The 72,089-nt window shown below is 45.2% G+C and overlaps 1 protein-coding gene across 5 annotated transcripts; it reads left to right on the plus strand.

Moving 5' to 3' along the window:
• The first annotated feature begins 3,545 nt into the window (after positions 1 to 3,545).
• Positions 3,546 to 9,709, plus strand: LOC103698717 (triacylglycerol lipase OBL1). Of its 5 annotated transcripts, none has more exons than XM_008780764.4 (6): positions 4,320 to 4,763; positions 7,171 to 7,364; positions 7,489 to 7,522; positions 8,028 to 8,638; positions 8,749 to 8,811; positions 9,104 to 9,709. In XM_008780764.4, the coding sequence occupies exons 1-5, from the start codon at positions 4,457 to 4,459 to the stop codon at positions 8,779 to 8,781; spliced, it is 1,179 nt and encodes a 392-aa protein (XP_008778986.1). In that variant the 5' UTR covers positions 4,320 to 4,456; the 3' UTR covers positions 8,782 to 8,811; positions 9,104 to 9,709. The 5 variants fall into 5 exon arrangements, with proteins under 5 accessions (XP_008778983.2, XP_008778986.1, XP_088557390.1 ...); XM_088701264.2 differs by having other exon boundaries at positions 4,342 to 4,763; positions 7,189 to 7,364; XM_008780761.4 differs by lacking the exon at positions 8,749 to 8,811 and having other exon boundaries at positions 3,546 to 4,763.
• The last annotated feature ends 62,380 nt before the right edge of the window (positions 9,710 to 72,089 follow it).

The following is a 72,089-nucleotide window of genomic DNA, read 5'->3' on the forward strand; positions in this document are numbered from 1 at the left end:
CCCCCCACGTATCACACCTAATTTAGCCAACTAATTTGGCTGATAAAATTCCCAAAAAATTCTGGTGGTTTGGCAGCTAAGAGGAGATAAACATATCCAAATTTTGTACATTTTGGATCCCTAAAAGATAGGAATTCATGCATCCAAAGTTCAGCCACAGACCACCCTATTTCATGCACCATGCAATTCCTACAAATTAGGAAATTCATCTAAATCTTTCTAGAAAGATTTATGGCGCCATTTTTATAGGAATTATAGCCCCACGCCTCCTCTTTTCTCACGCCAATTTTTGGCCAAAAATAAAGAGGATAGGCGTAGAAAATATTGGAAATAAATTAAGGTATCATTCTTCTCCAAGAAGATAAGGATGGGTTCCTAAAATTTAGGGATTCTTCTCCTTATCCAATTCTGATTATTTGGACTCATAATCCTCATCAAATAAGGTCTTCTAATTGATTTGGATCAAGCCCAATCCAATTAGGTCAAGTCCCATCAATTGGGTCAAGCTCAATCTACTTGGGTTGAACCCAATCCAATTAGGTCAAACCCTGATGCAGTCCAAATTGAATAGGAGCCCAAATTGAATTCTATTCAATTTGGCTCAACCTAAGCCCAATTTACTCAATCAAATCGAGTTCATTAGCAATCTAATTGCTAATTAATCCTCCAATAATTCAATAATTATTTTAATACAACTTTTGCTTTGGATAATTTGTCAATCGAATTGACCAAATTATCCCTGAATGATTCTTAATCATCAATCAGCCATTTGATAAACCTAGAAACTTCTATGCGTGTGACCTCATAGGTTCGAACTTAAGCCGGTAGAATAGGAACGTCTTCCTATACTAATCGATGTGACTATCTAGCAATGGTACCCGACGTCCGGATAGGCCGAATATATGCGAAGCAAATATTCTGAAACCCTGGACTATGGTTACTGTATAATTCAATCCCTTTGACTCCTAATGCCAGGATGACTTAGAGCTCACTGTCAACCCTATAATTAGTACATCCATTATGTGATTAACTTTAGATATCCCGTGACTCCTCACTGAGATTACCCTGGCCAAGATTTTGCTAAATTAATCACAAGATATTATCTCCGATTTTCAGAAGGGGTCAATTCCATCTTAACTCACAACTGACTACGCAAGTACTTGACTGCACCTAGTGACCTTCCGTCACTAAATTAGAAATTCAGGTAGTCCGGTACCAAAGTACAGTGAGTTGCTTGCTAATCACAGGTTGCGATCTCAGGTCAGAGGGCCAAACTTATACCCATATCCACTCGGAACATCTCTTGACAATAGAGCATTCCAGAATTGGTCACGTTTAGTGAAATGTACTCCTACACTTCACCTGTATGGCATACCAGTGTCTCCACACTCCTTGGTTAAGAGGACAACCAACGTATATGTCACACAACGACCTAATCTCGATAATGTTGTGGTCCTAGTAACAACATATTATTTGGTCGCGAACAAGTTTAAGGACTCAAAGATAAATCCTCCTTTATCATAACATAAGTCCTAAGGACTTCATCATATAAGAGTTCATTTGAAGATGAAATGATGAATAATGCCAAATTATACCTTATTAATTTGTCAATTCATTTACAAAATTCAATCATCAATATGCTGATGATTGACATTTAGGATACAATTCCCAACAAGCCCCTATCACGAATGCCCCAGTTGAGCCTATTTCGCCCAGGCTCCGTGTTCCACCCTTCTGGCCTGCAGCCCACGGGTTCCTTGTTCCTCCATGGACGTGACCCACTGAATTCTTTGAACAGCCCTCCTCCATTTGGAAACCTGCAGTCGAAGGTCATTCCTCCGTTGGTTCTTCGGTTCCGCTCACCCCCAACATGTCTGCATTCAGCCGGGTCTTCATGTGCTCTTTCACCATCCGGAAATCTGCGATCGTCGTTCCACCTTGGCCGTGGTCCGTCGAACGCGTTGAAGGCCACCACCCCTTCTTCTTCCTCGTCGGATGACTCTAGAAGGATTTGTTGCCTTCGCCGGTGGGGAAAATCTCATGCTGGTACCAATGGACCTCGTGGGAAGTCCTCGTTGGCCTGTGCATGGTCCTGATTGGGACCCCCAGTACTCCCGATCCGCATCTCTTGGAGTGTTTGCTGGATATCACGCACGGCACCCTCCAAGCCACGGATCGCTGCCCAAAGGGTTGGCACCCCGTGATCGCCGTTGCCGGGGTGGACGTTTGCGGCGCTGTTATTCGCCATCGAAGCTAGAGGACCTCGCTCTAATACCAAATGATGCGGGAAGCGTAGGAAACAATCTCCTCTGTCCTGCAGCTAATTTCAAACAACCAAAACAAAGGGAAAACAGGGGAGTTCGTGGGCTCAAAATAGAGCTTCTGCAGTTGTTTTATCCTTCAACAATAGCGGCTAAAAGAAACGATAACATGAAGAAGAAGGGCACAGCCTCTCCAAACGATCCTTATATAGGATCACAACTCACCCTAAGACCTCACAACCGGACCAATAAAAACAAACAAAACCCTAATTTAACATGGACTCCTAATTCAACTTAAGTCAGACCTAAAACAAGCTTATTTGGAAATCAACTGGACTCAACCAAAATGGGATGCTAAAACAAAGACTCTTAATCAAGGCTCCATGCTGAATTTTATTCCGGTTCTGCATTAGGCTGGGTCTGGCCGATCAAGTGGACTAGGCCAGACTAGACATCACATAAGCCACTGGTTTCAACATTTTGGCTCCTGTTCAGCTCTTATTGTATTAGAGTCGCACGGTCATTTTCTCTCACTTTGACTAGACCACAGTGGTGAGCCCCAGTTTCCAGTTTGTTCCTGGAGCCCCACCACTGCAAGGTTCAAAACGTGGAAGGAAGGCTACCTTCAACTAGGGCTTTAAAGACAAGCAAAATTGAGGCTGAAAGCTTAACGCTCCCATGGACCCATCACCCACCCATTCCAAAGGCTGGACCTCAAAATACTCTTTGTCATAAAACTTGTTCCTTTTGTTAAAAAGAATAGTTCGTCGCGTAACCACTAGCCCATTGAAGAAATCAAATGATGCAAAAAGGGAAAGGAGAAGATATCGAAGGAGTGGTCAGGCCCCAGAAGAAGAATAAGAGGGAAAAAGGCAACAAATAACAAGGCAGGTAGTAGAACCCAGTGAGCCACCAGAGGCTGCACCAAAACCGAGTCCAAAACAAAAGGCTAGCCAGCGCACGAAAACAAGACGGGGCTCCAAAACAGAGGTTCTGCAGCAGCATGGAACCTTCATAACAAAAAGGAAGAGCATCTAAATAGAGCATCAGCTATGGCGTTAAGCAGGACACGTTGAGTAAATGAGAAGAAAAGACAAACAAAATAAAAAGGAATAATACCAATATCTGAGAACTTTGAAGCATTTTATTCCCTCTCTTCCATCTCAACTTTATATTACTACAACTTAATCCTAATTTTCAACAGAAGTTCCAAAGAATATAAGCTTCTAAGAAATACCCACCGATCCAATGCCTTCATTGCTAAGGTTACAAACCACTAAATTTGGATACCTCCCATTGCTTTCAAAGTTCCTTGTTACATTTTCTGCTTCACAACTAAAGGAAAAGCCTAGTGCCGAAGAAAAGGTAAGTTGGCAGGACCATCGCCTGATGCGACTTTGTGCGCTTCCTGTTATTTTCCTCCCCTTGTTCATAACATAGTCTTCAAATGATTTTCCTTGTTACTTTCAAGAATCTTCCAACCTCATCGTTGCCTTCATTGAAACCCAATTTTCCAAGTCAAGGAAGAAAAAATAATGCGCATGAACCAAGGATTCTGAACTTTCTAATACAACTGCCCAGCAACTATCTAGATCAGTTCTTATTCCACCTAAACTTTCACTCAACTACAAAGACTCCGGGTCCACGTAGACACCAATAAACCCATTACCTCATGGGACGCTGTATCCAAAAGTTAGCATGATCAGAGGGATCTAGGAACATGATCCTTCCATTTAATTATTTTGAATGATAGCAAATGCTTAAGGGAGTTTAACTAAGTTTATGCATCCAATGATTAACCTTGTCTATTGGAACATAGTCTTTGAATTATGGCCCACTTATATAGGATTTCAATCATTCAATGTTGCACCATAATACCAATTCCAACATGACAAGGCAATTTAGAATCTTTTCCCTTTTTTATTATATGGCCAGATGGTAGCCTTCAAGTAATAATTCTTAACACGTGGGTTCAGACCAATGGTCTATAATTTGAGCAGTTCAATTTCAACACATAAACTCTTATATTATAACGAAGCTTCTGAGTATTAGCATTCTCTCAAGGGCTCTTACCACTGTTTTGGATATATACATATATATAATATAAAGCTTCTTCAAGGAAGAATATAAAATAAAAGTTGGTGGATATAGCTCTCCTTAGCACTCTTTAGCGCTCTTCTCCTTCTACAATCCTCATGGCTCTGGAGGCCAACTACTTCAGCGATTATATGGTCGTAAGGCCAGATAAAGGAGGGATGGTTGATCTCTTCTATCTGTTGTATTCCTTTGATGTTTCTGATAATAGATCAATTGAGTGTCCCATCGGAACAGAAGTTAAACAAATAAGACGAAGATGGGCTATCTTCATCTCCCTTCTGCTCCAAAGAACTCTCCTTTTCTGGAGAAAGCCATTGGCTTGGGTTGGAGCTGCAGTTGAGTTCTGGTTGAATCTTCTGACTGACAACCATGGCTTTGGATCGCTGTTCCTTAACCTCCTCCGAGGTGAGTAATCATTTCCACCGCTTGATAATCTTATAGGACATCAATGTGAGAGTCTTATGCTATTTGCTAGTTACTCTGTAAACGTATGTCCATGGAAAAATAATGATGCATGCATTAACACATTTAAAGAAAAAATATACCAGAATTTAATTATGTTCGCTTACCAATTATTAGTTGAAACAAAATTACAAAGTTCCTAGAATAAATCCTAAACATCAAAGTCCAATGATAATTTCATTGATTTATATGTGGTTTTAGTTGCAGTACAAAATCTAGGAAAGATTATGTTGATTTTTTATGTATGCAATGTATTGCGAGTTTGATGTACTTATCTCAAAATTGAAGATGTTTATATTCTTATCCAAGTAATTTACATGGCCTTCTCATTAATTTAATGAAAATTTACAATTGTTAAAAAATTGACCACAAATTCTTCCAAATTATGGTCCATAAGCTTTCTTAATTGTTGTCAATGTAAGTCAAAGACTTTCCTCAAAAAAACCAAAAAAAAAGGAAAATGGAAGCCATTGATGTCTTTTGGCATTGTGATTATTATTAATTAGCTGCCTATTGGATGTTCTGTGGTATAAAACTCATCATCCAGAAGGGAAATGCCAAGGAGATAGTCAAAATCATGCTAATTAGCTCTTCCAGCAAGTTCTACTATTCATAAACATTTCATCTTGTACTACTAAATTATCTCCACGTTTCTAAGGAATAATTATCACCCTGTCCTAATTACTAACTGAATCATGATTTACAGACACTAGCTAGTAACTCACATGTATTGTGCGTCTAACTTATAACTAGATTTACTCAGTAGTAAATGACATAGATAGAGACGGAATGGAATCTCCATAGTAGCAGCTGCCCTTTTGAAAGCAGCGGTGATTGATTCCGGTCGAACGACTCTGAAGAACGAAACTATCTTCCCGTCTTGCGTGACTGACCACTCATGCAACGGTTCCAATGTGAGACTAAAACCAGGATTCTTGCCATCAGAACTAAACAATACTGGAGCAATATACATTTCATGGATTTGAGGACTGCTTCAGGTGTCTATAATCCATAAAAGGCAGGAAATCTAGATAAGACCATGCCTTTGTAAGTTGTTATTGTATGTTTTAGTATGAAATATAACCGTTAAATTCAGGGTGCTACTGTTCTTGAACACCTCCAAGTTCAAATTAGCTTCTTTAGACTGGTCTGTATGGTCAGCAGTGCTACTTTATATCAGTTATTGATTTAGTTGGATTTTTGTTTTTTAGCTTTTCGTTTTTTGTTTTTTTCTCTTTGGATGGCTGTTGGATGTCCTTGCCTTCTTCTCCTTGTCTTCAGCCAAAGCTCTTATTCAGAAGGGAATCAGTTTGGTTGTAATCGGACATCTCTCAACATGACTGTCCTCATCATTAACCAGTGATGTGGTTTACAGTTCAATTTCATGGGGTATCTAACAACAGTTTAGTTAATCTTTTTGGGCTATCTTATATCTTTCTATAATTTTCCAATAAAATCTCACATGAATTATCCATATCACATTCATTTATCCGAGCATGCCCATTCCTCTTTTGTTACTGTATTTTAAAGAAGCAACACTTGTTAGAAATCACAGGGCTTTTCAAAGATTCCAATCCCTTTAAGAGAACTTTTAATGTCCTACCATATTTTTGACATGCTATTTAAATCAAGATGAATTGCTAGATCTGCACTTGCTTTAGGTGAAAGCTCTTTATAGACAAGATGAGCTCCTCTCAAAGTAGTTTCCATATGCAGTTCATGTAGGGCTGATTATTGAGAAGGAAAGGGTGTGGTTCAAAGTGTGTATAGGCAATCATTTATTATATAAGTGAGTAGGTTAATTTAGCATAACATTTTAAGCAACACAAGTTGAACCTTGGACCGCCTCCAAGGGCTATTTAGCATAACTGAAAAGATATCAAGGGCTCCCTTTTTTTCAATTTCTAGAGAGAATAATGAAGATTTTTTTTTTTCCTCTGTGGGAACTGACATTTGTAAAGACAATACCAAATTTAGCGAATCCAAGTCCCTCTGCGCATATATCTATTGTTTTCTCTGGGGGTTTATTAAAATTGGGACATACCAATTGGCAGAAAAACTTTACAGAGTCAGATATTTCGTTCTAGACATTCTGTTGGACAACAAAGGAATGTTCCAACTTATAAAAATTTGATCATAAAGTTATAATTGGATTGTTGAGAAACATATTTCACTACTTCCTTTGCATGGAACAAAAATTTATTGAAAGTTAGTTAAATTGTGTCAGTTGACACTTCTCTGGCCAATATGCTAGAAGTATGATATTGATTGAACATTTGGTACACAATTACTGAAGCAGTTTGTAAGATATGTTTGGAGGCTGATATATTCATGGGTTACTCCTAATCAGGGGATGCTGTGTTTCCAGACATCAAGTCTTCAACCTACAGATCAGCTGTTGGTTTCATTGACACAAGAGTAGATTTGGACAAAAAAATTAAACCAACAGACGAAAAATACCATGCAGCATTGTCTATCATGGCTGCAAAACTATCATATGAGAATGAAACACGCATCCAGATCATTATTAGAGACCACTGGAATGTAAGTTTTTTTTTTTTTTTTTTTTCTTGGACCTTCAGGTCATAGCTGATGTGCTTCAATTGTTATAAGTCAATAGCTAAGATGTTTATGTTGATGAAAGTAACATTTTTGAGCCCGTGTGCAGATGGAATTCGTTGAGTTTTATAGCTGTTGGAATGGTAAGAATATTTACTCATTGAAAAGTTTTTAACCATTTTGAACGCTGTTAGCATCATCTTCAAATATATATATATATATATAAAAGGAGGCTTGAAGTTGAGCAGACAAACAAGTGAATGATGGAGGAATCCTATTTATTGTTGAGATAAATATTACATAATAATTTTTCTCTGATAAAAAGATTGCACGCTGCACTTGAGAAGGTCACCATGACTATCTTGGGCCTCCAGATTCTCCGTTCACCTAAATTCCACCTGAGGTACTCCATCTGTCAACAAAAGCTTTTCAAATCTTTTTTGTTAACATTGCGCAAGTTTTGATTTAGGAGAAAATGATATTGCATAAGGTCATTTGGTCTTTTTAACAATAGGATTACATATATATATTGAAGAGTTATCATTATTGGAAATTACAAGTTTACCTACACATACTCATGTTCGTTTCATAAGGTCGTGCATTTCTTATATCATGTGAAGGAATGATTTCTTTTCTTGCAATTTTTAGATGAACAAGAAGACTTTACCACGCAAGCCTTTGTATTCCGTGATAAACCTGTGGATGCCGAGTTGATTGTCGTGGCTTTCAGGGGCACCGAACCCTTCAATGCAAACCAATGGTGCACTGATTTCGACTTCTCATGGTATGAGATCCCACAAGTGGGCAAGATACATGGAGGCTTTATGAAGGCTTTAGGTTTACAAAAGAACACTGGGTGGCCAAGAGAGATTGAAGAAAGCAAAAAACGACCATATGCATACTATGCCATTAGAGAGAAACTCCGGCATTTGCTGCACCAGAATGAGAAGGCAAAATTTTTAGTTGCAGGCCACAGCTTAGGAGGGGCATTGGCGATTCTTTTTCCGACGATTTTGGCATTGCATGAGGAAACTTGGTTGTTGGCTAGGTTGGAGGGGGTGTACACATTTGGACAACCAAGAGTAGGAGATGAGAAACTAGGAGAGTTTGTGGAGAAGCACCTAGACAAGCCTAAGCAGAGGTATTTCAGATTTGTTTATTGCAATGACATGGTACCCAGGTTGCCTTATGATGGCTCCACTCTTTTGTTCAAACACTTCGGATCATGCCTCTATTACAACAGCTTATACAAAGTAAAGGTCAGTACAAGGATTCTCTCTCTCTCTCTCTCTTAATAGCAGTCATCCTTAAACTAATCTTTTGCACTCATGATACTGAAATTGTCATGAAACCTTTTCTCTTATGTCAGTTCATATCCTTTTCTTCCACAATGAGATTATAGCCCTCCGACGAAGCTCCTCTTCTCTCCTATGTAAGATCACCATTCACAATCCCCTTCTAGGAGCGCCAATGGCCATGCAATCTAGGCGCACTCTGGTTCTCTCTTAGTATTGTAGCTAACTATGCCAATTCTTTTGCTTCTTCTGAGAAGACTATGTTCAATTAAACAATATAAAGAATCCTATAAGATATATTTCATATTTTTAATTGATCACTCCAATTCACTTTCAACAATTAATTATTCCAATTTAAGGATATAAAATAGAAATGAAAAGGTGTAAAATCAATATCTCACATTGCTCTTTGATGTGATTTTGATGTAGGTAATGGCTGAGGAACCAAACAAGAATTACTTCTCATTATGGACAGTGGTACCCAAGTATTTGAATGCAGCATGGGAGCTTATTCGTAGCTTCCTAATTGGATATGTAGAGGGATCAGAATACAAGGAAGGATGGCCATTGAAATTATTTAGAACTTTTGGATTGGTGATCCCAGGCATACCTCCACACTTTCCTCAAGATTATGTCAACTCCACAAGATTGGGGACATCACAAATACCAGGCTATGTAACTGAAAGCATTAAACTAGACTAGAATGTAACTTTCCATGATTGTAGGGTAGCTGAAGTGAAGATAGTTGGTGACTCCTACACCATCGAGTCCTATTTCTTTTGATAACCTCCATCTATTTGCAAATTTGCAGCAAATCATGAGTTTAAAGAGGCTAATTTCCTTGCGGATTGGCCAGCAAGTAGAGATTTCGATTATGATACTGTTCATCTAGAGTTATCCTTGTTACTACAAGGAGATTGTATGGGACTTTGTTATTCATGGTCTTGTGGAGGCCATGTATAAGAGTATTCTTCATTTTTTACCAAAAAAAAAAGAAAAATAGAGAGAGAAAAGCTAGTAGGTGAATTTGTGGCATTCCACCGGCTTAGCAACATGAGATTGAACTTGTCCTTGAAAAAAGTTGTCTAATTGCGAACAATGCTGTCAAATGAACTGAGCAGCTGGAGCTTAGCTGGAGAAGATCTTGAATAAAGCTCAGATCTAAGCTAAATGAACCAAGCTTGAATCAAAATAACAGTCTAGCAAAAAAAAAAAAAATCAGAATAACAAGGTCAAATTTAATTTTAAACCAAGTTCAATCAACCCAACTTGATCAAACTGGTTGCTGATGATTTGACTCGTAAAAATTTGGATAACTAATACCAATAGATTGGTCACTTATCTTCTCCCTACAGATTCGGAACAAATGGGTTCTGAAGCTCTTCCATCTCTCAAAATTCTTAGTGGTCATTATTACTTTCTCAAGCATTCACCCAACAGACAGATATTGTTGGTTAGTTTTTTGGACTTTGCTCCAAATTCCTATTTGAAAAGGACTTTTTGCAAAAAGGGCATAATAAGTTATTTCTTTCATGTGGCTTTCAGCTAGGCCCTTTTAAAGTTTTTTGGGTTTTTTGGGACTGAAGCTCCTCGGTTTTCTTTTATAAGGCAGCACAACTCTTTTTAGAGTTTTTTTGGAAGGAACCCCGATCGCCGCCCCCTGCTCTCTCTCTCTCATTTTTCTGCTCTCGGTATTCCGGCTTCAAAAGGCGTCTTCTTCCGCTCGCTGGGGACTCTCTTTCTTCTACCGTGACTCCTCTTTGTGGCTTCTTGTTTCCCTGAGCCTTTTGTTCTTGCTGTTCACAGTATAAGAAAGAAGGGAAGGTAAGATTTTTGACATTCCTTTGATCTACCATTAGAGCCGTAGAAAAGTTGCCATGCATACTACACTTTTGATCTATCATTATGGCTGCAGAAGGGTTGGTCTGATCGGTTATTTTGCCTTATATTTGGTTTATTGTTGCATCCTCTTGTGATCATTTGGCAGTCCATATTTTGGGCTTTTATGTAGCTTTGTTTGTACCCTATTGGGATGATTGACATAGTGGATTGCTCCTCCTCCCCGTGGATGTAGGCACTTGCTGCCCAACCACATAAATCTTGTCTCTTTGTGCTTATCCATTTATACCTATGATGTATTTAGTGAAATGCCTGAATGAGAATAACCATTAATTGGTAAGTCGAAAAGATTCATTCTTGTGCCTAATGATCCCAATAATTGGTATCAGAGCTATGGCTACTGTCGGGCAACAAAATTCATCTAGGGCTAACGATTCGGCTTTTGTTTCTCATTCCACTACTATAAGGCATGAAGTGGCTGTATTTGATAGCACAGAGGACTTCTCACTATGGAAGGTAAGGATGAAATACTTGTTGGTTAAAGAGGGTGTAGCAAAGGCCTTCAAGGGTATGGATGCAATCCTAGGAGATAATGAGGCTGTCAAAGAAGAGATTAATGAGAGAGCACTAGGGATTCTGTTTTCAGGCTTGAGTGATAAAGTCCTACGCAATATTGTGGATCTTGATACAGCTAAGGGAGTATGGAAAAAATTGGAGAGTCTATATATGGCAAAATCCCTTACTAATAGACTGTATTTGAGGAAAAAGTTACACACATTTCGTATGGCAGAAGGGACTGTTGGGAATTATGTCCTAAAACCAATCATTCGATGATTGTAATTGTAAATGAATCAATAAAATTAATAAATGTTATTTGGTATTTATTCATCACCAGTACATCTTCTTGAACTCCTGATGTGATGAAGTCCTCAGGACTGCTTTGTGTAATGAAATATGATTTTGTCACACAGGTCCTTAAATATTCATGACCGTATGATATACTATTAACAGGACGATAGTATTATCGGACTCTCTCTTATCAAGAGTTGTTCCAAGTGGATATGGGTATATGTATCCTTTAGACCTGAGATTGTAACCGGTGGCTTGCAAGCAACTCACTGTACTTTGGTGCCGGACTACCTGGATTTCTAATCTAGCGACGGAAGGTTTCTGGGTCCAGTCAACTACTTATGGTAGTCAGTTGCAGATCAAGATGGGATTGACCTCCCTTAGAAATAAGGATGAATGCCTTGTGTTTTCAATTAAGTAGTATCCTGGTCAGAAAAAGTCAAATCACTATCACTTGACTTATTGAATTGAAACACAGTTCTGGATGGATAGTTTTAGAGTTGACAGACTCTTAACCCGTCTTGGGCATTTGTGGTCCAGAGGATGAATTATACGGTAACTATTGTCCAAAAGGTTCTAGAATGTTGCTTTGCATCTATTCGGCCTATCCGGTCGTCGGATCCTATTGCTAGATGGTTACTTCGATTAGTGCAGGAAGTGTTCTTTGTTGACCCCCTAATGGATTTTGATGAATACAAAACACTAGAGTATAATTCCCTGTGTATTAACAATTTATTTGAGGATTTCAGGTGTTTATCTATAAATATTGGTAAGAAATGTCTAGGCATGTTTCCATATTTTTCAAGGATTTATTGAAGAATTTTTGAGATGAAGAAAACAGATCAGGGACAGCCGAGACGTCTCCGGTTTGTCCCAGAGACGTCTCTGGCACGAACAGAAAGAATTGGCACGTCTGGAGACGTCCCCGGCACCTGGCGAGGCGTCTCGCAGGGTCGGAGTCGACTCCTGACTCTGCGGAGTCGACTCTCTCAGAGGCGGCAGAAAGGCCGATTTCAAGGGATGCGCGCGAGTCGTCTCCGAAGGACGCGGAGTCGTCCCCACGAGTAAAAAGCGGACTTCCCGAGACGTCCCCAGAGAGCGCGGAGTCGACTCTCTCAGGGGATTCCAGAGGACGTGTTTTTCGGTGATACAACTACGGAGTCGTCCCCGACGTCGCGGAGTCGTCCCCATGCAAAAAGCGCAAACATCCCAAGACGTCCCCGTAAAGTACTGAGCCGACTCTCTCAGAAAAACAGAAGAACAAGCATTCAAGTCGTTCTTCTTCAGAGTCGTCCCTGTAAAAGTGCCGAGTCGACTCCAAACACCGTCAAGAGAAATTTTATACAGCCGAGACGTCTCGCGTCGAAGCGGAGACGTCTCCGGAGCGCCTGGAACGCGACTGACACACTTTTGCAGGTAAATTTGAATTTCAAACGGTCATATTTTTGTGTCTAACGGATCTATTGCTTTTTGGGCTATAAAAGGGAGCTTTTAAGTGCCTTCCAATAACTTCTCACCAACCCAACACAAGATCATTCAAGAGAGAAGAAGGAAAAAGAGGTTCAAGGGAGTTAGAGCTTTCAAGAGGAGAAATCAAGTGCATTCAAGCTTTCCCATCTGATTTCGTGCTCAACTACTCACTCCCACTCGGCATTCAAAGCTGACATTCAAGCCAACGCGATCCACATCGGAAGAACCACCATTACCCACGCTTCCAACGGCTAAAAGGGTTCTTCCGGGTTTTATTATTTCTCATTGTTATATTCGCTTCATTAAGAGCTTTTAAATCTTTGTAAAACCTTTGTTTATTGTGCTTGTTCCAGTCAAGGGACTTGGAACAAGGGATAGGCGTCCCAAGCCTAGGTTAAATTGGGGGATTGTAGGGTTCGTTGTTAGCCCGGGGTAAAACAACGAGTTGGGTAGTGAACTCGCAAAACTACCGTACTGTAATCGCTGATTATAGTGGAAATTCCCAAAGGTGTTTGGGGAGTGGATGTAGGAGCAGTGGAAGCTCCGAACCACTATAAATCTTTGTGTGTTTGCGTTTGACTGTGATTGCTACTTTAGTTTTACCTTTGCACATACACTTGTGTATTTTATTTTAATTAGTCAAAAAGTTTTAAAACACCCAATTCACCCCCCTCTTGGGTGACCATCTCTGGGCAACAAGTGGTATCAGAGCGGGTGCTCTGTGTATTTCTTGAAGACCTAACCGTCTTAGCCAAAGATCTAGATGGCAACACCCTTCAACAATGTTCCTGCTGAGGGGCAGGCAACCAATAGACCTCCACTCTTCAATGGGACAAATTATTCCTATTGGAAGACTAGAATGAGGATTTTTATTCAAGCACAAGATTATGCCTTGTGGAGGGTTATAATCAAGGGACCACACGAACCATCTCACATGGTTAATGGCATTCAAGTTCCCAAACCTGAGGAGGATTGGGATGAGAATGATAATAGGATGGTTCAACTCAACGCTAGAGCCATGAACTCATTATTTTGTGCTCTAGATGTGAATGAGTTTAATAGAGTCTCCACATATAGTTTCGCCAAGAAAATATGGGATAGGCTTGAAGTTACCCATGAGGGTACCAATCAAGTCAAAGAATCTAAAGTGAACATTCTGGTTCACAAATATGAATTATTTAAGATGGAACCCAACGAAACCATTTCATGCATGTTCACACGTTTCACTGATATAATAAATGGTCTAAAGAATTTGGGTAAATCTTACACTAACCCAGAACTTGTGAGTAAAATTCTTAGGTCCTTGCCAAAAGCATGGGAAGCGAAGGTCACGGCGATCGTAGAAGCTAAAGACCTCAACACATTGGGACTTGAACAACTATTGAGCTCATTGATGACGCATGAGCTCACAATGAAGCAACATGAAGAAGATTTGCCAAAGAAGAAGACAATCGCACTCAAGGCTACTTCGAGTGTTTGTGAAGAAGAAAGTAGTGAGAGTGAAGAAGAAAGCGAAGATGAGGACTTGGGCTTAATAGTAAGGAAGTTCAAGAAATTCATGAGAAGAAAGAAACCCTTCCCAAGAAAGAAGTTTGGAGGGAGAAATGATTGGAAAAAGGAAAAAGAAAAAGAAAGAGACCCAATCATATGTTATGATTGCAAGAGACCGGGACACATCCGTTCCGAATGTCCTCAACAGAAGAAGTACTTTGGAAAGAAGAAGAAGAAGGCATTGAAAGCAACTTGGGATGATAGTGACACATCATCCTCCGAGGAAGAGAAGGAAGAGACCGCCAACTTGTGCTTCATGGCATTCGAAGACGATGAGGTATGTCAAAGCTCAACCACAAATTTTACTTTAGAAGAATTATATGAAGCTTTCCAAGAGCTCATGAGTGATTGTAGTATGTTAGGAGCAAAGAATAAAGAATTAAAGGCCTCCAATCAAAAACTAAAGGATGACATTAAAAACCTATTGATTGAGAAGGAGAGCGTTGAAAATGTTAACACCATTGACCTAGAAAATAAAAATTCAAAGCTTAGCATTGAAAACGAAACGGCAAAAACACTAATTAAGGAATTAAATCTAAAAGTTAAATCCCTACTCAATAGTAATACCTCACTTACGCAAAATGTCGAATCCCTTAAAAATGATAAGGAAGAATTGGCTAAAGAAAATTTGGTTCTTAAAAATGAGGTACATAAGTACAAACCAATTGTGGAGAAATTTACACTTAGTTCTGAAAAATTAAATCTTATTCTATCCAATCAAAGAGATGTTTTTAATAAAGCCGGATTAGGATACAAAACTAGCAAACGACAAAAATATCTAAAGAACTTTTTTGTGAAAGCAAAAGATACCAAAACTGAAAAACCTACATGCTTTCATTGTGGGAAAAGTAGACATAAAACCTATTCTTGCATTCAAAGAAAGATTCAATCTAACAAGAATACATTTGTAAAAGGTAAAAACACAACTAAAGGGTGGGTGCCTAAGGGGACCAACTACACTAACCAAGAAGGACCCAAGAAAACTTGGGTACCTAAGAGCTTCACATGATTATTTTGCAGGTATGCCTTGCAGCCGGGAGTAAAAAGAGAATGTGGTATCTTGATAGTGGTTGCTCAAGGCATATGACCGGTGACAAGAGCCTTTTTGTCACCTTGAAATCGAAAGAAGGAGGAGTAGTCACATTTGGAGACAATGCTAAAGGTCAAATCATTGGCGTTGGTAAAATCTCCATATCACCCTCCTCATTTATTGACAATGTATTGTTAGTTAATGAATTAAAACATAATTTATTAAGTATAAGTCAATTTTGTGACAAAGGCTATAAAGTGTCTTTTGAATCTTCACTATGCATAATTAGTAGTCCAATTGACAATGAAATCATACTTACGGGACATAGGCGTGGAAATGTTTACATGGTAGATCTTGATGATCTCACCATGAAGGATGGCCAATGTCTTGTAGGCATGGATGCCAAAGTCAATGAGACTAGCTGGTTATGGCATCGTAGGTTAGGGCATGCTAGCATGGATTTAATTTCTAAATTGATTACAAAAGATCTAGTCAAAGGATTACCAAAAATAGACTTTGAAAAGAACAAAATCTGTGCTGCATGTCAACTAGGGAAACAAACAAGAAGTTTCTTTAAGTCTAAGAACATAGTCTCGACATCAAAACCCTTAGAACTAATTCACATGGATTTATTTGGACCTACTAGAACTGCTAGTTTAGGGGGTAAGAAATTTGGTCTTGTGATTGTTGATGATTTTTCACGTTTTACATGGGTTTCATTTCTTGCACATAAAGATGAGTCCTTTCCCGCTTTTATCAAGTTTCATAATAGGATTTCGAATGAACTTAATCTTAAACTAAAAGCAATTAGGAGTGATCATGGTACCGAGTTTGAAAATCGGCACTTTGAAAAATTTTGTGAAGAAAACGGTATAAATCACAATTTCTCGGCCCCTAGGACACCCCAACAAAATGGGGTGGTAGAAAGGAAGAATCGCACACTAGCAGATATGGCTCGTACCATGTTGTGCGAATCGGATCTACCAAAATATTTTTGGGCTGAAGCAATAAATACTACATGTCATATTTTAAACCGTGCATTAGTCAGATCTATTTTAAAGAAAACACCTTATGAGTTGCTGAAAAATAAGAAGCCAAATATATGTTATTTTCATGTTTTCGGTTGTCGTTGCTTTATTTTAAACAATGGAAAGGATAATCTAAGTAAATTTAGTGCTAAATCAGATGAGGGGATCTTCTTAGGTTATTCCTCATCTAGTAAAGCATACAGGGTCTTCAACAAGAGAACTCTCATTGTTGAAGAATCCATTCATGTTGTTTTTGATGAAGCTAATGGAGATTCTTCTAGAAAAGAAGAAGATAGTGATGCAGGTATACTTGAAGACAGAATGAAGGAGTTCTCCATACAAGACAAACAACTTGAGGATGAAGTCAAGGAAGATACAATTCAGCAAGATGAAGAAGATCAACCTCAAGCAAGAAATCAAGATCTTCCGAGGGAATGGAGGTATGCACATGGTCATCCAAGGGATCTAATCCTTGGTGATCCTTCACAAGGGGTAAGGACAAGATCCTCTCTAAGAAATACTAGTAATTATCTTGCATTCGTTTCACAAATAGAGCCCAAATCACTAGAGGAAGCCGAAAAGGATGAAAATTGGATAAATGCTATGCAAGAGGAATTAAATCAATTTAAAAGAAATCAAGTTTGGACTCTAATGAAAAGACCCCCTAATGTTTCAATTATAGGCACCAAGTGGGTATATAGAAATAAACTAGATGAAGATGGAATAGTAATAAGAAACAAAGCTAGACTAGTTGCCAAAGGCTATAATCAGGAGGAAGGAATAGATTTTGATGAAACTTTTGCTCCTGTTGCTAGGTTAGAGGCTATTAGACTACTTTTGGCATACGCATGCTTCATGGATTTCAAACTCTATCAAATGGATGTAAGAAGTGCCTTTTTAAATGGTTATATAATGGAGGAAGTTTATGTAGGACAACCTCCAGGTTTTGAAAACCACTTACATCCAGATTATGTTTATAAATTACATAAAGCATTGTATGGACTTAAGCAAGCCCCTAGGGCATGGTATGAAAGATTAAGTAATTTTCTAATTGAAAATAAATTTAAAAGAGAAAATGTAGACAAAACCCTCTTCATTAAAAGAAATATGACTTATTGCTTGTGCAAATTTATGTGGATGATATAATTTTTGGTGCTACTAATGATAGTCTTTGTCAAGAGTTTGCCAAGCTTATGCAGGGAGAATTTGAAATGAGCATGATGGGTGAGCTCAATTTCTTCCTTGGGCTACAAATAAAACAATCAGAGGAAGGCATCTTCATCAGTCAGTCCAAATATATCAAGAAAATTTTGGAAAAATTCAAGATGAAGGATGCAAAGGAAATCAGCACATCCATGGGCTCAAGTTGCAAGTTTGACAAAGATGAAAAAGGTAAAAGTATAGACTGCAAATTGTACAGAGGTATGATAAGCTCTTTACTTTACCTTACTGCTAGTAGACCAGACATATTATTCAGTGTTTGCATGTGTGCTAGATACCAAGCATGTCCTAAGGAATCACACTTGCAAGCTGTTGAAAGAATTTTCAGATATCTAGTAGGGACATCTAATGTAGGCTTATGGTATTCTAAACAATCTGACATAAATTTAATTGCTTATTCCGATGCTGATTTTGCCGGGTGCAAACTCAACAGAAAAAGCACAAGTGGCACATGTCAATTCTTGGGTGCTAATTTGGTTTCTTGGTTTAGCAAGAAACAGAATTCAGTTGCCTTATCCACAGCTGAGGCTGAGTACATTGCAGCTGGAAGCTGTTGTGCCCAAGTTCTTTGGATTAAGCAACAACTTGAAGACTTCGGTATCAAAATGGACAACATACCAATTAGATGTGATAATACAAGTGCAATTAATTTAACAAAAAATCCTGTCCAACACTCTAAATCAAAACATATAGAGATTAGGCATCACTTTATAAGGGATCATGTGCTGAAAAATGATGTGATGATTGAGTATGTATGTACTGAAAATCAATTGGCCGATATCTTTACAAAGCCCCTTAGTAAAGATAGGTTCAACTTTTTAAGGAATGCTTTGTGCTTGTATGATCCTAGCAAATAAATTGAACTTGTAATGCAATGCCTTGCTACTCAAACTAATAATCCACTTCAAGGTGACAAATAGCAAACCTAGTATCTAATAAGTGAAAACATGAATCTATCAAAGTTAGATGATGAATTGTTTGACTTTTCGGAGGATGGTTACCCTCCCTTGGACTCTTCATGGAGATATTTTCAGAGCCTATTTCATAGGCATTCGAAACTTGGTCAAACATTCCTCATTTCAATATTGATGAATTCAAAAATCATTATAAAAACTTTTGTAGGATGTATTATTGAAGGGAAGGATCACAAGCAAACTCACTCTATATTCACCAAAAGAAATCACACTGATTATTGTGGTTGAATAAAATAAATTGGGAAAAGATAGAAATCAGTCTGAAATTTTTCAGTGCCGGAGACGTCTCGGGCACATCACAGAGACGTCCCCCCGGCGAGACGTCTCGCATTAGTCGCGGAGACGTCTCGGGGACCGAACGAAAGTCTTTTAAATTAGGTCAAAACAGCTCGAGCCGACCCGAGATATCCTCTTTCGTCCCCAACAAAAATACAAACCCTAGCCTCCATTTTCTCTCCACCACAAACCGAACCAAAATCTCTCCCATTTCCCTAGATTTTCAAACTATGGCACCTAAGAAAGCTAGGAGAACGGGTGGGAGGCGTCCTAGAGTAGCGCACGACGATGAAGAACGGAGGGAAGAGCCCTCCGCGCCGTCTCCTCCGGTTGCTCCGCCAACCGTGACTCTTTCCTGTGCAAATCGCACAGTAACCACGGGTAGGTACATTGATTTCCAATTTTTAGCTAGTGAGGGGTTCTCTATTGGAGAGAGACTCCAAGCCCAAGGTTGGAAATACCTATGTACCCTAAATATTTCAACCTATCCCGGCCTAGTTAGAGAAATGTTTAGCAATATGGCCTTAGGAGACTCGGGGTACACTGGATATGTCCGAGGGACATTGATAGAAATCAATGAGGATATTCTATCTAGCCTATTACAAATTCCTAAATACGATGAGGCTCCGACCTCACATCCCCAAAGGGAGATTGCCCTAAACCTACTTCTAGGAAGAGAGGACTGCGGCCCTCTTGACGTAGTTAACTCCCAAGACCTCAATGTCGAGATGAGATTGCTTTTGAGCATTGTTAACCGGGTCTTGTTTCCAAAAACTGGTCGCTTCGATTTCGTTTCGGAGCGAGATTTAGCCATCATGCACCACATCTTGCTAGGGATTCCCCTAAACCTCCCTAGACTTATGTTGAACTACATCTCCACATGTCATAAGTATTCTAGGTTTAGCATACCATATGGGATGATCTTTATCCTACTGTTCAAACATTTCAAGGTTCCAATTCCAGAAAATGAGCCGGCAAAATCTGTACGAAACACCGATTACTACAATGAGAGCACATTGCATAGAATGGAGTTTCACAAGAAAGATGGGTCTTGGGTTAAGGTCCCTAAAAGAAAATCCCAAACCTTAGAGCCCGAGATCCCACATCAGGAGCCTGACCACCTCTCACCTCCACATAGTCCCATGGCTTTTCCTGATATACCTTCCAGCTCAGCTGGACCATCCACCTCAGTGCCTCCTCCTCCAGTCAGTGGGCCATTCACTTTATCAGATGAGCAGATGCACACCCTAGCATCTGTGATATGCCAGCAGATGAGGGAAGAGATGAGATCCATAGTCTCTGCTGAGTTGGCCCCCATCCGTACCTCACATGAAGCTCTCCTACAAGAATTGAAGGAAATCAAAGCTCAGGTAGAAGCTACAGCATCAGAATTGGTTCATGTGGGTACCATCCAAACTTTAAGATCAATTGAGCTACAGGAGAAATTGAAGATCATATCAGATGGTCTTCAAGAGTTGACGAGCCCTGGAGGCAATGTGGGCACCGTGGTTGCCCAACTTAGAGAAAAAATTGAAAGGGCAAGTCTTGAGTTTGAAGCACTAGTGGCAGCCTTCCATCAATCTCAGGGAGATCAGTTTAGAACTCTACTGGATTCAATAAATGGATTTATAGAGGCAGCGGCTAGGGCTATTGAGCAACGTCGCCGGTGAAGGACATTTTGTAAACATCTAGGGCTCATCTTTTTGTAAAACCCTAGGCTTATTTGAAACTTCTTTTGTATTAGGAATCAATACTTGTAATGATTTCCTTTTTAACCTTGTAATGACTTCAAATGATTGCAATGATATATGAATGTCATACAATTTCTTTTGAAACTTTGTATGTTTCTAATTCTGTGGAATCAAACCTTGTGTATGTAATTCTGTGATGTAAAAATCTCATAACATACCTTAAGTGTTCAAATTTGACACAACTTATCAACGCATATGAAACAGGGGGAGCACAACTTGTGATAACTACTTTTAAAAGGTCTGAAATGAATTCCAAAACAAAGGGGGAGTGAAATGAATGCTGAATTCATTAATAAAAATAACTTGGACAGAGGGAGCATAACTTGAATATCCTTGAGTGATTCATGGTAATATGCTGAATTCTACTAGAAATTATGTTTTAGGTACCTAAGGAAAATTTGTCCCCTTCATTGTTGATGACAAAAAGGGGGAGTAGAATCAATATATGGAGTATATGGAGTAGAACCAATATATAGAGTATATGGAGTAGAACCTAGAACAAATATATGGAATGCAAAATACAAAATTTACACTCATACTTAAAAGTTGAATTAGAAAAGATAAAATTGAAGAATATTGGCTTAAGACAATTGCCCTTCTGGAAAAGAAAGGGGGAGTCAAAAAGTACTTAGCTTTCAATTGTTTTCAACATCAATATTTCATCAATTTACATCTTAACTTGATTCAAATTCAGTTGATATGCTAAAATTGCTCAAGAGCTACTAAGATCAATACTTATGCATAAGGATAGAATTGAAAGTTGACTATTTTGAATTATGCACACTGTATCTAGCTCTAACCAAAACACAATACTTGTACATCTGATCAAATACTGTGTATATATTTAAATTTCGAATTTTGCATATACTCAGTGTTTTATCATCATCAAAAAGGGGGAGATTGTTGACCCCCTAATGGATTTTGATGAATACAAAACACTAGAGTATAATTCCCTGTGTATTAACAATTTATTTGAGGATTTCAGGTGTTTATCTAAAAATATTGGTAAGAAATGTCTAGGCATGTTCCCATATTTTTCAAGGATTTATTGAAGAATTTTTGAGATGAAGAAAACAGATCAGGGACAGCCGAGACGTCTCCGATTTGTCCCAGAGACGTCTCTGGCACGAACAGGAAGAATTGGCACGTCTGGAGACGTCCCCGACACCTGGCGAGGCATCTCACAGGGTCGGAGTCGACTCCTGACTCTGCGGAGTCGACTCTCTCAGAGGCGGCAGAAAGGCCGATTTCAAGGGAGCGCGCGAGTCGTCTCCGAAGGACGCGGAGTCGTCCCCACGAGTAAAAAGCGGACTTCCCGAGACGTCCCCAGAGAGCGCGGAGTCGACTCTCTCAGGGGATTCTAGAGGATGTGTTTTTTGGTGATACAACTACGGAGTCGTCCCCGACGTCGCGGAGTCGTCCCCATGCAAAAAGCGCAAACATCCCGAGACGTCCCCGTAAAGTACCGAGCCGACTCTCTCAGAAAAACAGAAGAACAAGCATTCAAGTCGTTCTTCTTCAGAGTCGTCCCCGTAAAAGTGCCGAGTCGACTCCAAACACCGTCAAGAAAAATTTTATACAGCCGAGACGTCTCGCGTCGAAGCGGAGACGTCTCCGGAGCGCCTGAAATGCGACTGACACACTTTTGCAGGTAAATTTGAATTTCAAACGGTCATATTTTTGTGTCTAACGGATCTATTGCTTTTTGGGCTATAAAAGGGAGCTTTTAAGTGCCTTCCAATAACTTCTCACCAACCCAACACAAGATCATTCAAGAGAGAAGAAAGAAAAAGAGGTTCAAGGGAGTTAGAGCTTTCAAGAGGAGAAATCACTTGCATTCAAGCTTTCCCATCTGATTTCGTGCTCAACTACTCACTCCCACTCGGCATTCAAAGCTCACATTCAAGCCAACGCAATCCACATCGAAAGAACCACCATTACCCACGCTTCCAACGGCTAAAAGGGTTCTTCCGGGTTTTATTATTTCTCATTGTTATATCGCTTCATTATGAGCTTTTAAATCTTTGTAAAACCTTTGTTTATTGTGCTTGTTCCAGTCAAGGGACTTGGAACAAGGGATAGGCGTCCCAAGCCTAGGTTAAATTGGGGGATTGTAGGGTTCGTTGTTAGCCCGGGGTAAAACAACGAGTTGGGTAGTGAACTCGCAAAACTACCGTACTGTAATCCCTGATTATAGTGAAAATTCCCAAAGGTGTTTGGGGAGTGGATGTAGGAGCAGTGGAAGCTCCGAACCACTATAAATCTTTGTGTGTTTGCGTTTGACTGTGATTGCTACTTTAGTTTTACCTTTGCACATACACTTGTGTGTTTTGTTTTAATTAGTCAAAAAATTTTAAAACACCCAATTCACCCCCCTCTTGGGTGACCATCTCTGGGCAACATTCTTGTACTACCGGCTTAGGTTCGAACATGTGAGGTCACACGCTTAGAAGTTTCTGGATTGATCAAATGGCTGATTGACGATTGAGAATCGTCTAGAGGTAAAATAGTCAATGTGATTGACTGATTGCCCTAAGCAATTGTTGCTTGGAGAAGTTAATTGGTGATTGGATCACTGATTAGACTCAATTTGATTGAGTAATAGAGATTGGGCTTGACCAAATTCAAATATGATTAGAAATTAGTAAAACCGTAATTGACACCAAAATTGGTTTGGTGAAAATGTCTAATTTGCCCCCAACTAAATCAGATTTGGCTATCGTGGATCTCTACAGGACGGAGGTCATGGACAACTCGTCAAACCCCATCGTCCGTCATATGTCAAGATTTATTCGACTTAAGCTCGAGAGTGGAAAACTCTTTCTCCACTTTACAATCTGCCCCGGCCGAGGTCTTACGAACTCGGTCTTATAAATCACATAGGATCTCTCCTTATCTATCAAGGTCGATAGATTCCTTATAAGTGCATACCCTATTCCTACAGTGAACCTACTGCAGCCAATCTACACTGCATGGACCCATATGGCTAGAGACCATGTATGTGTGCAGTCAAACTACAATAACCTCACTGTGAGCAGCCGAAGCATCGCAGGTCAAAGGACCAGTCACACTACCGCAACATCAAGCAAGTCACTGACGAGTGGATAGACATCCAAGTAACTTCTTGTCTTAGTCACGCTCAGTACCCTTGTTCTCTAACAAGCACCTGCACTTGTTAGATGTATGCCCTAGAAGCCAATTTTGGCTGACACATTATTAATTCCAGGACATAATTTGTACTTGACTTTATTATTATTGAATAAATGAAAGGCATCTTTTTCATTCATATTATTATTGTATCTATGAATCGTCCAAAAAATTAGTAAGATGATGATGCATATTCTCAAGAGTTGAGAATTTGAGCCATGTATCATTAGTGATTAATTTCTGAACGCTCCTGATCGATGGATCATCACGAGGACGGTGATCGATCCGATGAGATCAGTGCACAGATTACTTTCCTTATGGATGGACGAGACTCGAGTCCACGGTGTGGCGACACTGAAGTAATAGTTCAGGTACTTGTTAAGAACAAGGGTACTGAGCGTGACCAATACAAGAAGTCACTTGGATGTCTATCCACTCGTCAGTGACTTGCTTGATGTTGCAGTAGTGTGACTGGTCCTTTGACCTGCGGTGCTTCGGCTACTCACAGTGAGGTTATTGTAGTTTGACTGCACACATACATGGTCTCTAGCCATACGAGTCCATGCAGTGTAGATTGGCTGCAGTAAGTTCACTGTAGGAGTAGGATATGCACCTATAAGGAATCTATCGACCTTGATAGATAAGGAGAGATCCTATGTGATTTATAAGACTGAGTTCGTAAGACCTCGGCTGGGGCAGTATGCACAGTGGAGAAAGAGTTTTCCACTCTCGAACTTAAGTCGAATAATTCTTCACATATGACAGACGATGGGGTTTGACGAGTTGTCCATGACCTCCGTCTTGTAGGGATCCACGATAGTAGGACTGTATCACATGATAACTGCACCTAGAGGTTCATCATTCTATTCTACTGGGTAGCCACTACATGCTGCTAGGTGTCACTGGTGGATGGTGGGACTCACAGGGATTATCTGGATGATCGATAAACCCTAATGAGTAGAGTTGGAATCGTTCCAATCCATTGAAAGGAGTTTTCAATGATATTATGATAGAGATCATAATATATCTCACTACCAGTCAGAGTAGAACCTATGGGGTCACACACACTAGAAGTATTGACCGATCCGATGGTTGAATCATGATTAGAAATCACAAGTAATCAATTCGATTGATATTCAGTTGAAGAAGGAACAAAGGAAATTAATTAATTGGACTTGAAACAAGAGTCCTACTTCGAGTAGGATTCCTAGAGTCCTAATTGGATTAGGACTGAGAATCCTAGTTGGAGTAGGATTGGGATTCCTACTTGGAATAGGATTCCTACAATCCTAATGAGATTAGGAGTTTTGAATTAAAATCGGATTCCTATTTGGAGTAGGATTCCTAGAGTCCTAATCGGATTAGGATTTCGGATTCAAATAGAGTCCTAATTGGATTAGGACTAAAATTAAATATGTCCTAATTTGGATTAGGGTTTTTTAAGTCATAATTAATTATTAATCTAATAAATCAATAAGACTCCTAATTGGATTAGGATTGAAGAGTTCAATCGAGTCAAAATTGATTTAAGTTCTAATTGGATTAGGACCTACCTAGATTGGATCCAAATCGGTTCACCCTTGGGCTAAGCCTAATTGGATTAGGGCTTGACCACATTAGGGCATTCCAAATCCTACCTAATGTGGATTAGGGTTTACCATGAGGAAGGGGATATGCCCCTCCCTTTTCCATGTGGAGAAGGGTGAAGAGAGGGGGCCGGCGCCCCCTCTTTGGAAACTTGTCTAGGGCTCCTAATTTGTAGGAGCCCTAGATGGCTTTATAAGGAGGCATGAGGCCGGCGCCCTAGGTAGTGCTCTCCCTCTCCTTGCTGCCGTATGCCTCCCTCTCCTCTCCTCTTGGTTCAGCCGCAAGCAAGGAAGAACAAGTCCAAGGTGTTGGCGGCATCCTCTTCCTCCCTTCTTCCTTCCAATGCAGGGAAAAGAAAGAGGGCTGCAGGGGCTGTTTTCTTCTTCCTTGGTTGCTCCTTCTTCTTCCTCCTCTCAAGCACAATCAAGGGTTGATTGAAAGAGAGAAAATCAGCCATCAAAAGAAGTCTTTGCAAGGGAGCTAGCACCCCGGGAAGACAAGAGAGCTTTGATCGGATCACTGCTTCGTGTGGTTACCTGTAGAGGCCGGACACTTGAACGGCTTCAAGCGAACCCTCTTCCTAAAACCACGAACTCAGATTTGCGGTGATCATCTACCCGCACAAGGTGAAGATCTGATCTTCAAATTAGTTTAAAAGTTTTTAATCCTTACCTATCTACGAACGGTCATGAAACAACGTTCATGCGATGAACGTCGATCCCGCACATGCCTCTTCTGCTGCCATCTGATTTTATTTTTGAAATATCAGCGGCATGGGCGGGTTCCCAACAGTGGTATCAGAGCCTAGGCTTCGTAGATTAAGGTAAGAATTAATTATCTAAAGGCTTATTAGATCTGAAAATTGAATGATCATGCATGCTGAAAATTTCTGCATGCAGATTTTTCAGGGGTGCTGATTTTTACATGCTGATTTTTATGTGATAAGATGATGATTCTAATTGCATTGTTAATGGGATTACAAAGTTTAGAATCATGATTAGCATGATCAGCAACCTATGTCATGAGATAATCAGTTAGTTTTCAGATCTGAAAATTATAATTGTTGCATGTGGTGATGATCATAGGATTCAAACCCTTTTGGTATCAAATGTAATGACCTGCGATGTGATCTGTGATGTCATGTAATTTTTCAGATGCTTGCATGCATCTTGTTTAATGTTTTGAGAGGCTTGCGTGCCTCCTAAAAGGGAGATGTAATTTATTTTTATTTTATTTTATATCTGGTTGTATTTCTGTGATGTGATGTACGTCAACGATCAAGTCAAAGATGGTGCATGAGATGAGCAGGGGTCTAAGCAGTTGATGGCGATTGGATCAAGAGTTGGTCAAGGATCGAATCAAGGAGGCTTGGAACCAATTCAAGAGTTGAAGACCAGTTGATCGATTGACGTGCATGTGCTTGTAATACGATCTAACTAGAATCCATGATCATCACCTATTTAAAGTTTAGCTTTTATTATTGCTGCGATTATAACTGCCTGCAATGTGCCGTTTGCATGTGATGTGAATGTGAGTCGGGTAGATAGGTTTACATGTGATGTAGCAAACCCAATTGAGACCTAAATCAAAACCTCCTCAATCAAGTCGAGAGTGAACCGACACGAGCAAGTCATATTAGATTAATTGATCTAATTGGTGTCTAGAAAAGCATTAAAGGTGGTTACTTAATTAGGACCTTACTCTCTGAGTAAGGGGAGCCTCCCACCTGCTTACCTGGCCAATTGTTCAATTACCTCTTATGAAGAGCTCAAGTTGCAAACACTAAGACCTGATTAACCAATATTAAGTCAATAGGTCTTCCACTGTAGTAGAGCTGCTAAGGTCTTTCTGATGTTGATTTGTTTCGGCTGGATACAGTGGGCAAGTTGCATCGGGGGGCTGGACCTCTCTATAGACATGAGATGTTGTAGGGTAAAGGTGGGGTTGGGCACCAATAATTGTTAGGTGAGGACCCAATGACAACTTTATTCCTACGGTTATACGGTGGGTCGGACTTAACTAAGAAATGGGACCAATAACTGTTAGGTGAGGTCTTCATGGCTTAGAGACCAAGTTGCACTGCAACATGCTTGAGAAGCATTGTACAAGAGTTGTACACTCATCCATCTATGTGTCACCAATAACTGTTAGGTGAGGTGCCATGTAGATTGGTGAGACCGCAGTACCTACTAAAAACCCTAGTCACGTAGGATTTCCATTTTCCTACCAGGGGAGTGGGAAGAATTCGAGAAAATAGTGGGAGGTACATTTATTCTAAAAGATCTTAGAACAGATTAATAATCAAGTACAAAAATCTAACTAGAATCTTTACTCTCTGCAGATACAATGTCAGCTTCAAACCCTTTGACCCGTATTCTTGAGACCAACCGATTGACCGGAACCAATTACAAGGACTGGCTTAGAAACCTCAAAATTATTTTGGACTGTGAGAAAATAGGCTACATACTCGATTCAGGTAGCCCCACACTACCAACACGTCCTACTTATGTTCAGTGACAGATGCATCAAAAGTGGATGGATGATGACATTATAGTTAAATGCTATATGATGGCATCCATGTCAAATGAACTCCAATGCCAGCATGAAAATATGAAGACTGCCAGGGACATACTGGCACACCTGCAAGAGTTGTATGGTGAGCAGAGTCGCACAGCACGTTTTAAAGTGTCCAAGAGGCTCTTCAAGACAAAGATGCGCGAAGGGCAGTCTGTCCATGACCACGGTCTGACCATGATCAAGGACCTAGAGGAGCTTGAGAAGCTCGGAATGAACATGCACAAGGAATTACAAGTGGATTTGATCCTACAGTCACTTCCTGATTCATTTGGTCAGTTTATAGTAAACTACCATATGAATAAAATTGAATGCACTAAGACTGAACTGATAAACATGTTGGTAACTGCTGAGGGAGCCTTGAAAAGTTCAAGGGGCAATGTCCTTGCTGCTGAGTTGACTTCTGGTTCCAAGAGAAAGTCTACTTGGAAGAAAAAGAAGCCTGCTAAGAAGCAGAAGAAAGACAAGAAGCAGAAGAAGGAAGTTCAAAAGAAAAAGGCTAATGACAAAGAAAAATGTTTTCACTGCAATGTCGACGGCCACTGGAAGAGAAACTGTCCTTCATACCTCGAGAGCCTGAAGAACAAGAAAGGTGACACACCTTCAGAAGGTATAGACTTGCTCATAATTGAAACTAATCTAACGGTTTCTTCTACTTCTAGTTGGGTTATAGATTCTGGTTCTAGTGCTCATTTGTGCACTACCATGCAGGGTCTAAAGGAAAGTAGAAGGCTGGCGAAAGGTGCGGTAACCCTTCGGGTTGGCAACGGGGCAAAAGTTGCTGCTGTGGCTGTGGTCACCTACCATCTGCGACTACCGTCTGGTTTTAGTTTATTACTTAGAGACTGCTATTATGTACCTGCTGCTAGCAGAAATTTGATTTCTGATTCATGTCTAGCACAGGAAGGTCAGGTTTTTACATTTGACAAAGACTGCTGTTCTATTTATTTCAGAAATAAAATAGTTGCACGTGGTTTTATGGTCGTCAGTCTCTATCATTTACATATGGATGTATCTGTGAATGTTACCGAGCAAGAAGTGAGTGCCAAAGGATCCAAGAGATCCAGGGATGAGATAAACCAAAAGTATTTGTGGAACCTCAGGCTTGGCCATATTGGAGAGGACAGAATGAACAAAATGGATAAAGATGGGCTTCTAGGCCATTGACTTCCGAGTCATATCCAGTTTGCGAGTCCTGTCTTCAAGGAAAAATGGCTAGATTGCCCTTTGTAGGACATAGGGAGAGGACCACTGAAATACTTACCCTAGTACATACAGATGTATGTGGCCCATTCGATGTGCTAGCCAGGGGACGTTATTCGTACTTCATTACCTTTACCGATGATTATTCACGGTATGGGTATGTGTATCTCATGAGACACAAGTCTGAATCTTTTGAAAAGTTCAAAGAGTTCAAGAATGAAGTAGAAAAACAAACTGGAAAACCTCTTAAGGCTCTTCGATCAGATCGAGGAGGAGAATACCTTAGTGGGGAATTTCGGAACTATCTCAAGAAAAATGGCATAGTCTCACAGTGGACACCTCCGGGTACACCTCAACTCAACGGGGTGTCAGAGAGGAGGAATCGGATCCTATTGGATATGGTCAGGTCCATGATGAGCTTCACTGATTTACCTATGTTCCTTTGGGGAGATGCCTTACTCACAGCGATTTATTTATTGAATAGGGTTCCCTATAAATCCGTTCCTACCACACCGTATGAGATATGGCATGGGAAGAAACCAAGTCTTGGTCATCTCAAGATTTGGGGATGTCCGGCCCACGTCAAGAGACTACAGGCGGACAAACTAGAGGCTAGGACCATAAGTGCTCGTTTTATAGGATATCCTAAAGAGTCATTAGGATACAATTTTTACGTCTCAGAGGATCACAATGTGTTTGTGAGCCGTCATGCCATCTTCTTGGAAAATCAGTTTATCCTTGATAGAGGCAGTGGGAGGAAAATTGAGCTTAAAGAGAAAGTCTCTGAAAAGCAACGAGTCATGGATCCTAATGAACCCATTCATACAGAGCCAGTACACGATGTCCCTCGACCACCTCGTAGATCTAGTAGGGTCTTCCATCCTCCCGATAGATATTTAGGTATACTAGAAGAGGATACCGAGAAAATGTTCCTAGTGGGAGATAGGGATCACATACAGGATCCTAAAACCTACAACGAGGCGATATCTGATATCGATTCCGAGAAATGGTTGGAAGCTATGAAGTCGGAGTTAGACTCCATGCATTCCAACCAAGTCTGGACCTTAGTAGACCCACCAGAAGGTATTGTACCTATTGGATGCAAATGGATCTACAAAAGGAAAATAGGGTCGGATGGAGAGGTAGAGACCTATAAGGCAAGGCTTGTGGCGAAAGGGTATAGTCAGCGCGAAGGCATTGACTATCAGGAGACCTTTTTACCTGTAGCCATGCTAAAATCCATCCGAACATTGCTTGCCATTGCAGCATTTCATGATTATGAAATCTGGCAGATGGATGTGAAAACTGCTTTTCTGAATGGATATCTTGATGAAGATATCTATATGGAACAGCCTTTGGGTTTCACTTCCAGTGATGGAGATCACAAGGTCTGCAAGCTGCAAAGGTCTATCTATGGACTAAAGCAAGCATCTCGGAGTTGGAACACTCGTTTCGATGACGCAATCAAAACATTTGATTTCATCAAAAACGAAGAGGAACCGTGTGTTTACAAAAAGGTTAGTGGGAGCGCTGTCGTATTTCTCGTACTGTACGTGGACGACATCCTACTGATAGGGAATGATATTCCCATGCTAACCTCGGTCAAGGTTTGGTTGTCAAAAGAATTCTCCATGAAAGACCTTGGGGAAGCATCCTATATTTTGGGAATAAAGGTCTATAGAGATAGATCTAAAAGGATGCTTGGCCTATCACAGAAAATGTATATAGAGGAAGTGCTGAAAAGGTTCAGCATGAAAAACTCCAAAAGGGGTCTTTTACCCCTTAGGCATGGAATTCATCTCTCCAAGAAGATGTGCCCCAACACGTCTGAAGAGATTCAACGCATGAGCAAGATTCCTTATGCATCGGCAATAGGGAGCCTCATGTATGCCATGCTATGTACACGACCTGATATAGCTCTTGCTGTGAGTATCACAAGCAGATATCAGTCAAATCTAGGTGAAGAACACTGGACAGCTGTGAAGAATATCCTTAAGTACTTGAGAAGAACTAAAGATTTATTCTTGGTTTTTGAAGGATCATCAGAGTTGAAGGTAGAAGGATACACAGATTCAGACTTCATGACTGATGTCGATGATAGGAAGTCAACATCTGGATATGTGTTCTTGTGCAATGGTGGTACGGTAAATTGGAAGAGTTCCAAACAACCGATCATTGCTGATTCTACTATGGAAGATGAATACATCGCCGCCTCTGAAGCTGCTAAGGAAGGCTTCTGGTTCAAGAAATTCATTGCGGAATTGGATGTAATGTCATCAGATACCATAACACTCTACTGCGATAATAATGGCGCCATAGCCCTTGCTAAGGAGCCAAGGTCTCATCAGAAGTCCAAGCATATAGAGCGGCGCTTCCATCTCATACGCGACTATGTTGAGAAGAAGTATGTCGAAGTGCAGAGAGTAGACTCTGCGGATAACGTGGCAGACCCGTTCACTAAACAGCTAAGTCAGCAAAAGACTGAAGCCCACCTTGAGAAGATGGGACTAAGATATATGACTGATTGGCTTTAGTGCAAGTGGGAGATTGTTAGATGTATGTCCTAGAAGCCAATTTTGGCTGACACATTATTAATTCTAGGACATAATTTGTACTTGACTTTATTATTATTGAATAAATGAAAGGCATCTTTTTCATTCATATTATTATTGTGTCTATGAATCGTCCAAAGAATTAATAAGATGATGATGCATATTCTCAAGAGTTGAGAATTTGAGCCATGTATCATTAGTGATTAATTTCTGAACGCTCCTGATCGATGGATCATCACGAGGACGGTGATCGATCCGATGAGATCAGTGCACAGATTACTTTCCTTATGGATGGACGAGACTCGAGTCCACGGTGTGGCGACACTGAAGTAATAGTTCAGGTACTTGTTAAGAACAAGGGTACTGAGCGTGACCAATACAAGAAGTCACTTGGATGTCTATCCACTCGTCAGTGACTTGCTTGATGTTGCAGTAGTGTGACTGGTCCTTTGACCTGCGGTGCTTCGGCTACTCACAGTGAGGTTATTGTAGTTTGACTGCACACATACATGGTCTCTAGCCATACGAGTCCATGCAGTGTAGATTGGCTGCAGTAAGTTCACTGTAGGAGTAGGATATGCACCTATAAGGAATCTATCGACCTTGATAGATAAGGAGAGATCCTATGTGATTTATAAGACTGAGTTCGTAAGACTTCGGCTGGGGCAGTATGCACAGTGGAGAAAGAGTTTTCCACTCTCGAACTTAAGTCGAATAATTCTTCACATATGACAGACGATGGGGTTTGACGAGTTGTCCATGACCTCCGTCTTGTAGGGATCCACGATAGTAGGACTGTATCACATGATAACTGCACCTAGAGGTTCATCATTCTATTCTACTGGGTAGCTACTACATGCTGCTAGGTGTCACTGGTGGATGGTGGGACTCACAGGGATTATCTGGATGATCGATAAACCCTAATGAGTAGAGTTGGAATCGTTCCAATCCATTGAAAGGAGTTTTCAATGATATTATGATAGAGATCATAATATATCTCACTACCAGTCAGAGTAGAACCTATGGGGTCACACACACTAGAAGTATTGACCGATCCGATGGTTGAATCATGATTAGAAATCACAAGTAATCAATTCGATTGATATTCAGTTGAAGAAGGAACAAAGGGAATTAATTAATTGGACTTGAAACAAGGGTCCTACTTCGAGTAGGATTCCTAGAGTCCTAATTGGATTAGGACTGAGAATCCTAGTTGGAGTAGGACTGGGATTCCTACTTGGAATAGGATTCCTACAATCCTAATGAGATTAGGAGTTTTGAATTAAAATCGGATTCCTATTTGGAGTAGGATTCCTAGAGTCCTAATCGGATTAGGATTTCGGATTCAAATAGAGTCCTAATTGGATTAGGACTAAAATTAAATATGTCCTAATTTGGATTAGGGTTTCTTAAGTCACAATTAATTATTAATCTAATAAATCAATAAGACTCCTAATTGGATTATGATTGAAGAGTTCAATTGAGTCAAAATTGATTTAAGTTCTAATTGGATTAGGACCTACCTAGATTGGATCCAAATCGGTTCACCCTTGGGCTAAGCCTAATTGGATTAGGGCTTGACCACATTAGGGCATTCCAAACCCTACCTAATGTGGATTAGGGTTTACCATGAGGAAGGGGATATGCCCCTCCCTTTTCCATGTGGAGAAGGGTGAAGAGAGGGGGCCGGCGCCCCCTCTTTGGAAACTTGTCTAGGGCTCCTAATTTGTAGGAGCCCTAGATGGCTTTATAAGGAGGCATGAGGCCGGCGCCCTAGGTAGTGCTCTCCCTCTCCTTGCTGCCGTACGCCTCCCTCTCCTCTCCTCTTGGTTCAGCCGCAAGCAAGGAAGAACAAGTCCAAGGTGTTGGCGGCATCCTCTTCCTCCCTTCTTCCTTCCAATGCAGGGAAAAGAAAGAGGGCTGCAGGGGCTGTGTTCTTCTTCCTTGGTTGCTCCTTCTTCTTCCTCCTCTCAAGCACAATTAAGGGTTGATTGAAAGAGAGGAAATCAGCCATCAAAAGAAGTCTTTGCAAGGGAGCTAGCACCCCGGGAAGACATGAGAGCTTTGATCGGATCACTGCTTCGTGTGGATACCTGTAGAGGCCGGACACTTGAACAGCTTCAAGCGAACCCTTTTCCTAAAACCACGAACTCAGATTTGCGGTGATCATCTACCCGCACAAGGTGAAGATCTGAATCTTAAAATTAGTTTAAAAGTTTTTAATCCTTACCTATCTACGAACGGTCATGAAACAACGTTCATGCGATGAACGTCGATCCCACACATGCCTCTTCCGCTGCCATCTGATTTTATTTTTGAAATATCAGCGGCATGGGCGGGTTCCCAACAGCACTATCACTTCAGTGTCCCTACACTGTGGACTCAAGTCTCGTCCATCCGTAAGGAAAGTGATGTGTGCACTGATCGGATCAATCACCATTCTCGTGATGATCCATCGATCAGGAGCAATTCAGAAATTAATCACCAATGACACATGCCTCAAATTCTCAACTCTTGAGAATATGCGTCATCATCTTATTAATTCCTTGGACGATTCATGGACACATAAGAACATGAATGAAAAGAATGCCCAACTTAATTAGGTCAAGTACAAATTTATGTTCCAGAATAAAATAATGTGTCAGCCAAATTGGCTTCTAGGGCATACTTCTAACATGGACACCTCACACTCCTCCTGATGTTATCCATGACCTCATCTGCCTCATGAGGTCATCCATGACATCGCCCTCCAGGCCACCTCACCCCTTTTGCATGCAAGCCATTTTTTCCATTGCAGGTCACCTCGCCCCTTGCATGTGTGACATGTGTCCTGGCAAGACACCTCATGAGACACCTTTTCTCTCTCTTGGCCTATAAATAGGCCACCCCTCTTGCTTATGAAGGATAAGAAATCCAATCTGAATTCTAGAGAGAGAAGCTTTGAAGGTGAAAGCCCAAGAAGGAGTTCTTGAGCTATGAAAGTTCATCTTCTTCCTTCTTCTCCCTTTCAGCCATCCTTCTGCTTTCCTGCGAGCTAGCACTCTCCGGGAAGCTGATCATTTCGAAGCCTCGCGTGGACGAGTCATCGAGGCCGGATGCTTGTGCGGCTGCGAAGCATCCTTGAAGGAACCTCCTTCTAAAGGTAAGAGATCTGATCTCTTTTATGGTTGAGATATGATCTCAATCTTCAAATCACAAGAAGTTGTAATTTATGCATATTTATTTGAATCACACAATACTCGGGATCTGAAGGCTTTATGATATTTGGTTTCAAAGCAAAGGATTAGTGGAGACTATCCGATTTTCGGAAACTCTCACGCGTGCTCGTGTGACGAAACGTGGCTCTCCATCCGGAGGTTCATATGATGAGTGCTTTGATAGGCACGCACGGGTGTCACCCTATGTATTAGGACTGAGCCCACGCCCCATGTGATGTGCAGTTGAAGACTGTCTTCGACTGGTACCAGAGTCAAAATATCTAAAATATCAAGCATGTTTTGGGTTAAAATGCTTAACCCGTTCTTTCCGTATAAAATTTTCTAAAATTCATGCTTAGCCCTCTGCACGCACACCATCAGGGACTTCACTCAAAGATCACTTAGATGAGTATAATAAGCTTCTGCTTGATTTAGCAAATATTGGTGTTGAAGTAGATGAAGAAGATAAGGCTTTGATCTAGATCTACTCATTGCCTAAGTCCTTTGAGCATATTACTACTACTATGCTCTATGAAAAAGAGACAATAAGTCTTGAAGAGGTAGAAGCTACTTTGTTATCTAATGAGCTTAGATTGAAAGTACAACTACAGCATCAGGTTCAGACTCCAGCTCAAGGACTTATAGTTTGAGGTAGAGATGAACAGAAGAAAGGTGGACAAGGTAGAAGCAAATCCAAACCAGATCAAAGTCTAGGTCCAAAAGACCAGGTGTTTGTCACTATTGTAAGAAGCCAAGCCACTGGAAATCAGAATGTAGACTCCTACAGTCTAAGAATGAGAGGGAACAAAAGGATAAATGAACCATCTCAGATTCGGCAACAGTTGCAGTTTCATCAGCAGGTCACAACAGTAATGATAATGATGCAGTATTTACAGCTGCTTGCAGTGTTAGTCATCCTGATACTTGGATTGTGGACTCTGGAGAATCTTTCCACATGACACCCCATAGGGAATGGTTCTCTTCTTTTAAATCATGTGAGGGGGGCACCGTTCTTCTTGAAGATGATGGCATTTGCAAAGTAGAAGATGTTGGTACATTTCAAATTAAATCTAATGCAAATACTATGGTGACTTTGGACGATGTCAGATATGTTTCTCAACTAAAGAGAAACCTTCTCTCAGGACATGCTTTCGATAGTGCAAGTTTCGAGGGCAGATGTGGTAGAGGATCAATAACTATCAATAAAGGATGGTAGTACAATAGCTGGACAGGCTTCAGCAGTACAATCTTCTATTGAGTAGTTGACACACCTGTGGCATCAAAGATTGAGCCATATCTCAGACAAAGGTTTACAGGAGCTGAGCAGACATGGTTTGCTAAGTGGTCACAAGGTTGGTGCACTTGGATTCTGTGAGCATTGTGTATTCGGAAAACAACACAGGGTCAGTTTTTCTACAGGTGTGCATAGGACAGCTGATATATTAGATTATATTCATTCTGACCTATAGAGGCCTGCCGCAATTACATCCAAGGGTGGATCTAGGTATTTACTCACTTTTATTGATGACTTGTGGAGTGATTGATTGTAACCCTATTTGATTTTGATGAGCTCAAAGCATTTGAGTATATCTTATGTTGTACTAATGAATTCAATCTAGTGTTTCAGTCAAATACTTGTAAATTTATGGTTAAGTGTCTCTAGATTTGGTTCAATACATTTTGGATAAGTAAAGAACTCAATTTGAACCAAAGTCTGAGACTCGAGTCGACTCCGGAAGATTACGAGTCGACTCCAAGCGTATCAGAAGCACTGGCACAGGCTCGAGTCGACTCCGACTGAGAACAGACAGACGGACAGAAAGATCCATCTCAAAACCTGTCAACGAGTCGACTCCTGAAGAGCGCGAGTCGACTCCGATGCTTGCCGAGTCGACTCCAGGGTAGTACGAGTCGACTCCAGGGAGTTACAGACAGAAAGACAGAGAAGTTATTTTGGACCCTGAGGGCCGAGTCGACTCCCGAAGAACTCGAGTTGACTCCGATGGTTGGCAGGTCGACTCCAAAGGAAGCGAGAGTCGACTCCCAGTGTGATACAAGGCAAAAGTCAGAGAGCAAATTTCGGACACTGAGAGCCGAGTCGACTCCCGCAAAGTTTGAGTCGACTCCAAGACAGCGCGACCCCAAAAGACAGAAGACGGTATTTTTGTCTCTGAGAGGCGAGTCGACTCCAAGACAGTTCGAGTCGACTCCAAGGCAGCGCAACCCCAAAAAGACAGAAGACTGTTTTTGGGATACTAAGAGCCGAGTCGACTCCGAAACAGTTTGAGTCGACTCCAAGACGGCACGAGTCAAAAGACAGAAGATCGGGAGTTCGGACTCTGAGCGCCGAGTCGACTCCCAGAATTTTCGAGCCGACTCGAGTGAGCAAACTTGAAAAATGCATCCCTGGATTCCTTACGTCGAGTCGTCTCCAAAAATGCCAAGTCAGCTCCAGACTTTGGGGAGTCGACTCTGGGTTAAGTCGAGTCGACTCCCAGTCGAGACAGCACTTTAATTCAAATCCGAAACAGTTGCCGAGCCGTCTCCAGAAAAGCACGAGTCGACTCCTGCAGCAGCCGAGTCGACTTCAGATCGCGCGAGTCGACTCTGATCCCAACGGAAACATTGTCAGGATGTGCAGAATGTGCAGAACGGCTAGGAGATTGTGTCTAACGGCTAGTTTCCGTGGGAATTGGTTAAATAGCCACAGAGAACTGTAGCAAGGTAGAGAAGTGACATTCCATTCAAAGAAAACAAAAAATCTTCACCTACCAAAGGATTTCAAAGGAAAAGAAGGAAGAGGGGCATTAAACTCCATCCAACCAACTCTTCCCAGCATTAAAGAAGTCTCCTTCAGTCATCAAGTCTTCGAGACACTTAAGAGGAGACCCCGAGTTTGAGAAGCCCTCCTCTACATCTTCATAAATTTGTTTGAGGGCTCTTAACTTCTCTCTTATTTATATCGTTGAATATCTGCTTGTTAAGAAGCTTTATTTTTCTGCTAGCTTTTGTTCAAACCATTTGTTCCTTACTTGATTCAATCAGGGGATTGAATCAAGGGTGTAAAGGTTTGTTGGTGAGTCTAGGTTGAAACCAACGGTGTAAGCGTTTGATTGTGATCCCGAGAAAACAATCGGGTGGTTCTAGTCGGTGAGCCTAGGAAAATCGACCGAGTTCGTTGTGATCTCGTAAAACAACAAGTTAGGTTGTGAGCTTGTAAAACAACCGGCTGTAATCCAAGGGGTTATAGTGAATTCCCAAGTGAGGCTTGGGGAGTGGACATAGGAGCAAGGGTTAGCTCCGAACCACTATAAATTTTCTTGTATTTGTGATTGCTTTGTTGTCTCTTACTTTTATTTCATTCACTGCACATAGCATCTAATTAATCCACTTACAAAAAGTATTAATTAGTTATTCACAAACCTTTTAATTGCAATAATTATTTTAAAACCCAATTCACCTCCCCTCTTGGGTTGTCTATCTGGGCAACAAGTGGTATCAGAGCCGGAACTCTTTTACCCAAAGAGTAAAAGATCAAAATGACAACCCCACTTGGATCTTCTCATATTGAGGGCCAGTCCACCCATAGACCTCCATTCTTTAATGGATCCGACTACTCATATTGGAAGGCTAGGATGAGAATATTTATCCAAGCCCAAGACTATGAGATGTGGACCACCATACTTAATGGACCATACATCCCATCCATTTTTGTAGAGGGTGTCACGATACCCAAACTTGAAAAGGATTGGGATGACAATGACATAAGGAAGGCACAACTAAATGCCAAAGCAATGAATGTGCTTTATTGTGCTTTAGATAGAAATGAATTCAATAGAGTCTCTACTTGCATTTCTGCAAAAGAGATTTGGGATCGACTTGAAGTGACCCACGAGGGCACAAATCAAGTAAAAGAATCTAAAATAAATATATTAATTCATAAGTGTTACGGGGGAACTTAGCCACCATGCCCCACGTGACCGGCACGCGCGCCCAGGAAGACTACGGCTGCCCCTTGATCCAGCAATCCGACCTCGGGTCGGATATCTTCGGCTCCGCAGCCCGACCCCGAGTCGGCTGCCCCTTGATCCAGCAATCCGACCTCGGGTCGGATATCTTCGGCTCCGCAGCCCGACCCCGAGTCGGCTGCCCCTTGATCCAGCAATCCGACCTCGGATCGGATATCTTCGGCTCCGCAGCCCGACCCCGAGTCGGCTGCCCCTTGATCCAGCAATCCGACCCCGAGTCGGCAATCTCTCGACAACAACAGACTGTTCCTCTGAGGCACGCCGCGGCCCCCTGCTCCACTACTCCCTGCAACGGCCGTATCCGGCGCTGCCCCACGATCCCCTGTAACAGCCGTACAAAGCGGAGCTCCACTATGCCCTGCCATGGCCGTACCCAGCGCTGCCCCACGACGCCCTGTAACGGCCATGTCAGTGGCAGCCCCATCGTGCCACACGATGACGAATCTCCAGAAAAACCCCCCAGCCTGATATATATGAGGCTGGGGGGGAAAGGGGAGGGTAAGATATATCTTCCAGAGTATCATCTCACCTGCTACCTTCTCCTTCTCCTTCTCCTTCGATCTCCTCTGACTTGATCATCGGAGGGCCCCCACTACCCCGGTGGTGGTGCGAGGCTTGCTTGCAGGTTTCACGGCGGAGGGCGGAGCGCAACCAAAGCAACTCAAAGGGAACCCCGTTCACACCGCTGTGCCAATCATTCTCGGTTTGGACCACCAGCAACAGTTGGCGCTAGAGGAAGAGCCGGATCTCAGAGCGATCGTAATGGCACGGCGAGGTGGTCGTGGAGCTTCCAATGCTTCTGGTCGCGGGGCCTCTCGCACCTCCGGCCGGGAGGCCGCTGCATCTCCAACACACTCTCAGCAACACTCCACCACCCCACCGCCCATTCAGACGGTTGAAGCCGCCCAGTTCGACCAGCTAGCCCAGCAGGTTCGCACCCTCGCGGAGGCGGTGCAGAATCTGCAGGGTGCGATGTCCCGGGCGCCGCAGCGGGCTCAGGAGCCACTGCTCCCTGAGCGCCCGCCTGTCCTCCTCAACCCGCGCTCCTTCCTCTCCCATGGGGAGGAGCGCCGGCACGAGGAGGATTCTCGAGCACGGTCAGTTCTGCCGGGACCTTCCCATCGGAGCTGCGCGGGGTACGAGAGGCGGGCCCGGGCGCGTTCCCAGACCCCCCAGTCCTCGAGGAACCCGCGCTCCAGTCGGTCCCCCACTCGCCGCTCCTTGTCTCCCACCCACCGGTCGCGCTCCCTGGACCGGCGGGTGGACGATCTCCACCGACAACTCCAGGTCCTGAAGGGCCATTCCAAAGATCCCTTCGCCGACTTAGAGATCTCCTCCCAGCCGGCGCTTGCCTCGAGGATCCTGCGGACCCCGAATCCCCCGAGGTTCAAAATGCCGGCGATCGAGCCCTATGACGGGGCGGCAGACCCGCGGGATCACGTCGAGAGTTTCAGGACCCTTATGCTCCTCCACGGAGTATCAGATCCCCTTCTCTGCAAGGCCTTCCCGGCAACCCTCCGTGGCCCGGCGAGGGCGTGGTTCGCCGGGCTGGAGGCTGACTCAATCCGGTCTTTCGACCAGTTCACTCGCCTCTTCATCACTCATTTCGCCGTCAGTAGCCGGCAGCGACTGGTCTCCGACTCCCTCTTTGACGTCCGGCAAAACGAGGGAGAAAGCCTGCGGGATTATCTTACCCGCTTCAACAGGGCTACGCTGGAGGTCCGGAACCTGAGTCAGGAGGTAGCTTTTTCAGCCCTGAAGCGTGGCTTCCGGAAGGGCAGGCTCACCTTCTCCTTGGACAAACGCCTGCCGCGGAGCTTCCCAGAGCTGTTGTCCCGGGCGAACCAGTATGCGGACGCCGAGGAGGCGGCCGCCCACCGGAGCAAGGAGGCCGCTGAGATTCCTCCAAAGCTTGGGAAGAAAAGGCGGAAAGAGGCACACCAGAGGAGGAGCCCGACGCCCCAGCGTCGGCGCAGAAGCCCGTCGCCGGCGAAGAACCACGGCGCCCCACGCCCTCGTTCTCCGCCCCGACGTTTCAACCGATACACCCCTCTCCTGACTCCCCGGGCCCAGATCCTTATGGAGATCAAGGGGCGGGAGGACCTCCCGGCCCCGAGACAGATGCGGAGGATCCCTGGAAAGAGGCCCTCCCGGGCGTACTGTGAGTACCACCGAGACCACGGCCACGACACGGAGGACTGCTTCCAGCTTCGGGACGAGATCGAGGCTCTCATCCGTCGGGGGCGTCTCGGTCGATATGTGAGCGACCGACGTCCCCCCGCAGACCCGCGTCCGGCCGACCCGGCTCCTCCGGAGCCTCAGGAGCAGAATCGACCCGTTGCGGGCGTGATCCACACTATCACTGGGGGCTGCTCTCGGCCCGTGAGGAACGCAGGGGGCTCGACGGAAGCGTTAGGGACGGCCGTCGTAAAGAGGCAGAGGGTCGGCAATGTAATCACCTTTTCTGATGAGGATGTAAAGGGGGTTCAGACTCCCCACGATGACGCCATGGTGATCTCCCTCACTATGGCAAACTATGATGTAAGGCGTGTTCTTGTGGATAGTGGAAGCTCAGCTGATATTTTGTTTTACGAGGCCTTCCAAAAGATGAGCTTGTCCAGACAGTTGTTGCACAAAATGTCCACCCCCCTCGTAGGATTCACCGGTGACGCTGTCCCGGCGGAAGGTGTCGTTGAGCTGCCTGTGACTGCGGGTGTCGCACCTGCAGAAGCCACGGTGCGACTCGGGTTCTTGGTCGTCCGTGTTCCCTCGGCCTACAACGCTATCCTCGGGCGACCCGGGCTGAACGCCCTTCGCGCGGTGGTCTCCACGTACCACTTGCTCATGCGGTTCCCCACGGCGGTCAGGATCGGAGAGGTCCGAGGTGACCAACCGACCACACGGCAATGTTTTCTAGCAACCCTCAAAGGGAAGAAGCCCGTGGAAGCCCTAAGCGCCGAGTCCCTTGATGCCAGAAACGAGGTGGCCTTGCGGCAGGGGGAGCCGGCCGAGGGTGTGGTCGAAGTCCCCCTCGAGGAAGGCCGCCCCGACCGGGCGGTCCGGGTCGGCGCCAATCTCGACCCGGGAGTTCGGGCCCGGTTGGTGGAATTCCTCCGAGCCAATACCGATGTATTTGCCTGGTCGGCGGCCGATGTACCTGGGATCGACCTGGAGGTCATTTCTCACGCCCTCAACGTCGACCCGACCCACCGACCAATAAAGCAGAAGAAGAGACACTGTGCCCCGGATCGGATCCGGGTGGTCGACCAGGAGGTAGACAAGCTCTTGGAGGCAGGATTCAAAAGGGAGGTAAGCTACCCCGAGTGGCAGGCAAATGTTGTACTTGTCCGAAAGGCGAGCGGGAAGTGGAGGATGTGCGTCGACTATACCGACCTGAACAAGGCGTGCCCTAAGGATAGCTTTCCGCTTCCGCGAATAGACCAACTGGTCGACGCGACTTCCGGATATCAGCTGCTGTCTTTTATGGACGCCTTCTCCGGTTACAACCAGATAATGATGGCCCCACAGGACGAGGAGAAGACTGCCTTTATAACAGACCGAGGGCTGTACTGCTACAAGGTAATGCCCTTCGGTCTGAAGAATGCTGGCGCGACTTACCAGCGCCTCATCAACAAAATCTTCAAAGAGCAAATCGGCCGGAACATGGAGGTGTACGTGGACGATATGCTGGTGAAGAGCCGCCATGCAGACCAGCACATCGCGGATTTGGAGGAGACTTTCACCACCTTGCGGAAGTTTCGCATGAAGCTGAACCCAGTGAAGTGCGCCTTCGGCGCTTCGGCCGGGAGGTTCCTCAGTTTCATTGTCAACCAGCGGGGTATCGAAGCCAACCCGGACAAAATCAAGGCCATCCAAGATCCTCAGCAACCCCGGAAATGCGGGACGGCTGGTGAAGTGGGCAATAGAACTCGGACACTCCGGGCGGTGTGTATCCCACGGCCCACGTATCTCCGCTCGCGCCCAGGCCGCATCCGCCTCGAAGAGCGCGCGTATCGCGGCCGCTTAACTGACACTCCTTGCAAGCAGCAACTGGCGATCCGATTTCTCAGGTAACACCTCAATTAGCATTTAATACCCTTCTGGTGTTCCCCAGGCGACGCTTGGAGAATAGGAGAAACACGATCGTAGCTGGCCACGGAGAAATCCCGTCGAGCGGCAAGCGACAGGCGCGTGGCCAACGAGCGGAATTTTCCGAGGCTCAGTCCTCGGATGCCAGGCTAACCCGATGATCATCCCGGAAGTAGACTAGCCTGAAGCCCCGATCGGTCGCCCAGCCTAGGCCGACCAACGAACGGAATTTCCCGAGGCTTGGCCCTCGGATGCCAGGCTAACCCGATGATCATCCCGGGAGCAGACTAGCCTGAAGCCCCGACCGGTCGCCTCGGCTTGCGCCAGCCTTGGCCGACCAACGAGCGGAATTCCCCGAGGCTCAGTCCTCGGATGCCAGGCTAACCCGATGATCATCCCAGGAGCAGACTAGCCTGAAGCCCCGACCGGTCGCCTCGGCTTGCGCCAGCCTTGGCCGACCAACGAGCGGAATTTTCCGAGGCTCGGCCCTCGGATGCCAGGCTAACCCGATGATCATCCCGGGAGCAGACTAGCCTGAAGCCCCGACCAGTTGCCTCGGCTTGCGCCAGCCTTGGCCGACCAACGAGCGGAATTCCCCGAGGCTCAGCCCTCGGATGCCAGGCTAACCCGATGATCATCCCGGGAGCAGACTAGCCTGAAGACCCGACCGGTCGCCTCGGCTTGCGCCAGCCTTGGCCGACCAACGAGTGGAATTTCTCGAGGCTCGGCCCTCGGATGCCAGGCTAACCCGATGATCATCCCGGGAGCAGACTAGCCTGAAGCCCCGACCGGTCGCCTCGGCTTGCGCCAGCCTTGCCCGACCAACGAGCGGAATTCCCCGAGGCTCAGCCCTCGGATGCCAGGCTAACCCGATGATCATCCCGGGAGCAGACTAGCCTGAAGCCCCGACCAGTCGCCTCGGCTTGCGCCAGCCTTGGCCGACCAACGAGCGGAATTCTCCGAGGCTCGGCCCTCGGATGCCAGGCTAACCCGATGATCATCCCGGGAGCAGACTAGCCTGAAGCCCCGACCGGTCGCCTCGGCTTGCACCAGCCTTGGCCGACCAACGAGCGGAATTTTCCGAGGCTCGGCCCTCGGATGCCAGGCTAACCCAATGATCATCCCGGGAGCAGACTAGCCTGAAGCCCCGACCGGTCGCCTCGGCTTGCGCCAGCCTTGGCCGACCAACGAGCGGAATTTCCCGAGGCTCAGTCCTCGGATGCCAGGCTAACCCGATGATCATCCCGGGAGCAGACTAGCCTGAAGCCCCGACCGGTCGCCTCGGCTTGCGCCAGCCTTGGCCGACCAACGAGCGGAATTTCCCGAGGCTCGGCCCTCGGATGCCAGGCTAACCCGATGATCATCCCGGGAGCAGACTAGCCTGAAGCCCCGACCGGTCGCCTCGGCTGCGCCAGCCTTGGCCGACCAACGAGCGGAATTCCCCGAGGCTCAGCCCTCGGATGCCAGGCTAACCCGATGATCATCCCGGGAGCAGACTAGCCTGAAGCCCCGACCGGTCGCCTCGGCTTGCGCCAGCCTTGGCCGACCAACGAGCGAAATTCCCCGAGGCTCGGCCCTCGGATGCCAGGCTAACCCAATGATCATCCCGGGAGCAGACTAGCCTGAAGCCCCGACCGGTCGCCTCGGCTTGCGTCAGCCTTGGCCGACCAACGAGCAGAATTTCCCAAGGCTCGGCCCTCGGATGCCAGGCTAACCCGATGATCATCCCGGGAGCAGACTAGCCTGAAGCCCCGACCGGTCGCCTCGGCTTGCGCCAGCCTTGGCCGACCAACGAGCGGAATTCTCCAAGGCTCAGCCCTCGGATGCCAGGCTAACCCGATGATCATCCCGGGAGCAGACTAGCCTGAAGCCCCGACCGGTCGCCTCGGCTTGCGCCAGCCTTGGCCGACCAACTAGCGGAATTCCCCGAGGCTCGGCCCTCGGATGCCAGGCTAACCCGATGATGATCCCAGGAGCAGACTAGCCTGAAGCCCCGACCGGTCGCCTCGGCTTGCGCCAGCCTTGGCCGACCAATGAGTGGAATTTCCTGAGGCCTATGCCTAGCGCCGGAAGAATTTCCTGAGGCCTAACCCTCGGATGCCTGGCCTAGCGCCGGAAGAATTTCCTGAGGCCTAACCCTCGGATGCCTGGCCTAGCGTCGGAAGGATCTCCTGAGGCCTAACCCTCGGATGCCTGGCCTAGTGCCGGAGGAACTTCAAGAGTCAGGAGTCGGCGAGACGCTACCAAGAGTTAAAAAGAGGAAGGATGTCCGCCGAAATCCGCAGACCGCCAGATCAGCGACAACCGCCATACGCCATAAAAAAAAGGGGGCGGGGAGCTCGGAGCGCGCGCGCCTTTCCGAGGGATGGCGGCAATCTCGAAGCATCACTCCCTTCACCCGTTCCCCTCCTGGTTCCAGGCTCGAGAGTGGGGGGCTACTGTTACGGGAGAACTTAGCCACCATGCCCCACGTGACCGGCACGCGCGCCCAGGAAGACTACGGCTGCCCCTTGATCCAGCAATCCGACCTCGGGTCGGATATCTTCGGCTCCGCAGCCCGACCCCGAGTCGGCTGCCCCTTGATCCAGCAATCCGACCTCGGGTCGGATATCTTCGGCTCCGCAGCCCGACCCCGAGTCGGCTGCCCCTTGATCGAGCAATCCGACCCCGAGTCGGCAATCTCTCGACAACAACAGACTGTTCCTCTGAGGCACGCCGCGGCCCCCTGCTCCACTACTCCCTGCAACGGCCGTATCCGGCGCTGCCCCACGATCCCCTGTGACAGCCGTACAAAGCGGAGCTCCACTATGCCCTACGATGGCCGTACCCAGCGCTGCCCCACGACGCCCTGTAACGGCCATGTCAGTGGCAGCCCCATCGGGCCACACGATGACGAATCCCCGGAAAAACCCCCCAGCCTGATATATATGAGGCTGGGGGGAAGGGGGAGGGTAAGATATATCTTCCAGAGTATCATCTCACCTGCTACCTTCTCCTTCCCCTTCTCCTTCGATCTCCTCTGACTTGATCATCGGAGGGTCCCCACTACCCCGGTGGTGGTGCGAGGCTTGCTTGCAGGTTTCACGGTGGAGGGCGGAGCGCAACCAAAGCAACTCAAAGGGAACCCCGTTCACACCGCTGTGCCAATCGTTCTCGGTTTGGACCACCAGCAACACTCAGCAACCCCGGGAATGCGGGACGGCTGGTGAAGTGGGCAATAGAACTCGGTGAGTTCGACATCCGCTACCAGCCTCGACCCGCCATCAAGGCCCAGGTGCTCGCGGATTTCCTCGCTGAGTGCACGGTGCAGGAGGCGGAACCTAGACCGCCGGAAACGCCCATCCTCGACCTCCCGACCTGGACGCTTCACATCGATGGGTCGTCGAACTCCGAGGATGGAGGAGCCGGGCTGGTCCTTACCAGTCCTGATGGAGTGATAGCCGAGTATGCCTTGAGATTTGGATTTCCAGTGACCAACAACGAGGCGGAGTACGAGGCCCTAGTCACGGGACTCAAACTCACCAGGGAGCTCGGCATCCGGCGTTTGAAGGTCTTCACCGACTCCCAGCTGGTGGTCGGGCAGGTCCGTGGGGAGTTCGAGGCCCGGAGCCCGACCATGCAGAACTACGTCCGGAAGGTGCAAGCACTCATTCCCGATCTCGGCAGTGTCGACATCCAGCAGGTCCCCAGAAGCAAAAATGCTAGGACCGACAGGTTGTCCCGCTTGGTGAGCGCAGAGGCGCACAACTTGTCGAGGGCAATCTACCTGGAGACCCTGGAGGCCCCGAGCATCGGCGAGGCTGGAGCGGTGATGGCGATTGATCCGGAGCCGTCTTGGATGGACCCGCTCGTCGCCTACCTCGCCGAAGGGATCCTCCCTGAAGACGAAGATCAAGCTCGGCGACTTGTCAAGAAGTCCACCCACTACGTACTCTATGAAGGGAGGCTGTATCGGACCTCGTTTACCGCCCCCCTCTTAAGGTGCCTCCGCCCCTCGGAGGCGGCCTACGTCCTCGGCGAAGTCCACGAGGGCGTTTGCGGATCGCACTTGGGGGCTAGGTCCTTGGCGCACAAGATCATGAGGCAAGGCTATTATTGGCCTACCTTGTTGGAGGACTCAAAGGATCATGTACGGAAATGCGACGCCTGCCAGCGCCACGCCAATGTCCAGAGAGTTCCTTCTGTCCCCTTGGCACCAATCACCGCACCCTGGCCCTTCGCACAGTGGGGAATGGATATCCTCGGACCATTCCCCGTCGCTTCAGCCCAGCGGAAATTCTTGATTGTTGCAATCGACTACTTCACCAAGTGGGTGGAGGCAGAGCCGCTGGCCACTATCACGGAGGCGCAAGTCCGGAAGTTCGTGAAGAAAAACATCATTGTCCGATTTGGGGTACCCCGAGTCCTCATCTCGGATAATGGTCGACAGTTCAACAACAAGCATTTTCGTGATTTCTGCGAGGAGTTCGGGATCGAGCATCGGTTCACATTTGTGTCGCATTCCCAAACCAACGGTGAGGCCGAGGTCACAAATCGGACAATCCTCCAAGAAATTAAGGCGCGAATCGGTCGGACGGGGCAAGCTTGGGTCGAAGAACTCGAGAATGTCCTTTGGGCGTATCGGACCACGCATCGGACCCCTACCGGGGAGACACCTTTCAGCCTAACCTATGGCACGGAAGCGGTTGTTCCCGTGGAGCTCGGACTCCCCTCGCCCCGGGTGGCCGCGCACCGACCCGAGGCCAATTCGGAGCAACTCCGAGGGAACCTGGACCTCTTGGAAGAAGCAAGAGAAATGGCGCAGGTTCGGATGGCGATGTATCAGCGGAGGGTGGCCCGATATTATAACTCCAAGGTCCGACCGAAACTTTTCAGAATCGGAGATCTGGTGCTAAGGCGAGCCAAAGCATCTCAACCCGCGGAAGGTGGGAAGCTGGCGCCAAATTGGGAAGGCCCGTATAGGGTTCGCTGGGTAAACCGACCTGGCTCCTACCAGTTGGAGTTCCTAGATGGTCGAAAAATTCCGAGGAGCTGGAATTCCGCTAACCTGCGGGCGTATTACCAGTAGAACGACAAAGCCAGGAAGACAGTTCGAAAAATGTACAATTCTTTTCATTTCAATAATTCCTGGTTACAACGGTGTGTTCGTGTGATTACAAAGAATTCCCAGAGGGGGATTGGGGAGTAAAGAAAGTAAGGAAGAGGTGGGGACTCCGTAGAGTTGAAGATCCGGGATCCCGAACCCTCCACCCGAAGCAGCTGCAATCCCACCGGGCGTGGGTGCTTCTCCCCGGAGGCGCCATCGACGCCTCACGCAAAAGACGAAGAGCCGGCGCGGACGAAGAAGAAGTGGACGAAGAAGGAGTTCACACTGCTCCTAGAGGAACGCCACCTCCAAAGGATATTCCGGCCCTCCCCAAGAGAAGGGGAGGGAAGGAATACAAGGGAGAAGAGCGCGAGGAGGCGCGATCCCGGATGAAGCGTCTGGCGCAAAGCTCAATCGGGAGGTGGGACGGAAAAGAGGGAGGATGTGATCCCGGATGAAACGCCTAGGGCGGAGTTCCACCGGGGAGAATCTCCCCGTTGATCCCAGATGAAACGGCTAGTTGGCGGAAGTCGCGAGGGGCGCACCTCCCGTTCTTCCGGCAGGGGCTTCCCAGCCATGCACCGGAGAGGAGGCCCACGATCCATGGCAACCTGAACAGCTCCGGCTTGGCAGGCTCCACCGCACCTGCGCTTATATTTATAGCCAAACTGTGGCCCCCCGGTCGTTCCGATGCGGGTGGCTCCAATAAATGCGGGCACATCGAATCCGGAGCCGTTCCGGCTCTCGAGGCGTATCCTCCCACGACGTCCTAAGCGTCGTTCCCCTTAATTGCATTCTTTATGCAGGACACTCTGGGCGGCGTGTATCCCACGGCACACGTATCTCCGCACGCGCCCAGGCCGCATCCGCCTCGAGGAACGCGCGTATTGCGACCGCTTAACTGGCACTCCTCGCAAGCAGCAACTGGCCGATCCGATTTCCCAGGTAACGCCTCAATTAGCATTTAATAGCCTTCTGGTGTTCCCCAGGCGACGCGTCGAGAGGAGGAGAAATACGATCGCAGCTGGCCACGGAGAAACCCCATCGAGCGGAAAATGATAGGCGCGCGACCAACGAGCGGAATTCCCCGAGGCTCAGTCCTCGGATGCCAGGCTAACCCGATGATCATCCCGGGAGCAGACCAGCCTGAAGCCCCGACCGGTCGCCTCGGCTTGCGCCAGCCTTGGCCGACCAACGAGCGGAATTTCCCGAGGCTCGGCCCTCAGATGCCAGGCTAACCCGATGATCATCCCGGGAGCAGACTAGCCTGAAGCCCCGACCGGTCACCTCGGCTTGCGCCAGCCTTGGCCGACCAACGAGCGGAATTTTCCGAGGCTCGGCCCTCGGATGCCAGGCTAACCCGATGATCATCCCGGGAGCAGACTAGCCTGAAGCCCCGACCGGTCGCCTCGGCTTGCGTCAGCCTTGGCCGACCAACGAGCGGAATTCCCCGAGGCTCGGCCCTCGGATGCCAGGCTAACCCGATGATCATCCCGGGAGCAGACTAGCCTGAAGCCCCGACCGGTCGCCTCGGCTTGCGCCAGCCTTGGCCGACCAACGAGCGGAATTCTCCGAGGCTCGGCCCTCGGATGCCAGGCTAACCCGATGATCATCCCGGGAGCAGACTAGCCTGAAGCCCCGACCGGTCGCCTCGGCTTGCGCCAGCCTTGGCCGACCAACGAGCGGAATTCTCCGAGGCTCGGCCCTCGGATGCCAGGCTAACCCGATGATCATCCCGGGAGCAGACTAGCCTGAAGCCCCGACCGGTCGCCTCGGCTTGCGCCAGCCTTGGCCGACCAACGAGCGGAATTCCTCGAGGCTCGGCCCTCGGATGCCAGGCTAACCCGATGATCATCCCGGGAGCAGACTAGCCTGAAGCCCCGACCGGTCGCCTCGGCTTGCGCCAGCCTTGGCCGACCAACGAGCGGAATTCCCCAAGGCTCAGTCCTCGGATGCCAGGCTAACCCGATGATCATCTCGGGAGCAGACAAGCCTGAAGCCCCGACCGGTCACCTCGGCTTGCGCCAGCCTTGGCCGACCAACGAGCGGAATTTCTCGAGGCTCGGCCCTCGGATGCCAGGCTAACCCGATGATCATCCCGGGAGCAGACTAGCCTGAAGCCCCGACCGGTCGCCTCGGCTTGCGCCAGCCTTGGCCGACCAATGAGCGAAATTTCCCGAGGCTCGGCCCTCGGATGCCAGGCTAACCCGATGACCATCCCGGGGGCAGACTAGCCTGAAGCCCCGACCGGTCGCCTCGGCTTGCGCCAGCCTTGGCCGACCAACGAGCGGAATTTCCTGAGGCCTAACCCTCGGATGCCTGGCCTAGCGCCGGAAGAATTTTCTGAGGCCTAACCCTCGGATGCCTGGCCTAGCGCCGGAAGAATTTCCTGAGGCCTAACCCTCGGATGCCTGGCCTAGTGCCGGAAGAATTTCCTGAGGCCTAACCCTCGGATGCCTGGCCTAGCGCCGAAAGAATTTCCTGAGGCCTAACCCTCGGATGCCTGGCCTAGCGCCGGAAGAATTTCCTGAGGCCTAACCCTCGGATGCCTGGCCTAGCGCTGGATGAATTTCCTGAGGCCTAACCCTCGGATGCCTGGCCTAGCGCCGGATGAACTTCAAGAGTCAGGAGTCGGCGAGGCGCTACCGAGAGTTAAAAAGAGGAAGGATGAAAGTGAAATGAGGAAACACTCTGTTTGCATTAACTTTCGTTGCACCAGGGCCGAGACCCATACAACATGGCAAAACGCCAACATACAAAGAAAAGAACAAAGAAAAGTACAGAGGGTCAGCTTGGAGGAACCCCTGGGTTGGGAACGACGAGCACACCCGCAAGGGGTAGGGAGACAGTTGGAGAATCAGCAGGCAATGGCATCGAAGGGGAGTCGAGGAGGGAGACCCCACTCAGGTCAATTTCGGGGTATCTAGCGGACACCCTCGCCAGGCCTTCATCGAAGCCTAAGACAAAGGAGTCGGACCCCGCGTCCGACATGTCACGGATGAACTCGGTGGACTGACGATAGGCCTGTACCGCCTGACGCCCGATTTCCGCGCTCTTCTCGGCCAGCGCCGCCTCCGCTCGCTCCGTAATCTGAGCTTTCGCCTCCATGACCTTCGCCACAATCCGGTCGTCCGCCTCGGAGGAGACCCTCAGCAGATCGGCCCGAGCCTCCATGTGCTTCGCCTCGGCAGCAACGCGAGCAGCCTCAGCCTCCTCCAGGCGCGAATGAAGCTCCTGGTTGCTCGCGCGGGACTCCTCCAAGGCCGATTCCAATTCGGCCAGCTTGGCTTCAAGAGATCGGGCTCGGTTGCGGGCGTTGTCGGCTGACTGCTGGGCCTTCTCCCACCTCTCCCGGAAGTCGGCAGCCTTCCGGGACTGCTCTTCGGCCCGCTCCTCCGCCTTCCTGATCTCGCCTTCGAGATCCGAGGCAACCTTGAGTTGCTCCTGAGTCTCCAACAGTTGCCTCTCGAGGGCGGCGAAGTCGAGTACCCGCTCTTCGGCCACCTGGAGCCTCGTCTCGAGGTCCCTGGTCGTCCTCTCCGCCGCAGCCTGGCCTCCCTCCTCTACAGCTTTCAGTCGGCTCTCGGCCCTCGCCAGAAGCCTCGCCTGTTCCTCGTGGCTCTCCTCCAGACGGATCATGTACTGGGCGAGCTAAGAGATAGAAAAAATGAGGGCGTCAGGCGGGGATCAATAGAGCCTATAAATGACGAAAGTGGCCAGAAGAACACTCACCGACATGAGACAGACGCAGCTGGCAGCTCCGACGTCAGGGATCCCCATCTGCCGGACCCGCCTACGGTCACTCTCCAGCAGCACCGTCTCGATGAGGTTTCGGGCGCCGGCGAAAGTGAAGGCTGACCCCGACTTCGCCCCGGAGCCGGACGGTGGTTCTGCGGCCTTACCCTTACCCATTGCTTGGGGGAGAGTCATGCTGACCGTGCTCGGGGCGGGGGCCGCTCTAGAAATCGACAGGGTCCCGCTCGGCCGGGGCCTCGGCGCGCTCCTTCTCGTATCATCCGAAGCCGACCGAGTCGAAGGCCGGGCTGGGGACCGATCGCGTCCGACCCGGCCGTCTCGGGCGCGCCAGGGTGACGCCTCCGGAAAAGCGGTAGTCTCATCACCGGAGGGCTGATACGGCGTCAACTGTCGGTCCGAGCCCGCGGCGTCCCCCTGATCGGTGGGTCCGGACCCGTCTGTCGGCGTCGGAGCCGCCTGCTGGCGGGACTTCTTCACCGGTGGGACCCCGCTCGGAGGAGTCCGTTTCTTCCTCCGGACCGCTTCCAGTAGGGACGCCCTACTGACAGCCATCGCCTTGTCCGACCGCATGACGTCGTCGATTTCTGCAAAAAGGACGAGATGGTCGGAGACTGAGAAACTGATGGAAAGAAGAAACGAAAGAGGAGAAAAGAGCTAAAAAAGAAGTGGTGGCGGGCTCACGGTCGGCGGGGACCGAGCTCAGACCGACGTTCACCAAGGCATCCTCAGAAATAAGGCGGGCCACCGGGGGAAGCCGGCCCTCGGCAACCAGCCCCCTCAAGACGGCAACGCCATCGGACTCCTCCCTCGACAACCTCGATAAGCCGATCGGGGACTTCATCAGCGTCTCCCAGGTTGTCCCGATTCCCCAAGAGGGATCTACGTCAATGAAAAAGAAACGCTCCTTCCAGCCGTGAATGGAGGAAGGAGCATCCTTGACGAGGCCGCACCCTCGCCGCGCCGCGAAGCACCACCACCCTCTGTCCCGAGGGTGGCCGTTCAGGCCGTAGTATTCCCAAAAGACATTCAGGGTGGCGGAAACCTCATGCATGCGGCAGAGAACCTGGAAGGCCATCAGGGTGCGCCATGAGTTCGGCACCAGTTGCGTCGGCGCCACTCTTAAACCCCGAAGCACCTGCACGACTAAGTCCGAGGGGGGAAAGCGGAACCCAGCCTGAAGGATGTCCTCATTGATGGCGACCTTCCCTGGAGGAGGATGGGACATCCTCTCCTCAGGCCCCGGGAGCGTAATGTTGCAGGCTTCGGGAAGGTGGTACCGGGCCACGAACCTATCTAGGTCTTCAGGGACCAGCTCCGACTGAATGCGGTCCGCCCTTACTTCGTCCATCCCTAATGGCCAGTGAACCTACGGTCAGGACGGGGTCAAGAGGGGGGAAGGCACCGGAACGACTGGAGTACACTAACACGAAAGGAGAAAGTACGGAGAGCCCTAAATTGAAGAGTGGGGCAACTCACCGGAAATGAAGGAAGAACGGCTCCGAGAGCGTCAAAGGAGGAGCGAACGAACAGTTCGGCGGCAACGGCAGCGGCACAAGGGAGAAACTTGAAGATGCCTGTGAAGAGAAAGGCGGACGGGGGAGGGCCCCCGGTTAAATAGGCGGAAAGGCGGGTGACGCCTCGGTGACGCCAGAGGACGCCTGGCTGCCGAAAGTTTGTTCGCGCCCCAAAGGCGAATCGACGCCATTAAGGAAGGATGTCCGCCGAAATCCGCAGACTGCCAGATCAGCGACAACTGCCATACGCCATAAAGAAGGCGGGAAGCTCGGAGCGCGCGCGCCTTTCCGAGGGATGGCGGCAATCTCGAAGCATCACTCCCTTCACCCGTTCCCCTCCTGGTTCCAGGCTCGAGAGTGGGAGACTACTGTTACGGGGGAACTTAGCCACCATGCCCCACGTGACCGGCACGCGCGCCCAGGAAGACTACGGCTGCCTCTTGATCCAGCAATCCGACCTCGGGTCGGATATCTTCGGCTCCGCAGCCCGACCCCGAGTCGGCTGCCCCTTGATCCAGCAATCCGACCTCGGGTCGGATATCTTCGGCTCCGCAGCCCGACCCCGAGTCGGCTGCCCCTTGATCCAGCAATCCGACCCCGAGTCGGCAATCTCTCGACAACAACAGACTGTTCCTCTGAGGCACGCCGCGGCCCCCTGCTCCACTACTCTCTGCAACGGCCGTATCCGGCGCTGCCCCACGATCCCCTGTAACAGCCGTACAAAGCGGAGCTCCACTATGCCCTGCCATGGCCGTACCCAGCGCTGCCCCACGACGCCCTGTAACGGCCATGTCAGTGGCAGCCCCATCGTGCCACACGATGACGAATCCCCGGAAAAACCCCCCAGCCTGATATATATGAGGCTGGGGGGGAAGGGGAAGGGTAAGATATATCTTCCAGAGTATCATCTCACCTGCTACCTTCTCCTTCCCCTTCTCCTTCGATCTCCTCTGACTTGATCGTCGGAGGGCCCCCACTACCCCGGTGGTGGTGCGAGGCTTGCTTGCAGGTTTCACGGCGGAGGGCGGAGCGCAACCAAAGCAACTCAAAGGGAACCCCGTTCACACCGCTGTGCCAATCGTTCTCGGTTTGGACCACCAGCAACAATAAGTATAAATTATTTAAGATGGATTCTAATGAAACAATCACTTGCATGTTCACTAGATTTACTGACATTGTCAATGGCCTAAAAAGCCTTGGCAAAAATTATACTAACAGTGAACTGTTAGATGTATGCCCTAGAAGTCAATTTTGGCTGACACATTATTAATTCTAGGACATAATTTGTACTTGACTTTATTATTATTGAATAAATGAAAGGCATCTTTTTCATTCATATTATTATTGTATCTATGAATCGTCCAAGGAATTAATAAGATGATGATGCATATTCTCAAGAGTTGAGAATTTGAGCCATGTATCATTAGTGATTAATTTCTGAACGCTCCTGATCGATGGATCATCACGAGGACGGTGATCGATCCGATGAGATCAGTGCACAGATCACTTTTCTTATGGATGGACGAGACTCGAGTCCACAGTGTGGCGACACTGAAGTAATAGTGCAGGTGCTTGTTAAGAACAAGGGTACTGAGCGTGACCAATACAAGAAGTCACTTGGATGTCTATCCACTCGTCAGTGACTTGCTTGATGTTGCAGTAGTGTGACTGGTCCTTTGACCTGCAGTGCTTCGGCTACTCATAGTGAGGTTATTGTAGTTTGACTGCACACATATATGGTCTCTAGCCATACGAGTCCATGCAGTGTAGATTGGCTGCAGTAAGTTCACTGTAGGAGTAGGGTATGCACCTATAAGGAATCTATCGACCTTGATAGATAAGGAGAGATCCTATGTGATTTATAAGACTGAGTTTGTAAGACCTCGGCCGGGGCAGTATGCACAGTGGAGAAAGAGTTTTCCATTCTCGAACTTAAGTCGAATAAATCTTCACATATGACAGACGATGGGGTTTGACGAGTTGTCCATGACCTCCGTCCTGTAGGGATCCACGATAGTAGGACTGTATCACACGATAACTGCACCTAGAGGTTCACCATTCTATTCTGCTGGGTAGCCACTACATGCTGCTAGGTGTCACTGGTGGATGGTGGGACTCATAGGGATTATCTTGATGATCGATAAACCCTAATGAGTTGAGTTGGAATCATTCCAATCCATTGAAAGGAGTTTTCAATGATATTATGATAGAGATCATAATATATCTCACTACCAGTCAGAGTAGAACCTATGGGGTCACACACACTAGAAGTATTGACCGATCCGATGGTTGAAAAATGATTATGAATCACGAGTAATCAATTCGATTGATAAGAAGTTGAAGAAGGAATGAGAATTGATTAATTGGACTTAAAACACAAATTCTACTTGGAGTAGGATTCCTAGAGTTCTAATTGGATTAGGACTGGAAACCCTATTTGGAGTAGGACTGGGATTTCTACTTGGAGTAGGATTCCTACAATCCTAATTAGATTAGGATTTTGAATTCATCTTTGGATTCCTACTTAGAATAGGATTCCTAGAAATCCTAATTGGATTAGGACTTCGGATTCAAATAGAGTCCTAATTAGATTAGGACTAAAATTAAATATGTCTTAATTTGGATTAGGGTTTGTTAAGTCACAATTAATTATTAATCTAATGAATCAATAAGACTCCTAATTGGATTAGGATTGAAGAGTTCAATTGAGTCAAAATTGATTGAAGTTCTAATTGGATTAGGACTTACCTAGATTGGATCCAAATTGGTTCACCCTTGGGATAAGCCTAATTGGATTTGGGCTTGACCACATTAGGGCATTCCAAACCCTACTTAATGTGGATTAGGGTTTACCATGAGGAGGGGCGTACGCCCCTCCCCTTTCCATGTGGTGAGGGATGAAGAGAGGGGGCCGGCGCCCCCTCTTAGGAAATAACTCTAGGGCTCCTAGATTGTAGGAGCCCTAGATGGCTTTAAAAGGGGAGCAAGGGCCGGCGCCCTAAGTAGAATGTGATTCCTCCTCCTCCAAGCCGTGGCCACCCCTCTTCCTCCCTTGGTTCAGCCGCAAGCAAGAAGAGGAAGAAAAAGAACCTTGGCGGCCTCCTCCTTCTCCTTTCTTCCTTCCAACGCAGGGAAAAGAAAAGAAGGCTGCGTGGGGTTCGTTCCTCCTTCTCTTCTTCATCCTTCTTCTTCCTCCTCTCAAGTACATTCAAGAGTTGAAAGAAAGAGAGGAAATCAGCCATCAAAAGAAGTCTTTGCAAGGGAGCTAGCACCCCGGGAAGACTAGAGAGCTTTGATCAGATCTCTGCTTCGTGTGGATACCCGTAGAGGCCGGACACTTGAACGACTTCAAGCGAACCCTCTTCCTAAAACCACGAACTCAGACTTGCGGTGATCATCTACCCGCACAAGGTGAAGATCTGATCTTCTAATGTTTTTAAAAGTTTTAATCCTTGCCTAACTACGAACGGTTCATGAAACAACGTTCATGCGATGAACGTCGACCCCGCGCATGCCCCTTCCGCTGCCATCTGATTTTTATTTTTGAAATATCAGTGGCATGGGCGGGTTCGCAACATGAACTTGTCAGGAAGATTCTTCGTTGTCTACCAAGGTCATGAAAAGCCAAGGTAACGGCAATCTAAGAAGCCAAGGACTTGAACAAGCTGCCACTCGAGGAGCTACTTAGATCCCTCATGACGCATAAGCTAACAATGAAACAACACAATGAAGAAGAGTCCTCTCACAAGAAAAAGGTAATAGCCCTAAAATCTGTTTCTACTAACAAAGATTTATCTTGCAACAGTAGCAGTGAAGAGGAAGACAATGAGGGAGATGATGATGAGGCTCTTCTTGTAAGAAAATTCCATAGATTCATCAACTGGAAGAAGTCCTCTCATCAAAGGAGAGGCCCCTCAAGTTTCTATCACAAGGATAAGGGTAAGAAAAGGGAAAATGAGGGGATCGGATGTTATGAGTGTAAGAAGCCGGGGCATTTCAGAGTTGATTGTCCTTTGCTGAAGAAGGGAAGCAAGCACAAGAAAAAGAAAGTCCTCGTCTCCACCCTATCGGACTCCGATACATCATCATCATCATCGAATGAGGAATAAGAAGAAAAGGCCAACCTATGTTTTATGGCTAACGACAATGAGGTAACATCCGAAACACATTTAGACTTTACCTTCGATGAATTATATGATGCTTTCAATGAATTAATGGACGAGTATAAGACAATAAACCTTAAGAACAAAGAATTGAAACTAACTAACCAAACTCACCTCCGTAAGTATGATACATTAGTTAAGGATAAACATGTTATCATTAAAGAAAATTCAGAACTTAAGAGAAGCAACCAAATGTTAATTCAAAAGACTAATACCTTAATTAAAGATAATGAAAGACTGACCAAAGAAATATTAGAACTTAAAAACAATAAACAAATCATAAAAGAGAGTCTCACAAAAGACCTAAATGGACTAAAAATAGAAAAACAAAAGTTGGCACTAGAACTTGAAGAGTACAAGCCTTTTGTAGAAAAGTTTACATATAGCTCTGAAAAATTGGAAATGATACTTAATAGTCAACGAGCTGTGTTCAATAGAGCTGGTTTAGGGTATAAACCTAAAAATAAGCAAAAGCTCCTTAGTAATTTCTTTGTAAAAGCAGGAGAAAGCAAAACTAAGAAAATAACATGTTTTTGCTGTGGAACATTAGGACATAAAGCAAATGTGTGTGATTATAGAAAAGGAAAAACTAAAAGAAAAATTAAAAGGGTTTGAGTTCTAAAAGGAACCAACATTACTAACCATGAAGGACCCAAAAAAACTTGGGTACCTAAAATTGTATGATTTGCTTGTGTAGGAGTGTCTTGCAACCAAGGTCGACAAAAATTGTTGGTACTTGGATAGTGGCTGCTCAAGACACATGACGGGTGACAAAGACTAATTCTTCACCCTTGAGCCTAAGAAGGGAGGTGCTGTGACATTTGGAGACAATAACCAAGGTCACATCATTGGTATAGGTAAAGTACAAATCACCCCTTCAACCTTTATTGATAATGTTCGATATGTTGATGGTCTTAAGCATAATCTACTTAGCATTAGTCAATTGTGTGATAAAGGTTTTGATGTTTTGTTCAAACCTTCTTTATGCATCATAACCAACTCAAATGACAACAGTTTAGTTTTTAAAGGAATAAGACGTGGCAATGTGTATGTAGTAGACCTTGAGGATCTTGCCAAACATAACCCCTATTTAGTTGTTAATGAAACTAAGGATAATGATGCAAGTTGGTTATGGCACCGTAAGTTAGGTCATGCAAGTATGGATACAATATCAAAACTAGTTACAAGAGATTCTGTGATAGGTTTACCAAAACTAAAGTTTGAGAAGAATAAAATATGTGAAGCTTATCAATATGGCAAACAATCAAGGAACTCCTTTAAATTCATAAATTGTGTCTCTACCTCTAGACCTCTTGAACTCCTACACATGGATCTATTCGGACCAACTAGAACTACAAGTCTAGGTGGAAATAAATATGGTCTTGTTATTGTAGATGATTTTTCTAGATATACTTGGGTCATGTTTTTAGCTCATAAAGATCAAGCATTTTCAGTATTTAAGAAATTTCATAAGAAAGTAACAAATGCTAGAGATACTTCAGTCATAGCTATTAGAAGTGACCATGGAACGGAATTTGAAAATTATCTATTTGATGAATTTTGTAGTAAAAAGGGAATATTTCATAATTTTTCTGCACCTAGGACACCACAACAAAATGGAGTTGTGGAAAGGAAAAATAGAACCCTTGAGGAAATGGCTAGAACCATGCTATGTGAAAGTAACCTCCCTAAGTACTTTCGGGGAGAAGCTATTAATACCTCATGTCATATATTAAATAGAGTTTTATTGAGATCCATTATAAAGAAAACACCTTATGAACTTTGGAAAAATAGAAAGCCCAAAGTAAACTATTTTCATGTTTTTGGATGTAGGTGTTTCGTTCATAATAATGGGAAGGATAACCTAGGTAAATTTGATTCAAAATCTGATGAGGGTATATTTTTGGGGTATTCTACAACTAGTAAAGCCTATAGAGTTTTTAATAAAAGAACCCTTGTTATTGAAGAGTCTATACATGTTGTTTTTGATGATTCTAGTGATATCTCTTCTAGCAAGAGAGTTGATCTTGATGAGGATGCTGAAATTCTTGAAGAAAAGATTGATGAGATGACATTACGAGAAGATGAACAAAAATTAATTGGAAATGCATCATCAAGCCAAGAGGCAATTGTGGATTATGGGCTGACTAAGGCTTGGAGGTATGCTCATGGGCATCCTAAGAAATTAATTCTAGATGATCCATCTCAACCTGTTAGGACTAGAGCATCTCTTAGGAACTTAAATAATCATCTAGCATTTGTCTCACATTTTGAACCTAAACACATAGAAGAAGCTGAAAAAGATGTAAATTGGATAAATGCAATGCAAGAAGAACTAAACCAATTTACTAGAAACAAGGTATGGAACCTAGTTGAACGACCCTCTGAATATTCAATTATAGGTACCAAATGGATATATAAAAATAAACTTGATGAAAATGGAATTGTGATTAGGAATAAGGCTAGACTAGTAGCAAAGGGCTATAATCAAAAAGAAGGTATAGACTTTGATGAAACCTTTACTCCTATAGCTAGACTTGAGGCAATTAGATTATTACTAGCATTTGCATGCTCTAAGGATTTCAAATTATTTCAAATGGATGTAAAAAGTGCATTTTTGAATGGATATATTAATGAGGAGGTGTATGTAGAACAACCTCCTGGTTTTGAAAATCATCAATACCCCAATCATGTGTATAAATTAAACAAAGCACTTTATGGTTTGAAACAAGCACCTAGAGCATGGTATGAAAGACTTAGCAAATTTCTACTAGATCATGAGTTCTCTAGGAAAAATGTAGATACAACACTGTTTCTAAAGAAGAAAAACAAAAAAATATTAGTAGTGCAGATTTATGTTGATGATATTATTTTCGGTGCTACTAACAATCGCCTCTGCGAAGAATTTGCTGACTTGATGCAGAGTGAGTTTGAAATGAGCATGATGGGGGAGCTGAACTATTTCCTTGGGCTTCAATCAAACAATTTGAAGAAGGGATCTTCATCAATCAAGCTAAATACATCAAGGAGATGCTTAAGAAGTTTGATATGGAGGGAAACAAGTCAATCAGCACACACATGAGCTCATCATGCAAACTAGACCAAGATGAATCAGGTAAATCAGTGGATCAAAAGATGTATAGAGGTATGATAGGATCTTTATTATATCTCACTGCAAGTAGACCTGATATCATGTTTAGTGTATGCATGTGTGCTAGATATCAATCTAATCCTAAGAAATCTCATTTAATTGCAGTCAAAAGAATCTTTAAAATACCTAATAGGAACAAAAAATATAGGTTTATGGTATTCTAAAGAATCTAGCCTGAACTTAATAGGATACACAGATTCAGATTTTGCTGGTTGTAAACTTGATAGAAAAAGCACCAGCGGGTCATGTCAATTCTTAGGAGAAAATTTAATCTCATGGTTTAGTAAGAAACAAAACTCGGTTGCATTATCTACTGCTGAAGCCGAATATGTTGCTGTCGGGAGTTGTTGTGCTCAAATCATGTGGATCAAACAACAACTTGAAGATTATGGAATTAAACAAGATAAAATTCTCATTAATTGTGACAATACAAGTGCTATTAACCTAACTAAGAATCCAATTCAGCACTCAAGAACCAAACACATTGAAATAAGGCATCACTTCATAAGAGATCATGTACTGAATGGTGATGTTACACTTCAATTTATTTGCACTGATGATCAACTAGCTGACATCTTCACAAAACCCTTGAGTGAAGAGCGATTTTGTGTGCTTAGGAGAGGATTAGGAGTGATTGATCCATCCTAGTGATGTTCTTTTCTAGTTCATTGATTTTGATGATTAGCTTGTGTTAAATATAGAGTTTCTCATCTATGACTATCAAATCAGATCATAAACTTAGTAATTATCCCTTGTTTGGCACAAAAATAGCATGATTTTTAGGTGCGTGCCAGAGTTCGAGTCAACTCAGATACGTTTCAGAGTCGGCTCATGAGGGGGAGTCGACTCGCATATAGATAGGAGTCGACTCGAGGTCGATGGCATCATAGGGGGAGTCGACTCGCGACTTATTGGAGTCGACTCGCGGTCGGGAATCCGATGTTTTAACCCTAATCGAAGCGTTTAATCGACACTTCTATTCACCGCCTCCACTGTTCACAAACCCTAGAGTCGTCTCCGACCTCTTCTCCGACCTCCATTAGGGCTTTTCCGTCGAGTTTCTTCTGATTCCTCATGTCCTTTCCCCCTCTCTAGGTCTAGGATGCCTCGGAAAGTAGTTGTCCCGAGCCGGAAGAGGCCCCAATCCGCGAGCGGCGCCGAGCAACGGTCCAAGGCTCGGAATGAATCCATGAGGCCACAACCTCCGGTTTCTTCCCCGCCGAGGCTGGTTCCCTCGCGTCCGTGCGTCGGAAAGGCGGTCTCCACCGGGAGGTATGTCAACTTTGACTACCTCTCCCGAGAAGGCTTCACAATAGGGGATAGGTTAAGGGCCCAAGGGTTAGAGATGTTTTGCTCCCTAGATCTCCCTACTTACCCGGGGCTAGTTAGGGAGTTTTACGGGACAATAGCCAGGGTTCATGGTGGGATACAGGGAACCATAGCGGGTGTCCCTTTATTTATTTCAGAGGATTTTATTGCACAAATCCTTCATCTTCTCCAAGTAGGGGTGTTTCCCTCTCACCCAGCCGATAGGACTGAGGCCCTTACGGCTATACTAGGGAGTCCACCCCAGTCCTCCCTTGATGAGGTGTCCGCTAGTCAGCTATCAGTTGAAATGCGACTCCCCAGCCCTGATCATGATTCCGATTTTTCCACCTATCCCTCCACTTCAGCACCATCCACTTCAGCCGGACCCTCCTCTTCAGCACCACCTACTCAGCCACTAGAGGTCTGGATCTCTCCTGAGCAGCTCCAGGAGTTGCGGCAGGAGATCGTGCGGGATCTTCGGGACGACCTACTGAGGGAGCTCCGAGGTCCAGCGACTGCCCCCTCTACTGCAGTGGTTCCTTCATTGGCAGCCGTGACCGAGATGATGGCTCATCTGAGGGAAGAGATTTACAATGTCAGAAGCCTTATACAAGCCCAATTCTCAAATATGAGCGATGTCACAAGCAACACAAGAAAGATGCGAGAAGACATCCGACAGGACTTAGGCAGCCAGAGTCAAGGGGCCGAGCATCTGGCAAATGTATTGATCTCCAAGTTGGATACTCTCTAGGAGAATCTGACTGAGCTCACCTCGATCCATAGTAGGGCCACCTCGGCGATCATCACGCAGCTAGGGAACATCACAGATGGGGTTAGTCTACTTATGGAACAATCCAGACTGAGCAAGGGAGCCACATCCTCCTCAAAGAAATCCTAGCTTCCTTTTTTTTTTTCTCTCTTTTTGATATGTACTTACAACTTTTTGATTGTATCTACAAGTGTACTTAAACTTACATCAATATAATGAGTAGACATTTTTCTTCAGTTTTTCTTCATTTTATTGTGCACATTTGATCTCTAATTGCTTGTGTGATGTGCTTTCTTCCTTTTTGCTATGATGACAAAAAGGGGGAGAAAATAAGACATGTAAAGGTAATCAATACAAAGAAAACTTTTAACACACACAATAATTTGTTCTTAGTGGATTCGATACCTCGAGGCTCATTATCTCTCTATTGGGGCTCCTAACGGAGTAATCTCCAAAATCTATTCAAGGGATATTCGGAGATTAGTTGAATCATACTCAAGAACAAATTGGCAGATTTTTCCTCTAAAAACCAAAAATTTAAGTTCAAAAGCTTCAATACACTAAAAGAAAATTCAGAGAATCAAAACAAAGTTGAATGCATGTGTTGTGGGGGAGAATCTAAAATTTTAAGAAAGTAAACTCATTAAATATATATAAGCCAAACAATTGATTGCATGACATGAAGGATTATATAATTCCAAATAAAAGGGGGAGCTTTAACTTCAAAATTTACTGTTCCACACCTTTCAGTTTTGGATAAATTAAAAACTAGACACTTGAATTCATTTTGAAATTTTACTATAAATTTTCTTTTTGGTTGAGCAATTCCCTTTACATATACTCAATGTTTTGTCATCATCAAAAAGGGGAAGATTGTGGAGTGATTGATTATAACCCTATTTGATTTTGATGAGCTCAAAGCATTTGAGTATATCTTATGTTGTACTAATGAATTCAATCTAGTGTTTCAGTCAAATACTTGTAAATTTATGGTTAAGTGTCTCTAGATTTGGTTCAATACATTTTGAATAAGTAAAGAACTCAATTTGAACCAAAGTCTGGGACTCGAGTCGACTCCGGAAGATTACGAGTCGACTCCAAGCGTATCAGAAGCACTGGCACAGGCTCGAGTCGACTCCTGTACATTACGAGTCGACTCCGACTGAGAACAGACAGACGGACGGAAAGATCCATCTCAGAATCTGTCAACGAGTCGACTCCTGAAGAGCGCGAGTCGACTCCGATGCTTGCCGAGTCGACTCCAGGGTAGTACGAGTCGACTCTAGGGAGTTACAGACAGAAAGACAGAGAAGTTATTTTGGACCCTGAGAGCCGAGTCGACTCCCGAAGAACTCGAGTCGACTCCGATGGTTGGCAGGTCGACTCCAAAGGAAGCGAGAGTCGACTCCCAGTGTGATACAAAGCAAAAGTCAGAGAGCAAATTTCGGACACTGAGAGCCGAGTCGACTCCCGCAAAGTTCGAGTCGACTCCAAGACAGCGCGACCCCAAAAGACAGAAGACGGTATTTTTGTCTCTGAGAGGCGAGTCGACTCCAAGGCAGCGCAACCCCAAAAAAACAAAAGACTGTTTTCGGATACTGAGAGCCGAGTCGACTCCGAAATAGTTTGAGTCGATTCCAAGACGGCACGAGTCAAAAGATAGAAGATCGGGAGTTCGCTCCCAGAATATCCGAGTCGACTCCCAGAATTTTCGAGTCGACTCGAGTGAGCAAACTTGAAAAATGCATCCCTGGATTCCTTACGTCGAGTCATCTCCAAAAGTGCCAAGTCAGCTCTAGACTTTGGGGAGTCGACTCCGGGTTAAGTCGAGTCGACTCCCAATCGAGACAGCACTTTAATTCAAATCCGGAACAGTTGCCGAGCCGTCTCCAGAAAAGCACGAGTCGACTCCTGCAGCAGCCGAGTCGACTCCAGATCGCGCAAGTCGTCTCCGATCCCAACGGAAACATTGTCAGGATGTGCAGAACGGCTAGGAGAAGTGTCTAACGGCTAGTTTCCATGGGGAATGGCTTAAATAGCCACAGAGAACTGTAGCAAGGTAGAGAAGTGACATTCCATCAAAGAAAACAAAAAATCTTCACCTACCAAAGGATTTCAAAGGAAAAGAAGGAAGAGGGGCATTAAACTCCATCCAACCAACTCTTCCCAGCATTAAAGAAGTCTCCTTCAATCATCAAGTCTTCGAGACACTCAAGAGGAGACCCCGAGTTCGAGAAGCCCTCCTCTACATCTTCATAAATTTGTTTGAGGGCTCTTAACTTCTCTCTTATTTATATCGCTGAATATCTGCTTGTTAAGAAGTTTTATTTTTCTGTTAGCTTTTGTTTAAACCTTTTGTTCCTTACTTGATTCAATCAGGGGATTGAATCAAGGGTGTAAAGATTTGTTGGTGAGCCTAGGTTGAAACCAACGGTGTAAGGGTTTGATTGTGATCCCGGAAAAACAATCGGGTGGTTCTAGTCGGTGAGCCTGGAAAAACCGACCGAGTTCGTTGTGATCTCGTAAAACAACAAGTTAGGTTGTGAGCTTGTAAAACAACCGGCTGTAATCCAAGGGGTTATAGTGAATTCCCAAGTGAGGCTTGGGGAGTGGACGTAGGAGCAAGGGTTAGCTCCGAACCACTATAAATTTTCTTGTGTTTGTGATTGCTTTGTTGTCTCTTACTTTCATTTCATTCACTGCACATAGCATCTAATTAATCCACTTACAAAAAGTATTAATTAGTTATTCACAAACCTTTTAATTGCAATAATTATTTTAAAACCCAATTCACCCCCCCTCTTGGGTTGTCTATCTGGGCAACATGACTACTTCCGCAAAGTCTGGATATGCACTATCAGAAATAAGAGTGATGTGTTTGACACATTCAAGAAGTGGAAGGCTATAGTCGAGAGGCATACCGATAGGAAGTCGAAAACCTTCCGAACTGACAATGGATTAGAATTTTGTTCTACTGAGTTTGATAACTTTTGCAAATCAGAGGGCATTGTCAGACACAGAACCATAGTGGGTACACCTCAATAGAATGGTATGGCAGAACGCATGAACCGCACACTAGAGAGTCAGATCTATACTATCCAGTTCTGGATTAACTAGAGATTTTTGGGCAGAGGCCGCACACACAGCCTGCTACATTATAAACCGATCTCCAGCATTAGCATTGGGCATGAAAACTCCGGAAGAGATATGGACAGGAAGACCTGCAGACTATTCAATACTCAGAGTCTTTGGGTGTCCAACTTATACACATGTGAGATGGAAGTTGGACTCCAGGGCTAAGAAGTGCGTATTTCTTGGATACGCATATGGGATAAAAGGCTACAGAATATGGTGCACAGAGCCTGGATTCCAAGGATTTCTAGTTAGTAGGGATGTGACATTTCATGAGATAGCCACTCCTTTAAGGCAGCTACAGCCTAGTTCTTCTCAGAGAGATCAGGGTCAGGACCAGATGGTTAGGACTATTATGAATATTGATCAGACTATCAGATCACAGCAACAACAGACAAATAAAGATACTTTTATTCTGAATGAACAGCAACAGCAGACAGATGTAGAAATACAAGCGTCAGATTGATAGCATTGTCACTCGTAGACTCAAGCGTCAGATCAGAACACCACAAAGGTATGGCTTTGAGGATTCAGCTTGTGCTGGGTTAGTTTATTATGCTCTGAGCATTGCAAACACTATTGGTGATGAGCCGACCACATATCAGGAGGCTATTAGTAGTTCACAGGCTGAACAATGGACCATGGCTATGGTTGAAGAACTACAATCTTTAGAGAAGAATCAGACTTGGGAATTAGTCAGATTACCAGAGGGCAAGAAGGTAATTGGCTGCAAATGGATCTTCAAGAAAAAAGAGGAAGCCAGTCCTTAGGATTTTAGATATAAGGCTAGGTTGGTAGCTAAGGGCTATAGTCAACGGGAGGGAATTGACTACAAGGAGATATTTTCTTCTGTAGTCAAACACTCTTCTATCCGTGTATTGCTTGCTTTAGTTGTTTCTTAGAATTTAGAGCTAGAATAGCTAGATGTTAAAACAGCTTTTCTTCACGGTGATTTAGAGGAACAGATTTATATGCAACAGCCACCTGGTTTTGAGGTTCCAGACAAGGACGATCATGTATGTTTGCTCAAGAGATCATTATATGGTCTCAAGCAATCTCCAAGACAGTGGTATCGCAAATTTGATAAGTTTATAATTGATCATGGATACAACATATCTCCATATTGTTGCCCAGAGATGGTCGCCCAAGAGGGGGGTGAATTGGGTGTTTTAAAACTTTTTGTCTAATTAAAACAAAACACACAAGTGTATGTGCAAAGGTGAAAATAAAGTTGCAACCACAGTCAAACGCAAAAACACAAAGATTTATAGTGGTTCGGAGCTTCCACTGCTCCTACATCCACTCCCCAAACACCTTTGGGAATTTCCACTATAATCAGCGATTACAGTTCGGTAGTTTTCCGAGTGCACTACCCAACTCGTTGTTTTATCCCGGGCTAACAACGAACCCTACAATCCTCCAATTTATCCTAGGCTTGGGACGCCTACCCCTTGTTCAGAGTCCCTTGACTGGAATAAGCACAATAATCAAATGTTTTACAAAGATTTAAAAGCTCTTATGAAAGCAAATATAACAATGAGAAACAACAAAACCGGAAGAACCTTTTTTGCCGTTGGAAGCGTGGGTGATAGTGGTTCTTCCGATGTGGATCACGTTGGCTTGAATGCGAGCTTTGAATGCCGAGTGGGAGTGAGTAGTTGAGCACGAAATCAGATGAAGAAGACTTGAATGCACTTGATTTCTCCTCTTGAAAGCACCAACTCCCTTGAACCTCTTTTTCTTTCTTCTCTCTTGAATGATCTTGTGTTTGGTTGGTGAGAAGTTGTTTGAAGGCACTTAAAAGCTCCTTTTTATAGCCCTTCAAGCAATAGATCTGTTAGACACAAAAATATAGCCGTTTAAAATTCAAACAAACCTGCAAAAGTATGTCAGTCGCGTCCCAGGCGCTCCGGAGACGTCTCCGCTTGAACGCGAGACGTCTCGGCTGTATAAAAATTCTTTTGACGATGTTGGAGTCGACTCGGCGCTTTCTAGGGACGACTCCGAAGAAGAACAGCTCGAATTCTTGTTTTTCTGTTTTTCTGAGAGAGTCGGCTCGGCATTTTACGGGGACGTCTCGGGATGTTCATGCTTTATGAGTGGGGACGACTCCGCGATGTCGGGGACGACTCTGAAGTTTTCTCAATGAAAAACGAGTCCTCTGGAATCCCTGAGAGAGTCGGCTCCGCGCTATCTGAGGACGTCTCCGGAAGTTTGTGCTTTATGCGTGGGTACGACTCCGCGTCCTTCGGAGACGACTCGCGCGAATCCCTTGAAATCAGCCTTTCTGCTGTCTCTGAGAGAGTCGACTCCGAAAAGTCGGGAGTCGACTCCGACCCTGCGAGATGCCTCGGCAGGTGCCGGGGACGTCTCCAGACGTGCCAGTTCTTCCTCTACGTGCCAGAGACGTCTCTGGGACAAATGGGAGACGTCTCGGCTGTCCCTGATCTGTTTTCTTCATCTCAAAAAAATCTTCAATAAATCCTTGAAAAATATGAAAACATGCCTTGACAATTCTTAACACTATTTTTAGTTAAACACCTGAAATGCTCAAGTAAATTGTTAATTATAAGGAGAATTATACTCTAGTGTTTTGTATTCATTAAAACCCATTAGGGGGTCAACAATCTCTCCCTTTTGATGATGACAAAACACTGAGTATATGCAAAAATTAAAATTTAAACATATACACAGTATTTGATCAGATGTTCAAGTGTTGTGTTCTAGTTAGAGCTAGATACAGTATGCATAATTCAATATAGTCAACTGTCAGTTCTACCCTTATGCATAAGTATTGATCTTAGTAGCTCTTTGAGCAATTTTGGCATGTTATCTATCACTTTTAGATTTGAATCAAGTTAGAGTGTAAATTAATGAAATATTGATGCTAAAAACAATTAAAAACCAAATACTTTTGACTTCCCCTTTCTTTTTCAGAAGGACAATTGTCTTAAAGCCAACATTCTTTAATTTTATCTTTTCATTTTGGTGATTCTAGTTCAACTTTCAAGTATGAGTGTAAATTTTGCATTTTGCATTATTCCATATTGATTTTGCATTATATTCCATATTGATTCTACTCCCCCTTTTTGTCATCAACAATGAAGGGGACAAATTTTCCTTAGGTGTCTAAAACACGAGGCCTATTAGATTTCAGCATTCATTTTACTATGAATCAATCAATGATTTCCAAGTTATGCTCCCCCTTTCCAAGTTATTTCCATTAATGAATTCAACATTCATTTCACTCCCCCTTTGTTTTGGAATTCATTTTAGACCTTTCAAATGCAGTTATTACAGATTGTGCTCCCCCTGTTTAATATGCATTGTTAAGTTGGCAAAATAGTAAAATGATTGCACATTGTCAAGTTTGAACATTTAAAGTATGTTATGACATTTCCATGGCACATCAGAATTAGAAACATATACAAGGTTTGATACCACAGAATTAGAAACATACACAAAGTTTCAAAAAGAAGGATATGACATTCATATGGTATTACAATCATTTGAAGTCATTATAAGGATTGATTGCTAGTACAAAAGAAGTTTCAAATAAGCCTAGGGTTTTACAAAAAGATGAACCCTAGATGTCCACAAAATGTCCCTCACCGGCGACCATGCTCAATAGCCCTAGCAGCAGCCTCTATAAATCTATTTATTGAATCCATTAGGGTTCTGAAGTGATCTCCTTGAGATTGATTGAAGGCTGTCACCAGTGCTTCAAACTCATAGGTTGCCCTGTCAATCCTTCCTCTAAGTTGGGCAGCCACATTGCCCACATTGCCTTCAGGGCTCGTCAACTCTTGAAGACCATCTGATATGATCTTCAATTCAGCCTGTATCTCAATTGATCTTAAAGTTTGGTTTGTTGCCACATGAACCAATTCTGACCCTATAGCTTCCATCTGATTTTGATTTCCTTCAATTGTTCTAGGAGTGCTTCATGTGAGGTGCGGATGGGAGCTATCTCAGCATAAATTATTGATCTCATCTCTTCCCTCATCTGTTGGCACATCATAGATGCTAGGGTGTGCATCTGCTCATCTGATAAGGACAATGATCCACTAGCTGGAAGAGGAGGCACTGAAGTGGATGGTCCAGCCGAGCTGGAAGGTACATCAGGAAAGGCCATAGGGCTATGTGGAGGAGAGAGGTGGTCAGGCTCCTGATGTTGGATCTCAGGCTCTATGGTTTGGGATTTTCTTTTAGAGACCTTAACCCAAGACCCGTCATTCTTGTGAAACTCCATCCTATGTAATGTGCTCTCATTGTAGTAATCAGTGTTTCTCAAGGGTTTTTCTGGCTCATTTTCAGGGATTGGAACCTTAAAGTATTTGAAAAGTAGGGTGAAGACCATCCCATATGGTATGCTAAATTTGGAATACCTATGACATATGGAGATGTAGTTCAACATGAGCCTCGGGAGGTTTAGGGGAATCCCTAGCAAGATGTGGTGCATAATGGCTAAGTCTCGCTCCGAAACGAAATCGAAGCGACCGGTTTTTGGGAACAAGACCTTGTTGATTATGCTCAAGAGTAATCTCATTTCAGCATTGAGGTCTTGGAACTTAACTATGTCAAGAGGACCGCAGTCCTCTCTACCTAAAATTAGGTTTAGGGCAATCTCCCTTTGGGGATGTGAGGTCGGAGCCTCACCGTATTTGGGTATTTGCAACAAGCTAGATAGGATGTCCTCATTGATTTCTATCAATGTGCCTCGGACATATCCGGTGTACCCCGAGCTCCCTAAGGCCAAACTGCTAAATATTTCTCTCATTAGGCCGGGATAGGTTGACATATTTAGGGAACATAGATGTTTCCAACCTTGGGCACGGAGTCTCTCTCCAATAGAGAATCCCTCACTAGCTAGGAATTAGAAATCAATGTATCTACCTGTGGTTACTGTGCGATTCGCACAGGAGGGGGTGACAGTTGGCGGAGCAACCGGAGGAGACGGCGCGGAGGACTCTTCCCTCCGTTCCTCATCGTTTGCTACTCTAGGATGCCTCCCACCCGTTCGCCTAGCTTTCTTAGGGGCCATTGATTGGAAATCTAAGGAAATGGGGAGAGATTTTGGTTCGATTTGTGGTGGAGAGAAGATGGAGATTAGGGTTTAGGTTTTCGTTGGGGACGAAGGAAGGCAGCTCGGGACGGCTCGAGCTGTTTCGACCTATTTTAAAAACTTTCATTCGGTCCCCGAGACGTCTCCATGACTAATGCGAGACGTCTCGCCGGGGGGACGTCTCTGTGATTTGCCAGAGACGTCTCTGGCACTGAAAAATTTCAGAATGATTTCCATCTTTTCCCAATTTGTTTTATTCAACCACAATAATCAGCGTGAATTCTTTTGGTGAATGTAGAGTGAGCTTGCTTGTGATCCTTCTCCTCAATAATACATCCTATAAAAGTTTGATAATGATTTTTGAATTATCAATATTGAAATGAGGAATGTTTGACCAAATTTTGAATGCCTATGAAATAGGCTCTGAAAATATCTCCATGAAGAGTCCAAGGGAGGGTAACCATCCTCCGGAAAGTCAAACAATTCGTCATCTAACTTTGATAGATTCATGTTTTCACTTATTAGGCACTAGGTTTGCTATATGTGACCTTGAAGTGTATTATTAGTTTGAGTAGCATTCACATGTATCTCTAGAGCTTACAAAGCATTGCATTACAAGTTCAATCTATTTGCTAGGATCATACAAGCACAAGGCATTCCTTAAAAAGTTGAACCTATCTTTACAAAGGGGCTTTGTAAAGATATCGGCCAATTGATTTTTAGTACATACATACTCAATCATCACATCATTTTTCAGCACATGATCCCTTATAAAGTGATGCCTAATCTCTATGTGTTTTGATTTAGAGTGTTGGACAGGATTTTTTGTTAAATTGATTGCACTTGTATTATCACATCTAATTGGTATGTTGTCCATTTTAATACCAAAATCTTCAAGTTGTTGCTTAATCCAAAGAACTTGGGTACAACAGCTTCCGGCTGCAATGTACTCAGCCTCAGCTGTGGACAAGGCAACTGAATTCTGTTTCTTGCTAAACCAAAAAACCAAGTTAGCACCCAAGAATTGACGGGTGCCACTTGTGCTTTTTCTGTCGAGTTTGCACCCGGCAAAATCAGCATCGGAATAAGCAATTAAATTCAAATC

Source organism: Phoenix dactylifera, chromosome 7, assembly GCF_051530095.1.
Source record: "Phoenix dactylifera cultivar Ajwa chromosome 7, Ajwa_hap1_PhDact_Kaust_v1.1, whole genome shotgun sequence".
NCBI classification, from domain to species: Eukaryota; Viridiplantae; Streptophyta; class Magnoliopsida; order Arecales; family Arecaceae; genus Phoenix; species Phoenix dactylifera.

Bases quoted from the DNA above. Each gene is read 5' to 3' on its own strand.
- LOC103698717 (XM_008780761.4), top strand. From the start codon at position 4,457: ATGGCTCTGGAGGCCAACTACTTCAGCGATTATATGGTCGTAAGGCCA. The intron at 4,764-7,170 runs GTGAGTAATCAT...ACTCCTAATCAG, and splicing joins GTTCCTTAACCTCCTCCGAG to GGGATGCTGTGTTTCCAGAC. The intron at 7,523-8,027 runs GTAAGAATATTT...TGCAATTTTTAG, and splicing joins GTTTTATAGCTGTTGGAATG to ATGAACAAGAAGACTTTACC.